The sequence below is a fragment of the Aulonocara sp. 'chitande type north' Nkhata Bay genome, linkage group LG8 (genome assembly GCF_057382095.1).
Source record: "Aulonocara sp. 'chitande type north' Nkhata Bay isolate Kocher_YH1m ecotype deep benthic linkage group LG8, A_spYH_male_GT1.1, whole genome shotgun sequence".
NCBI classification, from domain to species: Eukaryota; Metazoa; Chordata; class Actinopteri; order Cichliformes; family Cichlidae; genus Aulonocara; species Aulonocara sp. 'chitande type north' Nkhata Bay.
The window spans coordinates 10,869,602-10,940,499 of record NC_141351.1 but is presented as its reverse complement, the minus strand read 5'-3'; the positions used below and the strand labels follow the sequence as shown (position 1 = coordinate 10,940,499).

Below are 70,898 nucleotides of genomic sequence, written 5' to 3'. Positions count from 1 at the left end.
TTCAAGTGCAACACATTCATGGCAAGGCTGCAGAGTAGGACGTACAAAATCTCTGCCAACCTCAGTTCAAGATGGATAGAGCAGGTAATTAAAGGGTAATTGTGGTAATAATAAAAAAAAAAAAGTACAACTGTTACTATGTACTTGTAACTTCATTAAATTTTTCAGACATTTACTCTTAACTCATTCTTTTTTTGTTGTTGTTGTTTAAAAGATTGGACTTCAATCTGCCAAATTCCTCTTGACCAGCACAGCCAGTCTGGAGTACGATGAAACCCAGTACATCTACTTTTCAACAGGGTCCAACAGTAATCCTCCTGTATACAAGGTGAGTACACAATATTTCCTCTTGTTTCAGTTATACAAGAGCTGGAAAGTCATCCACATTCTGTCACCTCATTGTTCAGATAGAGGCAGAAGTAGACGTGTGGCCTGAGCCAGATTTTACCAAAGAGATCATTGGAGGATCCCTGGGAGGTTTGGCCTTTCTGGCTTTACTCACTGTTGGCCTGTATAAGGTGAGATGGTCTACTTTTTTTTCCAGTCAATATCACAATTTTAAAAATGTTTAAAAGAGTTAAAGAAACTGTTTCAAAGCTTATTATCTTTAGTCACTAACTTTTTATTACATTATTATTATATTATATCATTTATTTTCCTTTGTCATTGCAACTCCATTGCATGATTGCTGCCTTTTTAAATGTTTTTTTCCTTGCACTCCTAGGCTGGATTTTTCAAGAGTAAATATAAACAGATGATAAATGAAAATGCAAAAGACAGCAGCTAATGCAGGTGCATCCCCAGCGGAATTACCTAAAAAGAAACAAACATGGTGTGTGTAAATGTTCATGCCACCACATTTGAAGAATTATACAAAAAAACAGCTGTGTCTGAAATCATTCCCTCACTCACTCATTCACTATTATCTATAACATAGGTTCCTACCTGGTGGTCATGACCCTAAAAATTGGGTCACAACATAAACCTCAAATATCAAAGAACGTTTATTTTTTTACAAAGTACCTTCAGAAGTGCTTCATAGTCTTTTACAGGATCATACACATTCATCAGAATATGAGAAAAAACTCCAAATTAAGATGTCTGAACAGAAAAACATAATTGTCAATTTACTGCTTAGATATCACACATTCACCCCAAGGTAAAGCATCATAAATATATATAATTCAGACTCCTGGAAAAGACTAAATGTAGTGAACTACTGGATCGGAATAGAGGGATTTTGATCCAATCCTGTGGTAGATCTTTTCAAAGTGACTGTATATTTTTTAGGAATCTTATTGCTCATCTCAAGGGTGTAGATTTGGTTTTGGTATTGGTGGGGACGGATGATTCAACCACCGAACCCTGCCCTGTTTCTTTTTTTTTTTCTTTTGTCTTTGCTTCTTGATAAAAAACGAAAAATATACTTGCCTACATATGCTATTCTACATGCTTTTAAACCATTTAAAATTACAATTCAGAGTTTTATATGTGAATTATATAATGTTAAGTTACAATTAAATAAATGACTAAGTATTTTAGACTTTAGTTTGCTTCAGCCATATTCCATATAAATCAGGTATCATACAAAAATAAAAATACAGTCATGACAATAAAAGAATATGACTTTAAGGACTTAACAACATTACTTCAGTTATAGTACACCAACATCTCTGATACATTAGCACTATGGGAACACTGAATGACTTGGTGGTTTTTGTCCATAAAACTACTCATCTAAGATTACCACAAAGTAAAAGATCTCTCAGCAAAATAATGCAACATTTTAGGCACACTATTGCCCCGATCAACTCAGTGAGCTGGGATTTTTTATTCTAAACATGAACTACTGTTACAGCAACAGACATGGACGACTGGTGTCCCACACAACAACTCAATGTCCACTATGTGAAGGAGCCAAATACATGTCTTCTCCTCTCGTTAACTGAGATAAACTGCTGGTATATTTGTTTTATATATATACTGTCCAGTCTCTCCTGGTGGACATGGCATACAGCAGCATTGTTTAATCTCATTTGAGTCATTGTTGAACTTAGCCATGTTTTTAGTCTTCTGAGAGCACTGAAGCTTCTTTCAGCCTCAGCTGAGGATACTGGGATGATGATAATAAATACTAGTTAATCTATAGCACCAAAACATCAGTCAGTCACCTGTGACCTCGTCTCTTCACCTCTGTCCGAGCTACAACATGGCAGAGCTGCCTCTGTCACTTGATAAGTAACAGTGAGACATTCCAAATACATGCAGTCACACGTGTTTTAAATAAAGTAATGAACCAACAAGTCATCATCCAATTTCACCTGTGATCTTGTATCCCCATTACTCTGAGCTTTATGTTGGTTCTTCTGTCACCTGACAAATAGGACATACATGACAATACGAATAAAATGGGTAGCTGCTTCAGTGTTTCTATCAATTTGTGCAGATCTTGACTCATCAGTAATGTTTGTAGGGTGAGTGCATTTTTAAAACAATTTGTGCAAAATGCACTACAAGGTGGAATATTTGCAAAATCATGACTAGAGATGGACCGATCCGATATTACGTATCGGTATCGGTCCGATACTGACCTAAATTACTGGATCGGATATCGGAGAAAAATAAAAAATGTAATCCGATCCATTAAATATCACGAAAGCACCTCACAAAACTTGCAACACGCCGTAACTCACCTCAGAACATTAGCACGTCGGAGCAGTATGCATCACGTGATAGAGCGGCTGTGGCATGCGGGACCTGTCGGTGGTCTGGATAGCATGTGGAGCTTCGCTAGCAACCCGGCATTTCATCTCCGACAAAGTTATCCCGAGAGAAGTAAAGCAAGTGTGTAAGTCCATCTCTGAATGTTTGTAAAGCATTCCTGCGTTAAGCTTAACAAACGATATATAGAGCGACTGCCTCTTCTTGCTGCTACTTCAATCATGAAACTGCTTAACGATCAGCTGATCGGCTTTTCTGTCGCCAGTCGTGTCTCTAGTTTGCTTTTGGCCCACTTTGCACCAGAAAGAGGAAACCAGCGGCTGAACAACAGCAGCACGTTTAAGCTTGATCAGCTGTTGTTAGAATGTATTTAATATTACTTTCTACTCGAGGATCTTTTTCTACGTAGCTGACGCTGGTAACTGTGCAGGGGCGGATCTAGCAAAGTTTAGCCAGGGGGGCCGATAGGGCATTAACAGGGAAAAGGGGGCACAAAGACATACTTTTCTTTCTTATTCTCATTTAAAATGTCTAGCTTTTAATAAATAATTATCTGACACCCAAAGTTTTAATTTGATGTAAAATGAATAGAAGTCAATTACTGTATATAGTAACTATTAAGTCTAATATACCCTAGTAAGCTATAGTACTTTTTCCTTTGGGAAGGTACCATCTGTGCAGTCTGCAATTTTGTTGAAGAAAGATGTTGAATCTATTTAATATTTCTTGAAAAAGAATTGATTTCTGTGCATTTTTTTTCACACTGCATCAAATTAAGGTTGATTACGTCGATTAAGCATCATGAGGTGGCGCGTGAGGGGTGGTTCCCTATTTTTTATTTATTTATTTTTGTTGTTGCTGGGAGTTGGAGCCCTATTAGTTAGGTTGCTTAATATTTATGCTAAGTACTCTTTAAAATACCAGAATAGGGAGGATGGTGTAGGTTTAAGTTTATTAGATTGATCAGTATTGCTGAACTATGAAATATTTTTTTTTGCATACAGGTATAACAGAATAGCTTTAGTGTAGTTGTTGTTTTAAACTTGAGTATGAACTTATACAAAATGCAGCAAGATATTTAAAAAACAGTTTTGTTGATTAAAAAACACTATATCGGATTCATATCGGTATCGGCAGATATTCAAATTTATGATATCGGTATCGGTATCGGACATAAAAAAGTGGTATCGTGCCATCTCTAATCATGACTACCTTGTGATATTTCGTCTCAAAAATTAAATATCCTGGCTTGCTCGAGGCTGCCGTTTTCTCTGACAGTTTCAATCAAAATTTGAAATGCTACTCTGCGAGACTGAGATAACTAATAGTGCTGCATGTTGTGCAGTTAGTTTCCAAAACACGTTATTATTGGTTACATACAATTTTAGACTAATGTGGGCCAAAGCCTAGCATAGCCTGTAACGTTATTATGATGGACACATATTATGAGTTAACTTGGCTTCAAGTGACTTACAGGTTTCTTTGAAAAATTTCTCTTTGCTGCCATCCTCCTCTCCTCCTTGCAGGTCCTGGCAGCGCAGGCTTGCCACTGCCAAAACTAAACAGAGCTCCCTGAAAGGCACAGCCAATCAAATTGGCCATATTTGTCACATGATGTAGGACTCCAGTAGAGAAGTAATTTAACTCTTTCTGCACTGCTAGGTGAATGAGATGTTGACAGATCGATTTTTTTCTTTCTGTCGGTTTTGTTTTTCTTTACTCGAAGAGATCAAATTATTGGTGGGTACAATTCAGTAACTGCTGGATATTGGTGGGGACATGTCCCTTCCATCCATGCCAAATCTACACCTTGGCTCATCTATGTTGTAACTTGTGTGAGTTTAAATTTCTGCAAACATTTCACAATGATTGTTTAGAATTTTTTTGCTAGGTGAAAAGAACTTTCATGGCATCATGTATTGTAAAAATGTATGAAATTCGGTGGATATATTTCAATACTTAGCTTGCTTATAAAACCCTGAGAAATGTGACTTGCTTTATTCAGAAATAAATTAAAAGATTTTTCAGCTTTGTGTTGTATTATATGAAAAAGGTATTTCATATTTCAGTGTTAATCATTTGCTGTATGTAAACATAATAATTAATTACTGATCTCATATGACTCATTAACACATTTTTAATTTGAAAAATGAAAGTATAGCGTAATAAACATATTCTTGGCTAATGAGTTTGGATCATCATTATGCAAATTAATGCACTCTTGATGAGTCCTTCTGAAGCAGGGATGTCAAACTCATTTTACATTGTGGGCCAGTAAAACTTCTTTACACTCCAGTTACATATTTAACTGTTTTTCTACACGATAAAGAGAAAACTGTTGTGACAAAGAAAGAATTCTGTCAGCATGACTCTTTGGACTTAAATTGTCAAAAAGAGAAACAAAAATTTCTATAGTAGAAAGTGAAAAACAGAAAAGTTTCTGTTTTTCACAAAGTTACAGATTGTTTTTTTAGAGACATAGCTAAGAGTTTTGCAATTTGGCATAATTTGTGAAAGCTTAAATTACTTCGGTACTGAATGTCAGAAATTAGGCCTTATTGTCAGAGGTTATTTTGGGGAAAAAACAACAACAACAACAAAAAAACCCAATACACTTTCTGTCTTCGGAACAACTGCCCCCCCTTCCTTCTTTCATGATAAAACGATTGGCCGCAAGTCCCACCTCTGCCCGCATGGATTCTTAGGAGGGCTGAAAATTCGGCTCCAACATATAGACTGGCCATTAATAACTGACATATGAAATTGTCTTGCAGTCCAGATATAATTCCCTCGAAGCACAGGCAGACGCAAGTGGTTTTCTGTCACTGATTTATTTGAAGACTTCTCTCCAAAGCCACCATAAAAACTATACAGCATTAACAAAATAAAACTCAACGTAAGACACAGCACCAAAAATAACACCGTACAACAAACACGATAAATCAATAAATATCTCCTTGGCTGCATGCTGCAAAAAGCGAATAAGCCGCCGTTCTTCTGAGGTTTCCTTTAACCGTCTGTAGTTAAAGTCCACTTAACATGACTTTCAATAAAGACCATTTTTTCTGCATGCTTACAGGTGTTTTCGCCTTCTTTCTACCCAAAGAGGAAACTAGCGCAACTGGTAAGGGAGCTTGACTTTCAAAATAAGAGCACCAAAACGTTAACTGCATAAATGGTGTATGGGGAAAGAGGACCCAAGATGCAGGACTCTGCGATGCAAACAGTGCGTTTATTTACAGTGGAGTAAACAGTACACAATAAATTCCCCGTGCGCCTCCAAATCCCGTGCCGTGACTCCTTCTCAGTGCCCGTGCTCAGTGTCTCCGCTCCCGTGAAACTTGTGCTCGCTGCTCTCCCGTTCCCGCACTCCTGCTGGAAAACTACAAAGACAGCCGTTAACCCACAACTTAACAGCGATAGACTTAGCATGCACTGACTTTGCTGGAAACACTGACGGGTAGTGACTCAACGATCCAGCGTCGAGGAGCTCTCAGCCACACTGCTTTGTAGCTCCGCTGACGAGGCTTGATCGCGCCAGGTGTGTGTGGAGATCCTTGAGTGTGCCTGTCACCCCCACGCCCACAAACACACACACACACCTGCCAAAACACCTGCCAGACCCAATCCCTAAATAAACAAAAACAAAACCCTCTCTAGGGCCACAGTCCAAAAAGTCTGACCGAGCACCCAGCAGCGGTGTGAAAACTGTCCCCACAAAACAGTTCAGGTGGCCTATCACGGGTGCAATGGCAGCAGCGCTGCAGCTCCGGGGAGCAGCCACGGATCCGGCGGAAACAGTGTGGCGGCTCCGGCGGCCTGCCACGGGTCTAGTGGCAACGTCGTTGCAGCTCCGGCGGCCTGCCACGGGTCTAGTGGCAACGTCGTTGCGGGTCCGGCAGCCTGCCACGGGCCCAATGGCGATGATGATGACGGGGCTCAGGCGGCCCGCCACGGGTCCAGTGGCGGCGATGCTGCACCCCTGGCGAGTGGCCACGCGTCCAGTGGTGGCAGCGCTGCAGCTCAGGTGAGCCACAGTGTAGAATGGCCCATGATCCCTGAAGTGCTGGCCGAGCTAAACGTGGACGACATGGAGGCCACGCTGGATGTGGAGGGCGCGCTGGACATGGGGGTCCCTCCAGCACACTGACCTCCTGCCAAAACACAAACATGGAGCACAGGAAAAGCAGCAGAGCAGAACACCCCCATAAAATACAATAATAATAATAATAATCATAGTCCACACTGCTGACAGACCCCGAGTCCCTGGAACCGGGTCCGTGAAAATAAAATAACAAAACATAAAGTAATGTACAGCTTAAACAATTTACAGTAATGGCATGGACCTTGACAAGATAAAGAAATAATCCAAATTATATAAACAATGTCATCATGCCAACAGCTACACTCCCACCAAATCGCACTAATCTTCATGTGGGATTTTCCTAATGAAATAGTGTCTTTAAACAAGCATTTCTACTTATCACCAAAGAATGTCCTGTTATCAACTCTTTGTCAGGTAACTTCTAGCAAACAACCCTTTAGTCTGCTTCTAAGAGAGTAACCACCCTTTGAACAGGTCTCTCAAGAAAAACTGTTTTAGCTGTGGGGGTCCCACCTTTGTCATGTGTATTATCACCAATGAGCAACTTTATTTTCCTCACTCGATTATCTGATCCTGGATAAACTTCTGACTCTAAGATAAACATCTTCTTTGACAAACTCTCCAGGCGGGGGCAGAACGATCTTGGACTTCATTGTTAAGATGTGGTTTGGAGTCAGTGGTTCAGGGCCTGATGGATCATTCAAATGTTCAGTTGTGAGTGGTCTGCTACTGAAGATAGCTATGACCTCATACAGAAAGGTTCTTAAGGAGGTGCAGTCAAGCCTTTGTGATGACTGATCGTAAATAGCAGTAAGAACACTTCTTATAGTCCTTATTTGACGCTCCCAGACACCTCCCATATGACTTGCTGGGGGGGGTTCATGAGAAATTCACATCCCAGAGTGCTAGCCTTTTCTTGATCATTCCTTTCATTAACTCCATGATCTCTCTCCTAGCACCAACAAAATTTGTTCCTTGGTCGGATCTTAGCTGTCGAACATTTCCTCTTATCAATGAATGCCCTTAAAGCATTGAGAAATGCATCAGTTGTCATGTCATCAACCACTTCTATATGTATGGCTCTTGAACATAGATAGGTATATAAAAGACCATATTTTTTGAGTCTTTCTTCCTTCCTTAACATAGATTGGACCAAAGCAGTCCATGCCAAAGTAAGTAAAAGGCGGTGTTGTTTCTGTCCTATCTTGTGGCAAGTCACCCATTTTTTGCTCTTCAGTGGATCTTCTGTAATTCCTGCAGGTCACACATTTAATAATATGTGATGAAACTGCACTGCTGCATCCCAGGATCCACCAACCATTTGCTCACAGTTCGTTCATTGTCATTCCACATCCTTGATGATGGATTATTTTGTGAAAATGCTTGATTAGTAAAGCTGCTACATAGCTATTCTTTGGTAGAATTGCTGTATGCTTCACATGAGGGTGCAACGTGGCTTGACTTAAACATCCTCCCACTCTTAAAATCCATTCTTCATCCAAGAAAGGATTTAACTTGCACAGTGGACTGGTTTCAACTATTGTTTTTTGTTTCAAGCTCTTTATCTCATCTGAAGCAACTTGGCAATAACAAGTTCTGCTTATTTCCTTTCCTCTAGACTTGTGCTATCACTTGTCATTCTGATGTATCGTTTCAGTCTGGCAACTGCTCTCGATAACTTTGACCAGTCAGAGAATTTCTTGAGGTGATCCAACAATGATTGGTCTTCCTTTGACTTAGTGTTACACACAATCAGTTCAGGATCATCCTCCTTGATTTCTCCCACCTTGCATTGTCTGCCAGGCAGTGGCATTTCAAAGTGACCTGTATCATTTTAGATTATGTTTTCTCTTAACTTTGTCAGGAACTTGAGATCATCTTGAGACACAACATCTTCTCCAGTTCTTTCTGAAAAGTCTGATTCCAAGACCCTTATGATGTCTGAGGGAGTGACTTCCTTTACTTTGGTTTGGCTCACATAATGAACTACCCTTTTGAGGTTGACAGAAGACAACATCTGGTATCACTTGTCTCACAACTATCCGATGACTGATTCCAGTTGCGTCCCCATAAGCAACACAGGAGTTCCCATTACCAACAATACTCCATCCAAGGTCTGTACGTTGGGCATAAGGCCCATTCTCTTTGCCAGACACAACCTCTCTTGGAAGTAGGGCTTGTGTACAGTTGTATCCAATAAGCAGACCCACTTCACTGTCCTGCAGAGGTGCAATTTCTGCCTGTAAGTGTTCTAGATGGGGCCATTCCCCTGCAGTTTCATTACCGTATTTTCACGACCATAAGACGCACTGTACTAAAAGGCGCAGTCTCAGTTATGTGTGCCATTACTGTATTTAACACACACATAAGGCGCACTGGATTATAGGGCGCATACAAGTACCATATGCGTATTTAAAAATAAAGCGGGAGCAAACCTGAGTTCGGTACCTTACTCACATTTCTATTACCGGTAATCGTCATCATCAACAACACACAAGCATACAAGTGTGCGTATTTAAAAATAAAGCAGGAGCAAAACGAAGTTTGGTACTCACATTTTTATCATCAATCAAACCCATCGAAGTCCTCATCCTCTGTGTCTGAATTGAACAGCTGCGCTAAATCTCCATCAAACATGCCAAGTTCACTTTCTTCACTGTCAGAGTCACTTTCCGTGCCGTGCGGCTCCTCGGAAATGATGCCGGCTTTTGCGAAAGCTCGAACAACAGTGCCAGCAGACATGTTAGCCCAAGCATCTACAATCCATTGGCAAATTGTGGCGTAACACCCCCGGCGCTGCCTTCCACTCTTGGTGAAACTGTGGTCTCCATCGGTCATCCATCGCTCCCAGGCCGCTCGCAGACTTACTTTGAACGGGCGGTTCACACCGATGTCCAGCGGTTGGAGTTCCTTTGTCAGGCCTCCCGGAATGACAGCAAGCTCACAGTTCATTTGTTTCACTAGTTTTTTCACATCGGCTGTGAGATGGGCACGCATAGAGTCACAGATTAAGAGCGATGGTGATGCGTGGAAAAAACCACCTGGTCTCCTTACATACACCTCCCTCAGCCACTCTTTCATCATTTCCTCATCCATCCAGCCCTTTTCATTTGCCTTAATGATGATTCCTGCTGGAAACTTCTCTTTAGGCAAAGTCTTTCGCTTAAAAATCACCATAGGCGGCAGTTTCTGTCCATTAGCATGGCAGCCAAGCACAACAGTAAAAGAAGACTTTTCATACCCTGTTGTGCGTATCGCTACCATGCTGGTCCCCTTCTTCTCCACAGTGTGACTCACCGGGATGTCAAAAGTGAGCGGGACCTCGTCCATGTTTGTGATGTGGCTGGGCTGGATGTTTTTGTCGCCGATGTGTTTGCTGCAGTAGGAGCGGAAGATGGCCAGCTTTTCCTTATAATCCGCTGGAAGTTGCTGCGCTACCGTAGTCCTGGTCCGGATGGAAAAATGGCACCGTTTCATAAAACGAAAGCACCAAGACGGACCTCCTTGGAAATGTTCAATGTTCATCTCTTCAGCTAGTGAAACTGCTTTTAGCCGAATGGTGACCGTCGAAACACTTCTCCCGCTCGTTCTTTGCTCGATGATCCACCGCCCACACTTCACCCTTTAGCGTTCTCATGGTGTTCTCTACTACGTCCTCCTTACAACACACAGGGCGCACTGCGCTATAGGGCGCGCCGTACTTTTTGAAGAAAGTCTAAGACTTTTAGTCTTATGGTCGTGAAAATACAGTAGCTGGGAGTTCTGTTAGCTGGGATGAAATCACGCATGTACACTGGTGGTAAGGAGATTCTCTTGCTGGAGTAAAAGCCACAGACTTTATTAAGCCCGATTCTTTTATCCCCATGATAGAACAGAGAAAACCCAACTTAGAGTGGTCAAAACATTCAGAATTCTTTTATTCAATCATCTTCCGGAAGAGAGAGCCCTGCACAGCCCAAAGCCAGTTGCAGAATCTCTTAACATTAGAAGCTAGAAACTGTGTCTCATATAGGTGTTATTCTGGTACTTTACACGTCACACACAGTTTTGATACAAACAACTCCTTATATTTTACTAGTTCCTCTTTTTCTGTCTGGCTTCCTATATTTATTAATATGCTTGTACAGCTTTACAGTAACTTCCTGTTTTTCAGTCTGGCTGAGCACTTAGTTTGTGAGTCAAACTGGCCTTGGTTTACAAGCCTTTGTTACTAAGATACATAAAACAATATCCTCAGAAAATAAGCACTAAGAATATATGTTTATTCCATAACAATTTGTAGGTCATTACTCTTTGAGAACTCACAACTGTAGTTCTTGACGTCATGATACTGGGGAAACTCTGATAGGAAGAGGTCTGGCAGACCCAAAGCCACAACTGAATCAGAGGACAAGTTTCTGAGAGTTAACAGCTTGCGTGATAGGTGGCTCACAGGACAACAGCTTCAAGCACAGCTTAATAGGGGTCATAGTAAGTGTGGGAATATATTATTATAACTCTAGGGATTTAGCTGCGTAACTGTTAGCAAAGCATTATATTTGTTAGTCATTTAAGTAGATCATAGGTCAGTAGGTCATACTAACATGCACACACATAGAGAGAGAGAGAGATAAAACTCGGAGAGTGACCGCAGCTGGACAGAAGCAGATAACACCTTTAAGTGTTAGTTTCTGTGAGAATGGGAAACAACTCCTTAAAAGGAGATAACAGTGAGCCTGTGGGACCCCTGTGAGGATTTTACTTTTCCACTAAGGTTGAGAGTCGGGTGACAGGAGGTGGGGGTGCAAAGGTATAAGTGTAACTGCTGAGTCAGGAGGGTTCAGATCAACTAGTGTTATGTAGGGCATACCATGGTTTGTGTGCAATTGGTTGATCTCCAAATGCGAATTTGTTTAATTTGTTTGCAATGAAAAGTTGAACCTAGTCTATTGTCTTGTCGCGCTTCTTCTGCCAAAAAGATCGGGGAGAGACGGTGAGGGCTCTAGTCTCTACAGTTTTGGTGTTTCTGCCCGGTTATTGGCAGGAGTTTTGAACTGGTCGAGGCAACACCGGCTTAAAATAAAGACAAAGCACGTACAAACTCCAAAAAGCACATACAAATTCCAAAGCACGAACAAACTCCAAAACACATTTCTAGCGTTAACTGAACTTCCAAAACAGAGCTACCTAGATCACTTAAATTACACAATTAAAAGCATATGTGTATTGTTTGTGTATTTATACACAAGCACTCATATATTCAAATAATTTAAAAAAAAAAGTTCATTTACCTGTTACTAACACACACCAAATTCGGTCGTTGGTACTTCCTGGCTTGTGTAGCCACTAGCCAGGAAGCAGCACAAAAGCTCAACACTGCGCCGAGAATCCTGGAGCACTTCTGTTATGTTTCGTACGTGCTTCGGACTTTGTACGTGCTTCGTCTCTAGCGGCCACTGGAAATATACTTTTATTTATTCACTCCACATAAAATGTAATAAATAAATCATATAATACAAAAACCAACTATTTATATTTCAACTTTTAACTATTTAAATTTTCAGCTTTCCTTTTAAACAAATTTAAAGTGAAACAACACAAAACACTGCAAATCACAACACAAATATAAATTAAAATATGAAAACAAAAAGAAGATGCACATTCTCTGTCATATGGGCCTGCATGAATAAACTTTCTGAATCCTTTATCATCTGCAACTGAAAATAGTTGTGGATGATTACTATACGTTTCTAATGTGACGTTATTGTCCCTGGCTCTCTTTCTCTCTTTCCCTCCTGCTCTGTTCCTGTGCTATTGCGAGTGTTACTACCGCCCCTCCCCTATGAGGTGCCGTAAGGGACATTATTACTGAAACGCTCTCACACACACAACTGAAACGCTCTCACACACACAACTGAAACGCTCTCACACACACAACTGAAATGCTCTCACACACACTACTGAAATTTTAGCTCTCACACACACAACTGAAACGCTCTCACACACACTACTGAAATTTTAGCTCTCACACACACAACTGAAACGCTCTCACACACACTACTGAAACGCTCTCACACATACTACTGAAACGCTCTCACACACACTACTGAAACGCTCTCACACATACTACTGAAACGCTCTCACACACACTACTGAAACGCTCTCACACACACTACTGAAACGCTCTCACACACACTACTGAAATTTTAGCTCTCACACACACAACTGAAATTTTAGCTCTCACACACACTACTGAAATTTTAGCTCTCACACACACTACTGAAATTTTAGCTCTCACACACACTACTGAAACGCTCTCACACACACAACTGAAACGCTCTCACAGACACTACTGAAATTTTAGCTCTCACACACACTACTGAAACGCTCTCACACACACAACTGAAACGCTCTCACACACACTACTGAAATTTTAGCTCTCACACACACAACTGAAACGCTCTCACACACACTACTGAAATGTTAGCTCTCACACACACAACTGAAACGCTCTCACACACACTACTGAAACGCTCTCACACACACTACTGAAACGCTCTCACACACACAACTGAAATTTTAGCTCTCACACACACAACTGAAATTTTAGCTCTCACACACACTACTGAAACGCTCTCACACACACTACTGAAATTTTAGCTCTCACACACACTACTGAAACGCTCTCACACACACTACTGAAACGCTCTCACACACACAACTGAAACACTCTCACACACACAACTGAAACGCTCTCACACACACTACTGAAACGCTCTCACACACACTACTGAAACGCTCTCACACACACTACTGAAATTTTAGCTCTCACGCACACTACTGAAACGCTCTCACACACACAACTGAAACGCTCTCACACACACTACTGAAACGCTCTCACACACACCACTGAAACCAGAGGCATTTCTGCTGAACAGGAAGTTGTTTCCTGACAAGGAAACTGATGGAAAAAGTGGTATATTTCAAAACACTACAAGGATTTCTACTCAGCAACCTGCTAGTACAGCAGTCCCCAACCTTTTTTGCGCCACGTAAACAATATAAAAAATAAAAAAACGATAAATACCATGAAAACCATAAATAGAAATGTGTTCGAATTTTTGTGGAGGAATAAAACCCATTACATAGAAAGATCTCAGCTTGTGAAGGGATACAATAAAGGTGGTATCAAAACTCCAGAATTGGAATTTATGGTTGGCACCCTTAGAATTAAATGGTTAAAATCTTGTCTGTCACAGCCAGACTCTACTTAGCTCCACATCCCATGATTCTTGTTTAATAAAATAGTATACAGGATTAGACTTTATTTTGAAATGTGATTTTGCGGCAAATAAAATCCCCATAAAGATATCAAACTTTCCAAAACAGACGTTGCATTTTTGGGAAAATGAGATTTACCCACAACTTCTCCCCATAATTCAACCTTATGGAATAATAGGGTAATAACACTTAATCAAAAATCAATTTTCAAGAGTGACTGGTTTGAACAAAAATATTATATTCATAACAGATTTGTTGGATGATAACGGTGTCATTCTAAGTTACACAGACTTTTCAGAAAAATATTGTCTAAACTGTTCTCAAAGAGAATATAACAAATTTTGTGAACTGGTCCCACTGCCTCTGCTTCATTTGATTAAAATTTTTATGATATACAATAATTTCTCATCAGTGCTCCCAAATTTATTGCTAGGGCAATGTCAGCTGTTTGATAAAAATGCAATAAGAAATTTGTTAGTAGTTTCTTCAAAGACAAAATATTTCATAGTTACAACAGAATGGTTACATGGCATGGTTCTAATTTAGTTATTTCATATACACTGGATAAAGCATACTAAAAATTTATGAAATAGCCTATTCTACCTAAAGTTAAAGAAACACACTTTAAACAAAACTAATACTGTGGCAGAATTTCTAAAAAAAGAGATTTGGCTTTGAGGTGGATCAGTGTTCTTTTTGTACTGATGAAAATGAAACCCTAGAACATCTTTTTTTTTTCCTATGCCCTATCACACAATGTATTTGGTGCAACTTAAAAAATTGGATTTCCCTAAATATTAATGATGTGCCACTGTTTGAATTACATCATAATTTTTTTTATATGGATCATCTAGCATTGGATGTCTCAGACATTATTAACATCATCATACTTGTTGAGTATTGCAGCATCGACAGCGATCAACTCGAAGGAAAATGACGACGGAGGAAAAAATGTCCTTAATATTTTTGGGAACTTTATTCCTCATCAACATGCGGCAAAACTTTTCTCATGGGTGCCATTTTCGTTGTGGTATACTTTTTTTTTTTCTTAGGGGCGTGATGACGCAGCATCCGTGCTCTTACAATGAAACAGTGCCTCCTTGTGGTAGCAACTAAAATACTGTCTCTGTTAAACCACAGTAACCATAATGCAGTTAAACACTGTACAACATGAGTACACACAATGAATATCTTAACAATACTTTTGAGTAAATATCATATCCATTGTGCTAAATGGAGGAACGCTAAGCCTTCTCTCCCTGGTTTTATTGATGGTTTTAAGATATTTTTCTTTGCTAAAAAAAAGACAAAAAGCACATATGCCAAAAAAATAACCAGGATAATGCACGTCTCCCGCTATTCTAAATTTTGACTTATGCTGAGGCTAATATATTGTTAAGTAATGCAGCTGTCTCACTAAAGTCCAGAATCGATTTGTTCCACGATTCAATTCAATTCAATTCGATTTGATTATGGGGAATTTTGACAGTCAGAAATATTATAATTCAGATCAGTACATTTACATATTTTTGTATTTAAAAAAAGGAAGCTGACACACGCAAGACTTTATCAAAGGTGTGAGCATCACAGCAGATGCCTTTGTGTCAAAGTAGCTGAAGATAAAACACATAAAAACATGAAGGTGGTTTTCCTGGCCTGGGATTTTATAAAAAATATTCTGCAGTACATCAAAAACGAAAGAAAACCATTAACATATGAACGTTACCTCTGACGTTACAGCGGTTTTATTAGAGACACGGCTAACGTTTTGCATTTTGCATAATTTTAAAAAGTTTAAATTTATTCAGTATTGAACGGCAGAAATTAGGTTTTCTTTTCGGAAGTATGTAAAATGAAAAAAAAAACAAAAAACAGCGGCCGACTGCGCTGTAAACAACAGTAGACTTGTGCATAACAAGCAAGCGAATAATACAGAAAACAGATTTTTAGACGGGAAACTGTTCTTGAAGTACAGAGAGAGAGAAAGAGAGAGAGAGGGCTGTGCATGACGTGCGATTTTATCGTGGTGGAAGCAAAACAGTGAGGGAATTCATGACGATTTTTATGTGAAGTGCAGTTTGGATCTTCTTTTGCTGCTGGTTCAGTCAATATTGTTTGGAGAGAGATAAAACTAACAGCTTTAGAATCGGCGCAAAAACGGGGTGAAAACAAAGCGCGGACCTGCCGACAGATCAGAGTCAGCGAGCTGTCGGCTTTCAGCCCCGACCGTGTCCGTGCTGTCGGGTGAGAAAGGCGACATCTCACTGATTCTGATCCGCGGGTCCGCGCTGTGTGTTTACGTCTTTGTGCAGAAGCCATGTACCTGCTCTCATTTACTGTCTTAGCTGTTTGGTGGTTGTTGAAATTTTGTGAGGTTTCACCAGAGATTCTGGCATTTCGGGTAAAATAAATTTATATTAAAAAATCGATTCAGGATTTTAATGAATCGATTTCACGTTATCCAAGCCAGAATCGATTTTAATCAATAAATCGATTATAAAAACCCACCCCTAACTAACAGGTTGCTGAGTAGACATCTGTGTAGTGGTTTGTTTGAAATCTAACACTTTTTCCTTCAGTTTCCTTGTCAAGAATTAACTTCCTGTTTAACTGAAATGCCTTCCTGTTTAACTGAAATGCCTTCCTGTTCAACTGAAACGCCTTCCTGTTCGACTGAAACACCTTCCTGTTTAACTGAAATGCCTTCCTGTTCAACTGAAATGCCTTCCTGTTCAACTGAAACGCCTTCCTGTTCGACTGAAACACCTTCCTGTTCAACTGAAACACCTTCCTGTTTAACTGAAATGCCTTCCTGTTCAACTGAAATGCCTTCCTGTTTAACTGAAATGCCTTCCTGTTCAACTGAAATGCCTTGGTTTTTCAGTAGTGTGTGTGAGAGCGTTTCAGTTGTGTGTGTGAGAGCTAAAATTTCAGTAGTGTGTGTGAGAGCGTTTCAGTAGTGTGTGTGAGAGCGTTTCAGTAGTGTGTGTGAGAGCTAAAATTTCAGTAGTGTGTGTGAGAGCGTTTCAGTTGTGTGTGTGAGAGCGTTTCAGTTGTGTGTGTGAGAGCGTTTCAGTTGTGTGTGTGAGAGCGTTTCAGTTGTGTGTGTGAGAGCTAAAATTTCAGTTGTGTGTGTGAGAGCGTTTCAGTAGTGTGTGTGAGAGCTAAAATTTCAGTTGTGTGTGTGAGAGCGTTTCAGTTGTGTGTGTGAGAGCTAAAATTTCAGTTGTGTGTGTGAGAGCGTTTCAGTAGTGTGTGTGAGAGCTAAAATTTCAGTTGTGTGTGTGAGAGCGTTTCAGTAGTGTGTGTGAGAGCGTTTCAGTAATAATGTCCCTTACGGCACCTCATACTCCCCCCTCTTCCCAGCGCAAAGCACAAGGCTCACGTGCAGAGTGAAGCGGAAAAAAGTGCGAGAGAGAGGGTGAGAGAAAGAAAAGAAAAAACCCACGGCTTGCGATAAGGAGCCAGCTCGCGTTGTTCACTTCAAAGATCCGGCTCTAAGAGCCGTTTTGTTCTTGACCAACAGATCACTACCACCATCCCTAGAAACCTACACAACTCACACCCGGTACTAGGTGTGGGGAACTCTTTAATCACTGCTACTTTGGCATCAATGGGCCGGACATGTCCACGTCCCACCGCCCTGCCCAAGTACGTCACCGTAGCTTTGGCAAACTCACACTTGGCTAAGTTGAGAATTAGAGTCGCCTGAGCCAAACGGTGGAATACCTGGCGTAGAGTTTCCAAATGATCTTGCCATGTTTCAGCATAAATTACTAGATCATCTAGGTAGGCACTGCAGTTGGACAGGCCACGGAGGACTTTATTTACCAGCCTCTGGAAGGTGGCTGGAGCGTTATACATTCCAAACGCCATGACTGTGTACTGCAAAAAATCATCAGGTGTTACAAAGGCAGAGATGTTAGAGGCACGTTCAGTTAAAGGAACCTGCTAGTAACCTTTAAGAAGATCTAATTTAGTGACATACTGAGCAGTCCCAATACTATGGGGCGCCGTTTGTAAACTGAAACATGCCGAAATTAACAGCAACATTTTTCCACATTTAGCTCTAAATCTTACAAAAACATGTTTTTTCGAGTCATTTTTTACAACATTTAGTAAAATATTTGTAACTTTTCATATTTAAAACAGGATTTTAAATGTTAAATCTAAATGCTAAATGTTAAATCTAAATGTTAAATGTTAAATCTAAATGCTAAATGTTAAATGTAAATATTATATTTAAATGTAAATGTTAAATGTTAAATGTAAATATTATATTTAAATGTAAATGTTAAATGTTAAATGTAAATATTATATATAAATCTAAATGTTAAATGTTAAATCTAAATGTTATATATAAATCTAAATGTTAAATGTTAAATCTAAATGTTAAATGTTAAATCTAAATGTTAAATATTAAATCTAAATGTTATATATAAATCTAAATGTTAAATGTTAAATCTAAATGTTATATATAAATCTAAATGTTATATATAAATCTAAATGTTAAATGTTAAATCTAAATGTTACGGGAAACTAAATATTTAGCTAATATGCAAATTTATTGTACGGGTCAACGGAAATACCAAAATAAAAGCTTCAAGAAAACCTCCCGCGCTAAAGTGTGCCGGTCGCGGTCAGGAACGGTGTTTGCGCTCCTCTTACGGTCACTTTTGACTGCCATGAGCTGCTTCGACTATTCCCTACCAGCATGTCCAGCGATTTAGCTGAAAACATTGGAAGAGCCGTTTTGTCGGCCATCCAACGATTCAGCGGTAATGCACCCTCGACCTCACAAACGCCACAGCACTTGGTAAGTTTATTGTATAGCATTTTGGACGGGTTGATAGCAGTGTTAGCAAAACTAGCAAAGCTAAATTACTTAGCTAGTCCTCAATTATTTCATTTGGTAGGCAGCAGACAGAGATCGAACATCATACAACTCTATTTATTTATTTGGTAGGTAGGTAACAGTCGTTCTTGATGTAAATGTTTCCTTAGGAATCCAGCAATGCACCTGGACCAAGTAGACCTGCCGTCTCCACTGGGATACCATACTGCTCGGTAGGCCTTCTTACACATATCATTTAGCTGACTAATTTTTGTTTTTTCTTTGGTGTAATATGTCACCTTAAATTAAATCCTGTCAAAGTAATGATTCTGATTCTACATACATTTCATCTTCTTAGGGGTCCATTACTAGCAGTGTCACATCACCACCAACAACATTCACAAGTTTTACGTCATATTTTATTACGGTTTTTGCTGTGAAGTGTCTTTTGATTGCTCACTTTCATATTTTAAAACTATTGATAAAATATTACTCTAGCTAATCTGTCACAGTACAATTGCCTCAAATTACCCATCTTTTGTTATAGAATTGTGCTCATTGAGATTTTCTGTGCCGTGTTCTAGGATGGTTACCAAGGAAGGCTTCAGATTTCCAAAGAGGAATTGGAAAATGTTCTTTCCCTGAAAACATCTTTTACTGAAGCTGCATCTATCCTTTCCATCTCCAGGCCCACTCTGTATAAGTTACTGCAAGACTATAATATCTCAGAGTCAAAATTCAATGTAATCAGTGACCATGAGTTAGATCAGATAGTGTCCCAGATAAAAACTGAACATCCAAATGTTGGAGAAGTGATGCTGATGGGTCATCTGCGTTCCAAAAACATAGTGGTTCAAAGATGGCGCGTAAGAAAGTCACTGCGGAGGGTGGACTCGGCTGGTGTTCTATCCAGGAGAAGAACTGCAGTTGCTCGGCGAGTATATTCTGTGCCTCATCCAAATTTCATATGGCACATAGATGGAAATCACAAACTGATTCGTTGGAAGTTTGTTGTTCATGGTGCAATAGATGGATACAGCAGGATGTTGATGTTTCTTCAGTGCTCCAGCAATAATCGAGCTGAGACTGTGAAAGCCCTCTTTACTGCAGCTGTTGGACAATTTGGCAGACCCCTGCATATCAGGACTGATCACGGAGGAGAGAATGCTCAGATTTGGGAGGACATGCGAGCAAGCAGGGGTGAAAGCTCTGTCTTAATGGGAAGTTCTGTGCACAACCAGAGGATTGAGCGTTTCAACCGAGACTTAAACAACAACTGTAGCCGCATTTATGCACCTATATTTTATGAATTGGAATCACTTGGTATCCTAGACTTAGAAAATGCAACAGACCTATTTTGCCTTCATTATGTGTTTCTACCACGAATCAACCGCACTTTGAAGGAATTCAAAGCTGGATATAACAATCACTCTGTTTCCACTGAAGGTAATAGAACTCCCATCCAGCTTTTTGCCTGCGGAACTCATGTGTCTCATCGTCACAACCCAGAACTTTCTACAGCAGAGGTCTCCATACCCTCCTTGTCAAACTCTGAAAGTAGGTTTGTCCCATTAAATGACAGCGATTTACAAGAGCTATATACAAGCATTCACCCTTTTGAAGAAGACAACAATAATGGTAAAACATTGTTTCAACGAACACGGCAGTATATTTTTAACAAACTTGTAAATGTGTGACCTCAACCACAGGATACCAGTGATGTTCTAAAGAGTGATGACACTTAATATTCTTAAATGCTGTACAGTAAATGCATTTTTTGTACTACTGCAGAAGCCCCTCCCCTCTAGCAGTGATGCCTCCTGCCACATAAGGACTCAGAGTTAATGACTGACAGTGACTCATAGGCTATTCAGAAGGCTACAACCACTTTTAGTTTATGGGTAAAACCAGTTATTCAGATTGAAGTAAAGATCAAATTCACACTGTAATACAGTATAACAGTGAAAATTATCAACACGGAACAGTCAGTCTTTAAATCAATTCACAAGATTATCTACAGTATTGTTTTAATCATTGTAAAGTTGCAATAGTCTTAATAAATGTTGCTGTTAGATGTCTAAGTAATCCTGGCTTGTTCTACAAAGCATGTTTAGTATACTCTGTGCATAAACTGTTTTGAAGTGTCCTTGTTTAAAAAAGAAAAGCTTAATAAAATTATTGTATTACACCAGTGACTTTATTGATTTGTCGTTGAAAATACAGAGTTAGCATTTTTATAAATCTATTGAAGCTTTGAAAATTATTACATTTCAACATTAAATGCAGTCAGAATTTATTTCAACTATCTTGTATGAAGCAAAGTTACTTGAAACTACAATTAATGAACAGGATTAGAGTTAACAAACCCACCATTTTAATTTCACTTTTTTGGAACATGTTTAGATGGTGCTGAATAAAGCTCCATTCATGAGTGCTACTAAGAAGCAGTAATGAAAAGCATCATCATCAGCCATTGTTGTTTCATTCACAAAAAGCTGAAGCTCATTTGCACATGTGTGTGCAATCGGGAGATGTTTGCTTTCATCGTGAATGAATGTTATTTTAGGAGCTGGTTGAAAACCTATGGCTGGAACCTTGCTGCTCCCGGTGGCAAAAGCCAAGATGTGACCAGGCCTCAAAGCCTTCACAAATGCCTCTTCATCCTTGGTAAGAGTCCTTTCTCCAAGTGAGTCTCTCAGCTCTTCATCTAAAAACAAAGAAAAACCACCGTTAACCTGGGGACACTAAAATAGTTAAAGCTTGAGCTAACAACTAAATGATGGCTAATGTTTTTATAAAAAATACAGAGGTTCTGTCTTTGCCTTGCTTGTCAGTTGTAAGCTATCATACATCTTTATTCCTGTTTTGTGTGTGCGCATGTGACATAAAAAGACAAAGTTTTACTTTAGTGTCCCGAATTGTTTCATGGCCAGACTACATTATGTGAATTTCTCCTTAATTTCGACACACTGGAGAAATTCCCGAAATTTGACCACCATCAGCTCCTCTCTAACTCTTCTGTTGCTCCCAAGGACAGAATAGCTTGGCCTGAGAACCCCAGCAATTAAACTGGCTGTCAGATCTTTGTCCTCCCCAGATAGGTCAAGCAGAACACGCAAACTGGGGTTCTGTCATGGTCCTGGGCCATGTGGGCCCAGTATTCTTAGTTTTCATGTATTTTTGTATTTTGTTCTTTATTTAGGCCATGCTTCCTGGGTTGATCTGTTACGTTGTTCCTTATGTGTTTTCCCTTCGTGACTCTTACCCCCTGTGTGCCCCTCCGTGTATTTATGAGCCCTCGTCTCTCTTTGTGCTTTATTCTATGTTTTCCCCAGCCCGTTATGTCTGCGTTCTCCCCGTGCTCTCTCTCCTCCTGTTTGAACCTCTGTGTACTTCCTGCTTTACTTTGCCCATCTCCCATCAGTGTTACGTTCACTCCTGCCGTGTCTTGTTATGATTATCAGTGTCACCTGTGTTCCCCGTGTGCATCCACTTCCCCTGATCATCCCTCATGTGTATTTAGTCTCTGTGTTTCGTACAGTCTGTGTCGCGTCGTCTGTGTTCCCACCCTCCGTGTTTCCATGCCCGGTCTATTGTATTCCAAGTCATAGCCTTACCTTAGTTTATTCCCAGTTTAGGTTTCTGTTTAGTTATTGCTCTTGTGCTGCCCTTATTCTGGTTTGCTTCTTTTGTATTCATCAGCCACAATAAAAGGCTCGCTTTTGTTTAAAGTTCACTTCCTTATCACTCGTGTCCGCACCTGAGTCCTCCACGCACTCTCCACACGGTCTGTCACAGCGGACCGTGACAGTACGACGCGACCATGTCGGACTCAGCGGACATTTCGGAGGAGGTGGGAGAGGAGCTGAACAGGCTCTGCCGCGTTATGGATCGCATCATCGGATGCACGGATCCGAGAGTGGTTTCCACGGGATTGGCGGCCGTGGACGCCATTATGTTGCGGGAGCCGCGGTTGCGACAGCTCCCCCGCCTCGTCGAGGCATTTGACTCCCTGGGCCCCCTGAAGGAGGAGCTTCGTGCCCGTGCGCTGGCCCAGAGGGTCCTGGATGCCGCCTCAGCACCCACACCTCCACCCCGTAAACGGGTGTCGGCGCCGCTGCCTCATGAGCCAGAGGCTGCGACAGGGGGAACGCTGAGGTCCACTTCCACTCAGCCATCGCCTCACCGTGGATCGGCTTCCTCGTTTCCGCCACCGTCATGCTGCACTAACCGGCACACGGAGGCGGTGGAGGCCATAGACTTCGGGGACGATGAGCGTCAGCAGGTGTTACGGGCTTATCGGGAGGACGAGCTCCGGTGGAAACCCTGGCTCATCCCAGAGGAGGAACTCTCACCTGCTGCACCGCCTACCAGCCGCTCGCCGTTTCCAACCCGCTCAGACTTCGCTTCCCCTGCCTCGCCGTTAGCGAGGATATGGGCAGAGGAGGGTGTTGCCGCTACGCCACCCTCTGCAGTGGTGGCATCAGCGCCCATCGCGCCAGCTACCAGAAGGGGGCGGCGCCGGCACCGCCGTTGCACCGCACTAACTCCGGTGAGTGACTGCGTTTTTGCGCCTCACGTCCCTTCTATGAAGCAGAGTGAGATGAGTGTTGATTTGCCGGGACCGGAGACTATAACGGAATTGGGCTCCAGAGCTGAAAGAACTGTGTGTAACTGTTTTGAAGGAGCACACAACGAAACCACAGACCATGTTCTTGTCTCTGTAGAATCCAGGACTTTTTCTAGCGTTGCTCTCATAGTCGTACCACATGAAGCCCAGGTTCATGAGACAGTGAAAGGGGTTCACACGTCGGCTGTACAGTTTGCTTCTGAGCCTGCTAGGAATGGCGTGAGCTTTCTCTCCGCCTCAGACTGCTTTCTGCCCCGGCCGCCTATCTCCGCTGGAGGGTCCGAGGGGCCTGTCCAGCCTCACGCCTCGTCAGCTGGAGGGTCCGAGGGGCCCGTTCAGCCTCCTGTCTCCGCTGGAGGGTCCGAGGGGCCCGTTCAGCCTCCTGTCTCCGCTGGAGGGTCCGAGGGGCCCGTTCAGCAACCTTCCTCGTCAGCTGGGGGTTCAGGAGAACCGCACCAGCCTCATGCCACGTCTGCTGGGGGGCCCGAGCCGCCCGTCCAGCACCATGCCACCTCAGCTGGAGGGCCCGAGGAGCCCATCCAGCCACCTTCTGCTTCTGCTCCTCCTAGTCCAGCTCCAGCCCGTGCTTCGTCAGCCGCAGCTCCAGCCCGTGCTTCGTCAGCCGCAGCTCCAGCCTCAGAGTCTTCGTCAGCCGCAGCTCCAGCCTCAGAGTCTTCGTCAGCCGCAGCTCCAGCCTCAGCCTCTGCAGCGACGCCTGGTCCGGCCCCCGCATCGCCATCGGCTGGTCCTGTGCCCACCAGGCCATGGCCAGCACGCCTGAGACTGGAAAGCCGCCGCTGCCTTCCGCGCGGCCAGCCCCCTGAACTGCTCCGTCGTCTCCCTCGCCGCCGCCGCTGCCTTCCGCGCGGCCGGCCTCCGGACCAACTCTGTCGTCTCCCTCGCCGCCGCCGCTGCCTTCCGCGCGGCCGGCCTCCGGACCAACTCTGTCACCTGTGCCACCCGCCTGGTCGGCCCCCCGACCGTGTGACCCGTGAACTCTTGTGCCTGTGGGCTCTGGGTCGGCCCCCTGAACCTTATTTGGACTAGTCATGTGCTCCTGTGTTTTCTGTTGTTTGTTTTTGTTTCCCGTTCTGGTCCCTCCGTCCTGGTCCCCCGCCTCCCGCCCTGGGTGGGGTGTTTTCTGTTTCGCTTGTGTTTTGTTTCTCGGGTTTGGGCTGTCGGGAGCCAGCCCTTTAGGGGGGGGGGGTGGTGTCATGGTCCTGGGCCATGTGGGCCCAGTATTCTTAGTTTTCATGTATTTTTGTATTTTGTTCTTTATTTAGGCCATGCTTCCTGGGTTGATCTGTTACGTTGTTCCTTATGTGTTTTCCCTTCGTGACTCTTACCCCCTGTGTGCCCCTCCGTGTATTTATGAGCCCTCGTCTCTCTTTGTGCTTTATTCTATGTTTTCCCCAGCCCGTTATGTCTGCGTTCTCCCCGTGCTCTCTCTCCTCCTGTTTGAACCTCTGTGTACTTCCTGCTTTACTTTGCCCATCTCCCATCAGTGTTGCGTTCACTCCTGCCGTGTCTTGTTATGATTATCAGTGTCACCTGTGTTCCCCGTGTGCATCCACTTCCCCTGATCATCCCTCATGTGTATTTAGTCTCTGTGTTTCGTACAGTCTGTGTCGCGTCGTCTGTGTTCCCACCCTCCGTGTTTCCATGCCCGGTCTATTGTATTCCAAGTCATAGCCTTACCTTAGTTTATTCCCAGTTTAGGTTTCTGTTTAGTTATTGCTCTTGTGCTGCCCTTATTCTGGTTTGCTTCTTTTGTATTCATCAGCCACAATAAAAGGCTCGCTTTTGTTTAAAGTTCACTTCCTTATCACTCGTGTCCGCACCTGAGTCCTCCACGCACTCTCCACACGGTCTGTCACAGCGGACCGTGACAGGTTCTCTCTCAGGAGTGATAAAATCTAGACAGAAAAGTTTAAATAATGGTTAAATTCCAGTTTTAAATATAAAAAGTAGCTCACTCTAAATGATTATAAAATAATGACCAATTGATACAGAAAAAATATAAATCTCACTCCATAGTAGGACAAGCCATCAGTTAGTTGATCGAAACAGCTTTGCCGTTGCTGAACTGCAAGGTATAGAGCTGCATTTTTCACAAACAGATCTTTATTGGCCATGGTGACTGTGAGTGGAAGACCTTCAACTTGATATCGCCATGAGTCGCAGCAGCTGACTGCTTCCTCCAAATCATGTTGAGTTGTTGCATTTACAACCTAAATATTTAAGAAAAACACTTTAAATGTTTGTTTTTTACCAGTGTACACAAATACTGCAGATGGTTCATTTTAATTGGACTCGAAACGTTTTTGTTTTGGTTTATTTGGCTGTATTTCACCAATATTTTTTTTTTTAACAAAAAGGAAACAAATTGAAAATATAATACATGGAATTGCCTCTAATAACCAAAAGTGTATTTATTATATATTATAAAAGAAGACCAGAAGACTTGTGAATATAGGAAATATTACAATATTCTTGTTATAATATTGCAATTCACCTTTTTCAGATTCTCTCTTAACTCAGGGTCACCTATATCATCCGGTGTTAGGTGTACTTGAAGAATGTCTCCTGACACAATGTAGTCTACTACATGTGGAGAGAGAAAGGCAGGTGCTTCTCCACCTTGCACTATTATCGTGGACAACATCCTGCCAATGGTTCGATATACTCCATTTTGCAAGTGTAGGATGTTAAATTTCAGTGTGCATCCATTTGGTGTAGCTGAAAAATAACACACAAAAAAGTATATTCTGTACAGACCCCAAACTGATATCTTGAGATTGACAGACAAAAATGTATTACTTTTTTTTTTTTTTTACTGTTTCAGACACACAGAACATAACAGATTTATTATCTGTAGTCATTTATTAACTTGTTAATGTTCTGTCAAACAATGTTCAGATCAGGTGGTTGTTGCGTTTGTAACATTATAAAAACGAGTGTCGTCAACAAGCCTTTAGGCCTTGAGTAAGTAAGTTAGTTAGTTTGACTGTGAAATCCTATTACCTTCAAAAGCACCACTGTCCTGAAAGATGGCCTTCACCAGTAAACGGAAAAACTCCCTAAATTACTTAGCTAGTCCTCAATTATTTCATTTGGTAGGCAGCAGACAGAGATCGAACATCATACAACTCTATTTATTTATTTGGTAGGTAGGTAACAGTCGTTCTTGATGTAAATGTTTCCTTAGGAATCCAGCAATGCACCTGGACCAAGTAGACCTGCCGTCTCCACTGGGATACCATACTGCTCGGTAGGCCTTCTTACACATATCATTTAATTCATTTATCATGAAATTTCCCCTTGTGGGACTAATAAAGGTATGTTATCTTATCTTAGCTGACTGGTTTTGATATACAGTCAGGTTCATAAGTAGTTGGATACAGACACATTTTCTAATGTTGCTTCTGTACATTACCAGAATGAATTAAAAATGAAACTACTCCAATGCAGTTGAAGTGCAGACTTTAAGTTTTAATTCAGTGGGTTGGACTAAATGAATGCATAAAAATGTGAGAGGGAAAAATTAATTTGTAAACACAATCCTATCATTTCAGAGGCTCTAAAGTAATTAGACAAATTAAATAACTGAAAATAAAATGATAATTTCTATTACTTTATTCAAAACCCTTTGTTGGCAATGACAGCCTGAAGTCTTGAAGTCATGGACACCACCAGATGCTGGCATTCCTCCTTACTAAGGCTCTGCCAGGCCTTTACTGCATTGGCTTTCAGTTGCTGTTTGTTTGTGGGCCTTTCTGTCCTAAATTTAGTCTTCAACAACTGAAATGTATGCTCAATTGGGTTAAAATCCAGTGATTGACTTGGCCATTCAAGAATATTCTATTTCTTTACTTTATTAAAGTCATGGGGTGCTTGGACTGTATGTTTTGGGTCATCTTCCATCTTTATTATTAAATGCTGCCCAATCAATGTGACTACTTTTAGCTGGACTTAAGCAGACAAGTATGTCTCTGAACACATTCAGCTGCTTCAGTCCTGTGTCACATATTCAGTAAACACTACCAGTGCCACTGGCAGCCATGCACGCCCAAACCATCACACTGCCTCTGCCATGTTTTACAGATGATGTGGTATGCTTTGGATCATGAGTCGTTCCACCCTTCTCCATACTTTTTTCTTGCCATCATTCTGGTAGAGGTTGATCTTGGTTTTATCTGTCCAAAGAATGTTTTTCCAAAATTTAGCTGGCTTTTACTAGATGTTTTTTTTTTTTTTTTTTTTTTTTTGTTAAGTCCATTCTAGCCTTTCTATTCTTGAGGCTTATGAGTGGCTTGCACCTTGCAGTGAACCCTCTGTATTAGGGCTGTTTGATATGACAATATGAAAACATCTATCTTTTCATATTATACGCTATCATTTGTTCTGTGGTGTCACAAAATAAATTTTACGTCAATATTTTTCATCGTTTTGATGGTCACTGTAGTGGCTGTATTAATTTCTTAATTTTCTTTTTTCTGTTATGTTCTCTTTGACCGCATGTTGTCTGTTCACAGTAAAATTTTCAAAATGCAAACACTACGTCTCAAATCAATTCCAGGCCTTTTATCTGCTTAATTGGTAATGACATCATCATTTTAATATGGATACCCTAAATTAAAGCTGAGTCTGCACATCATGTCCATGATATAATTTTGATTGGAATATGTTTCAGTAAACGGGCAACAAAATAAACTTGTTAGGGTCCAAATACACACTGACCTAACTGCAGGCCTTTTCTACTCTAATTGAGTGCTCAAAGCACTTTATACAACAGATCTCATTTACCCATTCACATGCACAGATTAATACAAGCACTTTTTCTGTCCAACATTCGCACACAGTCATAGTCGGATAAACTCATTGGGAGCTCTAGATTAGAGCACCTGGGAACTGAATCACCAACTTGACCAACAATCAATGCTAATCTACAAGATACAAAAGGTTCAGTTTTCTGTGTAATGGGTAGACAATAGTAAGATGGTCTGAGTCTACAGTTTGTTTGTTTGTTTTTAATGAACAGATAACAGAAACCTTACGGATGTATTGTAATGCATAGGTGTCTATCTGTATCTGTGTTTGAATTCATTTCAGGTTCCTCTTCCATCAGTTCCTCAAGCTCATGCTACGCGCTCACATTTTGTGAGAAAAAACAAGACCTGCAAACACTATACAAAAGATGTTGTGTGCTTGCCCTTGTCTTCAGCATCAACGTTTCTCATACCGAGAGGGGATTCACGAGCAAAACTAGCACAAGATGGCCTTATTGGGAAGATCTCCTTTACATCTGACTGGTCTGAAGCACAACTTAGAGAAGAAATAGCAGCAATCTTCAGAAGAACATTTGCACTGTCAACTGGCCAGACATTCCCTTTTGAGTATTTGAGTACAATTAGAGGATGTAAACGACTAATGAAACCAAATGTTTCTAGCAGTTTTCTTTGGGGTGGCCAAGAAGTTGGCTCAATTTGTTCCACCACCTGCCTCTATATAATGGCAGGGATACAAAAACCTGCACAGGTAAACATTTTATATTGCAGTGCAGAAATATTTATTGTCTAAAAAGTGAGTCTGTTCCCTTAACATAATTTTATTAATTGTATTACGGTAATTAATATTGCAGTTTCAGCAGGTGTAAACAGTTTTTAGTGCAGCCATGTGCCTCTGTGTTACCAGTGATTTGGTGCAACTGTATTTGATTTTATGTAGAACATGCTTTCTTTTCCCTCAGGAGGAACCAGAAGAGCTGTCTGACAGTGACTTTGAAAGTCCAGTCTGCCGGAGAAGACGAGGTATGTGACGTGAATGAAAACCTAGTGAGGTTCTAAGCTCGATGACCAGTTAGATTTTGTTACTGCAGTGCGTAATAATTCCTGGGGGGTTTGTTTGATGAGAGCATCGTTAATTTGTCCGATTGGGGCGATCGTGGCTCAAGAGTTGGGAGTTTGCCTTGTAATCGGAAGGTTGCCGGTTCGAGCCCCGGCTCGGACAGTCTCGGTCGTTGTGTCCTTGGGCAAGACATTCACCTACCGCCTACTGGTGTTGGCCAGAAGGGCCGATGGCGCGATATGGCAGCCTCGCCTCTGTCAGTCTGCCCCAGGGCAGCTGTGGCTACAACTGTAGCTTGCCTTCACCAGTGTGTGACTGGGTGTGTAAAGCGCTTTGGGGTCCTTAGGGGGACTAGTAAAAGCGCTATACAAATACAGGCCATTTACCATTTTAATGTTTACAAATTATCACAGGTGATTACAGCCAAGGAGGAATATGTGCCCAACTTTCACTTAAACTAATATAAGGATATATAAAGGCTCTGTTAACATTATGAAGCAAGTCATGCTGACCTTCTTTCCTTTGTTCAGTGCATCATGCGTTGTCTACAACACCAGGTGAAAGTGAGGCCAAGCATCAGGAAACAGAGAGCTGCATTCAAGAGAGTGAAAATGAGGGACAGGCAGAGGGACAGCAGATGTTTCCATATAATGTGGCAGAATTTGTGTAAGCTGTTGTCTAGGGGTTAAAGAAATCCTTCATTTTAGATGTTGTTTAGGATATTGTTTTGATGCAAGTTTCCAATTTGCATGTTTGGGTTTTTTTTTTGCTGAATGACTGCAACTTTAGGATTTACATTTAATTTTTTTTTTTTTTTTAATGATGTAGTGTGAGAAATTCTTCAAGGCTGACATGTTTTATGATTTCTAATATCTCTTATCTACTTAGCCCTATTTTTCTGGAGGAAGATGACGCTCTTGAAGAGGCAATTCAGCGTAGCCTCCTAGAAGAGTCTGATAGACAGAGTGAAGTTCATATTTCAAGGTAAGATTTGAAAGTAACCTTTGATAATTGAATATTTTATTTGCATCTTTACTTGCATCATTTTTTGCAGTTACACAATTACAAAGGTAATTGCTCATTTCTGACTAATTTAATATGGACTATCACAACATAATTATATGTTGTAACTCTGTGCACTTGAGTCAAATGTACAGCAAATTTCCATTTTTCCCCAAGATCTGTTTGTCATTGTCCCTTTTTTATATAGGTCTTTTAAGAAGCTCAGCAAAGAAGAAATTGAAGGTCTTCTTAGAGCTCATAGTGAGAAAGTCATTACACCAGGAACAAGACAACTCCATATCAGTCGAGCCAATGTGTGGTCGACTGCTTTGCGTCAGTTCAAGAGACCCAAGTTTGCAGAAAGCTGTGAGATGCTTTATGTCACATTTGCAAGCGATGAACATGATACAGAGGAAGATGCTGCTGACCTTGGGGGGCCAAGGCGGGAGTTTTTCCGTTTACTGGTGAAGGCCATCTTTCAGGACAGTGGTGCTTTTGAAGGTAATAGGATTTCACAGTCAAACTAACTAACTTACTTACTCAAGGCCTAAAGGCTTGTTGACGACACTCGTTTTTATAATGTTACAAACGCAACAACCACCTGATCTGAACATTGTTTGACAGAACATTAACAAGTTAATAAATGACTACAGATAATAAATCTGTTATGTTCTGTGTGTCTGAAACAGTAAAAAAAAAAAAAAGTAATACATTTTTGTCTGTCAATCTCAAGATATCAGTTTGGGGTCTGTACAGAATATACTTTTTTGTGTGTTATTTTTCAGCTACACCAAATGGATGCACACTGAAATTTAACATCCTACACTTGCAAAATGGAGTATATCGAACCATTGGCAGGATGTTGTCCACGATAATAGTGCAAGGTGGAGAAGCACCTGCCTTTCTCTCTCCACATGTAGTAGACTACATTGTGTCAGGAGACATTCTTCAAGTACACCTAACACCGGATGATATAGGTGACCCTGAGTTAAGAGAGAATCTGAAAAAGGTGAATTGCAATATTATAACAAGAATATTGTAATATTTCCTATATTCACAAGTCTTCTGGTCTTCTTTTATAATATATAATAAATACACTTTTGGTTATTAGAGGCAATTCCATGTATTATATTTTCAATTTGTTTCCTTTTTGTTAAAAAAAAAAATATTGGTGAAATACAGCCAAATAAACCAAAACAAAAACGTTTCGAGTCCAATTAAAATGAACCATCTGCAGTATTTGTGTACACTGGTAAAAAACAAACATTTAAAGTGTTTTTCTTAAATATTTAGGTTGTAAATGCAACAACTCAACATGATTTGGAGGAAGCAGTCAGCTGCTGCGACTCATGGCGATATCAAGTTGAAGGTCTTCCACTCACAGTCACCATGGCCAATAAAGATCTGTTTGTGAAAAATGCAGCTCTATACCTTGCAGTTCTGCAACGGCAAAGCTGTTTCGATCAACTAACTGATGGCTTGTCCTACTATGGAGTGAGATTTATATTTTTTCTGTATCAATTGGTCATTATTTTATAATCATTTAGAGTGAGCTACTTTTTATATTTAAAACTGGAATTTAACCATTAAACTTTTCTGTCTAGATTTTATCACTCCTGAGAGAGAACCCCAGTTTGCGTGTTCTGCTTGACCTATCTGGGGAGGACAAAGATCTGACAGCCAGTTTAATTGCTGGGGTTCTCAGGCCAAGCTATTCTGTCCTTGGGAGCAACAGAAGAGTTAGAGAGGAGCTGATGGTGGTCAAATTTCGGGAATTTCTCCAGTGTGTCGAAATTAAGGAGAAATTCACATAATGTAGTCTGGCCATGAAACAATTCGGGACACTAAAGTAAAACTTTGTCTTTTTATGTCACATGCGCACACACAAAACAGGAATAAAGATGTATGATAGCTTACAACTGACAAGCAAGGCAAAGACAGAACCTCTGTATTTTTTATAAAAACATTAGCCATCATTTAGTTGTTAGCTCAAGCTTTAACTATTTTAGTGTCCCCAGGTTAACGGTGGTTTTTCTTTGTTTTTAGATGAAGAGCTGAGAGACTCACTTGGAGAAAGGACTCTTACCAAGGATGAAGAGGCATTTGTGAAGGCTTTGAGGCCTGGTCACATCTTGGCTTTTGCCACCGGGAGCAGCAAGGTTCCAGCCATAGGTTTTCAACCAGCTCCTAAAATAACATTCATTCACGATGAAAGCAAACATCTCCCGATTGCACACACATGTGCAAATGAGCTTCAGCTTTTTGTGAATGAAACAACAATGGCTGATGATGATGCTTTTCATTACTGCTTCTTAGTAGCACTCATGAATGGAGCTTTATTCAGCACCATCTAAACATGTTCCAAAAAAGTGAAATTAAAATGGTGGGTTTGTTAACTCTAATCCTGTTCATTAATTGTAGTTTCAAGTAACTTTGCTTCATACAAGATAGTTGAAATAAATTCTGACTGCATTTAATGTTGAAATGTAATAATTTTCAAAGCTTCAATAGATTTATAAAAATGCTAACTCTGTATTTTCAACGACAAATCAATAAAGTCACTGGTGTAATACAATAATTTTATTAAGCTTTTCTTTTTTAAACAAGGACACTTCAAAACAGTTTATGCACAGAGTATACTAAACATGCTTTGTAGAACAAGCCAGGATTACTTAGACATCTAACAGCAACATTTATTAAGACTATTGCAACTTTACAATGATTAAAACAATACTGTAGATAATCTTGTGAATTGATTTAAAGACTGACTGTTCCGTGTTGATAATTTTCACTGTTATACTGTATTACAGTGTGAATTTGATCTTTACTTCAATCTGAATAACTGGTTTTACCCATAAACTAAAAGTGGTTGTAGCCTTCTGAATAGCCTATGAGTCACTGTCAGTCATTAACTCTGAGTCCTTATGTGGCAGGAGGCATCACTGCTAGAGGGGAGGGGCTTCTGCAGTAGTACAAAAAATGCATTTACTGTACAGCATTTAAGAATATTAAGTGTCATCACTCTTTAGAACATCACTGGTATCCTGTGGTTGAGGTCACACATTTACAAGTTTGTTAAAAATATACTGCCGTGTTCGTTGAAACAATGTTTTACCATTATTGTTGTCTTCTTCAAAAGGGTGAATGCTTGTATATAGCTCTTGTAAATCGCTGTCATTTAATGGGACAAACCTACTTTCAGAGTTTGACAAGGAGGGTATGGAGACCTCTGCTGTAGAAAGTTCTGGGTTGTGACGATGAGACACATGAGTTCCGCAGGCAAAAAGCTGGATGGGAGTTCTATTACCTTCAGTGGAAACAGAGTGATTGTTATATCCAGCTTTGAATTCCTTCAAAGTGCGGTTGATTCGTGGTAGAAACACATAATGAAGGCAAAATAGGTCTGTTGCATTTTCTAAGTCTAGGATACCAAGTGATTCCAATTCATAAAATATAGGTGCATAAATGCGGCTACAGTTGTTGTTTAAGTCTCGGTTGAAACGCTCAATCCTCTGGTTGTGCACAGAACTTCCCATTAAGACAGAGCTTTCACCCCTGCTTGCTCGCATGTCCTCCCAAATCTGAGCATTCTCTCCTCCGTGATCAGTCCTGATATGCAGGGGTCTGCCAAATTGTCCAACAGCTGCAGTAAAGAGGGCTTTCACAGTCTCAGCTCGATTATTGCTGGAGCACTGAAGAAACATCAACATCCTGCTGTATCCATCTATTGCACCATGAACAACAAACTTCCAACGAATCAGTTTGTGATTTCCATCTATGTGCCATATGAAATTTGGATGAGGCACAGAATATACTCGCCGAGCAACTGCAGTTCTTCTCCTGGATAGAACACCAGCCGAGTCCACCCTCCGCAGTGACTTTCTTACGCGCCATCTTTGAACCACTATGTTTTTGGAACGCAGATGACCCATCAGCATCACTTCTCCAACATTTGGATGTTCAGTTTTTATCTGGGACACTATCTGATCTAACTCATGGTCACTGATTACATTGAATTTTGACTCTGAGATATTATAGTCTTGCAGTAACTTATACAGAGTGGGCCTGGAGATGGAAAGGATAGATGCAGCTTCAGTAAAAGATGTTTTCAGGGAAAGAACATTTTCCAATTCCTCTTTGGAAATCTGAAGCCTTCCTTGGTAACCATCCTAGAACACGGCACAGAAAATCTCAATGAGCACAATTCTATAACAAAAGATGGGTAATTTGAGGCAATTGTACTGTGACAGATTAGCTAGAGTAATATTTTATCAATAGTTTTAAAATATGAAAGTGAGCAATCAAAAGACACTTCACAGCAAAAACCGTAATAAAATATGACGTAAAACTTGTGAATGTTGTTGGTGGTGATGTGACACTGCTAGTAATGGACCCCTAAGAAGATGAAATGTATGTAGAATCAGAATCATTACTTTGACAGGATTTAATTTAAGGTGACATATTACACCAAAGAAAAAACAAAAATTAGTCAGCTAAATGATATGTGTAAGAAGGCCTACCGAGCAGTATGGTATCCCAGTGGAGACGGCAGGTCTACTTGGTCCAGGTGCATTGCTGGATTCCTAAGGAAACATTTACATCAAGAACGACTGTTACCTACCTACCAAATAAATAAATAGAGTTGTATGATGTTCGATCTCTGTCTGCTGCCTACCAAATGAAATAATTGAGGACTAGCTAAGTAATTTAGCTTTGCTAGTTTTGCTAACACTGCTATCAACCCGTCCAAAATGCTATACAATAAACTTACCAAGTGCTGCGGCGTTTGTGAGGTCGAGGGTGCATTACCGCTGAATCGTTGGATGGCCGACAAAACGGCTCTTCCAATGTTTTCAGCTAAATCGCTGGACATGCTGGTAGGGAATAGTCGAAGCAGCTCATGGCAGTCAAAAGTGACCGTAAGAGGAGCGCAAACACCGTTCCTGACCGCGACCGGCACACTTTAGCGCGGGAGGTTTTCTTGAAGCTTTTATTTTGGTATTTCCGTTGACCCGTACAATAAATTTGCATATTAGCTAAATATTTAGTTTCCCGTAACATTTAGATTTAACATTTAGATTTATATATAACATTTAGATTTATATTTAGATTTATATTTAACATTTAGATTTAGATTTAGATTTATATTTAGATTTAGATTTAGATTTAGATTTAGATATAACATTTAGATATAACATTTAGATTTAACATTTAGATTTAACATTTAGATTTAACATTTAGATTTAACATTTAGATTTAACATTTAGATTTAACATTTAGATTTAACTATAACATTTACATTTATATATAACATTTACATATAACATTTACATTTAACATTTATATATAACATTTACATTTAACATTTAGATTTAACATTTAAAATCCTGTTTTAAATATGAAAAGTTACAAATATTTTACTAAATGTTGTAAAAAATGACTCGAAAAAACATGTTTTTGTAAGATTTAGCGCTAAATGTGGAAAAATGTTGGTGTTAATTTCGGCATGTTTCAGTTTACAAACGGCGCCCCATACAATACTGTCCACGCAATCCTCAGTTCTTGGGAGAGGATGTGAGTCAGCCACAGTCATAGAGTTCACCTTCCGGAAGTCTGTGATAAAACGGGGTGAGCCATCTGGCTTAGACTGGGCTTCGCTAAGCCATGTTGCAGCAAATAGTCAACCTCCTGTCTCATGAGCAAGCATTTATGGGGGCTGGCTCGATAAGGATGCTGCTTAATAGGCTTAGCTCCCTGGACATCAATATCATGCTCTAGCACTGTAATGCGAGTTGGCACATCCCTGAAAAAACAGGTGTATTCAATAATCAAGACAGTTATGTCTTCTTGCTGCTCTGAAGACAGATGCTCGAGCAAGCTAGTTAATGCTAGCTTTCTAGTTTTCTGCCGGTACACAGCGGGCATGACAATCTGCTTGACTTTACTCCATTCTGCACCTTTTGCACCTGGTGGAGACCACTGACGCATTAGAACATCATGTTCTACAAAATAGGCTTGTTGTTCTTTATTGACTTGCTCAGCACTTACCGTATGTTTAAAACAGTTCTGCAGTGTTTCATCAGCTAATTGAGCTGCTGACAGCTGGTCTCTAGTCAAGGGCAGCGAAGAGACCTTTGGAAATGGATCAGGCTCCTCAGGTTTCGCTGAGTCTGGGGGTGACAAAACATTGTTTCTTTTAGTTTGTACATCATTCTCCTTGGAACATCAACACCAAATCAGAGAGGGCAACATTAGTATCTTTATGAGCTTTTGCCCGAGTAATCGCACAGGTTGGATACAGCCCAGGGTGCACGGAAACATCAGAAGTCTTCTGATTTAGGGGGTTGTCTAAAACCTCCAGATGAGGGAGCACTAACCCTTCCGCAATATCATTGCCCAACAACATGGCCACTCCACGTTTGGAGTGAAATGGCAATGAAAGAGACAGTGGGATTGCACAGGACAAAGCTGAAGGGAAGAACTGCCACTGGAAAGGCTGTTGTTCAGCGTGTGAAATCAAATTGGGTTAGCGAACCTGGGGAGGAAAAACCGACTGCTTTAAGTGGGAAAATTTAGAAGGTGTCTTGGAGCACCACAAAATGGGACAGGTATACAAAATCACACACACAAAAAGAAAATGCATTAATCCTACTAACACAAACTCAGTATACAATAAAGCTCATGAAGACCAGACAATATCTTAAGCATGTTTTTCTGTTCTGACTATTGTCAATGTTGTACATGTTTTGTTTTGTTTGGTTAGTGCGCTGGCCCTTTCAGAGAAAGCTTGGTCTGTGCAGAGAAGTGTCAGAAAGACTCAGACAATTGACTGATTAATAGGGGTGGGGGAAAAAATCGATACTGTGTAGTATCGTGATATTTTGTTTACTAATAATGTATCGATACAGGGACAGCAGAAATCGATATTTTGTTACAAAAAAGGTTTTTGTGCTCTGACTTCAGAGCATGTTGATCCTTTTTCTGAGCAAGAATCCTGACATTCCTTCACTGTCCAAATGTGTTTAACTGTTTTTTGGCAGGAATAAACATGACAGTTTACTTATTTTAATTTAAGACATGTTTTATTTTAATTACGTTTAAAACTTTTTTATTTAATGTAAAATTATATTTTGTTTTAATTTACTTTCAAATTCTTCAGTTGCTGAATGGGCTGCATAGTTTTCATAAATAGCTATAATTGTACCAGATGGACAAGTTGGACTAGACTGTAATACAAACCGTTCAGTTTGTCAACAATAAAACTGACTGAAATGAGAGACTGAGTGTGAGACTTTGATATTAGATAAAATGAATATTGATAAAGTTTACCTTTATGTACCTTTATGACACCATATGGGGTTTTACAATGGGGGTGCTTGTGTGTTCACTGACTAAAGGCTGCGAGGGGACACTGGTTTTTTGGTGTTGTTTGAGTGCAGGTGCAGAGCTTGCTGCTCTGTGATTCCGACCGGGCTCCCCTTGCAAGTTAAAATGGATTGATCTCTGATTGTCTTGCTTCGTTCACGGTGATAAGTCTCTGAACCAGTGAGGCCTGCGAGTGCACACCTAACAGAGACACACTGATAAACAAAGGAATGTTTACTTCCTGCCTTTATAGGTTCACCTGTGCTTGTATATGGTGGACCGTTAAAGGAGTTGAGCCATATACAGGGGTGAGGGGAGTTGACACACGTGCTCGCACATGCATATACACACACATACAGTGCCTTAGCTTACACACCACAGGGGTGTTACAATGGGGGGTTGTGTAACTGTTTGTCACTGAATAAAAGGCTGCAAGGGGACGCTGGTTTTTTGAAGTTGAATGGGATCAGGTGAGGAGCTTTCAGCTCCAAGAGCCAACCAGGCTTCCCTTGAGCAGCAAGTAAAAACCGACTGAGAGGAATTGTCTTGCTTTGTTCACGAGAGTGAGTCTTTGAGTCAAGAGGCCTGCAAGCGCAGACCTAACATTTTCATTATTGTAGCTATCAGAGGAAATGGAACAATTTTGTATGTACTTTAAACTGAAACTATATTCTTAATAACCCTGAATGTATTTCTTATGCTGAATTTAAAGGGAAAATAAATATATTTTTAACTGAATAAAACCAACCTTACTTATGACTGAAATTTGCAGACACGAATAAACTTTCCAATCTGTTTAGTTTAAATGTTAGTAGTATTTACTGAAAAAATTACATTACTAAAGTACTGGATCAAAATTAAACAGTCTCACCACAGTTTAGTGTATCATATAAAACAGTGCTCTCTGTCTTGTAACTCCTCCTACATAACACTTATTTCAAATGACCCTCTTAGCTTTGAGCAGTCACACTATGATTTCTGCATCTTCGGTTTCAACTCCTTTCCTGACCCTTTCAGCAGAAGTAATTCATTCATCTGTCATTTATTTTTCATGGAAGTAACACAATGAACTGGATAATTAGTGCTACAATATCCTTGTTAGGTAAGAGAAATTTATGGCCTTCTATTCTGTCTGTTGTCTGAATTTATGCAAATAATGGACATATTAGTAGCATTTCAGTGAAAATTGCTTTTCTGCTAGCCACAGCACAGCAACATTTTTCAATAAAAAACATCTTTTAGTTTTAAAAACCAGCGGGGATGTTAAATTGATAAGTTAAATAATATCTTCTAGAAACGCTTTTGTGATTGTCATTTCCTCATATACATTTTACCTCCTGTGAATCACACTAGTTGCTGAAATGTGTGATTAGCTCAGTCAGGTCTTGACTGTCCTATGAGTTCATGCAGTCATCATATACACCTGCTTGTTTTTGTTTTACTGACACTGTACCTACTTTTGCAACAGGCATCTATTTTTTTGCATGCAAGACACATTGTCCTGGATTGGCCTTCCACTTGCATTTTTTTAAAGTGCCATGGACAAGCAAATCTGTACAGGTTATTTTTTCATGTGAATAGTTGTTCAGCACCACAGTGTTGAGAACTTTCAAATGTCAGACGTTGATACTTTCAAGTGGTAATGAAAAAAACAATGTGGTTAAAAAAATAGAATGAAAGTAACACAGGGCGTATGCAGTTTCATGCATGTGGTTATACTTAGAGGTGCTGCAAACACATTGTTCTATAAAGTGGCTTTAAGTAAGAATAATGATGATGCTTTTTCTTCATTAATCGTCAGGGTTAAATATTGCTCTTGGTTTCTTTTTTTTTTTTTTTTTTTTTTCTAAATGACATCAGAAACAGCAGTATGCGACATTACGTGATGGCAGAGCTTCAGTTCATCCTTTGTCATTTTTTTTTTTTTTTTTTTAATAAATAGGACAGGGGGAATGAATGAGAGAGAGAGGGGGAGAGAAAGAAAGAAAACCAAAGGGGAGAAGAGCCGGTGAGAAGGGGGGGGAAGAGAGACAAAAAAAAAAAAAAAAACTCCTGGGTCACCTGTATGGAGAAAAAAAACAAACAAACAAACAAACAAAAACAAACAGAGGAGACAGCAAACAACAAAGAGCAACATAATAATAGAGAAAACAAAGCACCATCACAATAAACTAGCTAGTCATAGATATCAGTATTTACTAAGTAATAAACGATATTGTGCAGCACGCAAGATAGACAGCGCACAGTGTGCTTTGAGGCAGCAGCCAAGAAAGCTTTAGTCCGCGTCTGTGAATACCCATGTGTGCATACCTGTGTGGATCAGCATGCTTGCATTCCAAAGGTTTCTCCATGTAATGATCTGCTAGGGAGTGTGGGGGGGCCACAGCCCCGTCCTCCAGGGTGTGAAGCGGGTATGGAGGAGATCAAAACTCCAGACATCCAGAGGCCCCCAGAACACAAGAGACCATGGAAGACCAACAGAGGGGCAGCCGCGCCACTGTCCCAGTAAGAGCTGAGGAGAGTCCCAGATGAGGGCTCGCCCAGCAGCCGCGGAGCAGAAGTCAGGGGGAGTTGCAGTGACGCGCCCGTGAGCTCCGCCGGCCCCCAGCTGCGCCTGAGTGACCGAGCCCTAGGCCGAGAGGCCGGGGGCACCCCACCTCCAAAGGGGCCCGAGCGAGCCCCAGGCCCCAGGCCCCGACAAGCGGCCGCCAAGGAGTGAGCCGGTGTGTACCCGGACGCCCACCCCCAGACACAAAGAACCACCAACACACCGACACCTGAGGGAGTCCGCCACCGGCAGGGGAAGTGGTGGTGGGTGGAGATAGGCCTCCAAACCTTGGAGGGCCTGAGGTGTCCCCAGAGAGGTGGCGTCTGATACCCAACCTGACATATAGACACAGACATACAGGCACACACAGACACAAACATCCATTCCCACCCTCATGCTCTCATATGCACTCACTCCACACTCAACCAACGTAGAGACAGACATAAAGAGACGCTGTACACACAATCACACTCCCCAAGCGTACTCTACAAACCGGGTCTAGGTACCCTTGCCCCTGGAGGGGGGAATTGCACCCAGACCCAGGTGGTGTTACCCTTTTCCCTGCGGTGGGGAGAGGCAGACCACCCCGACTCCGCAGCAGCAGGGAGGCCCCACACCCCAGACCGCAGTCGGACGGCCAACTCCTCCTACTAGCCCTCCCGCTCCAGCAGGCCGCAGAGAATGGGGGTGGGAGAAGACTCCAAACCTCCCTCCACCCGCTCATTGTAGTGTTGATGCATATGTGTTCTAAGGTGCAATTAAAACCCAGGAGGGCATGGAGCTACCTGCCAAGGAGCAGCAGGTAAGCGCATAGTCCCTCCTGCTAACCCTCAATGACTAAGTGTATTTAAAATTGAGAGGTGGGCAACGACGTCAGGGGTGAGGTATACACCCTGATGGTGATTTGGACTCCGTGATTGTGCCCACCCCCAAGATCCTATATGTATGTGTAATGAGAGTGTGAATAATGTGAATGTCTAAGTTGTGGGATAAAATTGAGGCAGAGGCAGCCAGAAGGGGACAGGGGGGGGGGGGGGGGTAGCCTCCTCTGCACCCTGGTGACATACCCCCACTCCAAGGCCCTGCATGTGTGGGTGGTTGTGGAGGAGCGGGAAGAGGGAGGCAGCTGGAGATGGGGAGGGAAGGAAGGGAGGGGCAGGTAACCCCTCCCTGGGGCCAGCTCCCCCGCTGACCCCAGTAGGCACTCCCACCCTCCGCGACCCGCCAGGGAAGGGGGGCCCAGGCCCATCAGACCGGGGCCCAGTGCAGTAGCGCCCCCCGGCTCCACAGAGCCCTGGACAGTCCACCCAACCCCACCACAGAGAAAACTGCACCCACCCCACCAACCACACATCTTCCAGACTACATAAGACGGTAAACGCCCAGGCTGAGATCTTCCTCCACCTCTCCTGTATCTCCCCCTCCTGCAGAGAGTTCCTGAGAGAAGAAAGCTCCTGCAAGATGTGACCATCCCCCCCACCAGTTGAAGAGCCCCCCAGGCGGCTCGATGCACCGGCGGCACCCTGCTCCAGGGCCGGGCCCCCATGCACCCACCCGCCCACAACCCCGGCAACACACCAACCAGGACCCGAGCCCCCGAGGCCCGGCCCGGGCCCCAGCCCAGAGACGGAGCGCCCCCAGAACCTCACGCCCATCCCGGACCCACCCAGGGGCAGCCAGGTTGCCAGGTCAGTAACCCGCGTCCGTCAGCACAGACCCTCCCCTAGCCCCGCTGCACGCAGCCGCGAGGAAACAGTCACCTGAGAGCCAACAGAGCCCTCAACCGGACGTGACCGCTACCCCGGGTTGAGCCCCCCAAGGAAGATGCCTCCGGGGAACCCCCCGACGCCCTAAGCCTGTCCCTACCCCCTCACCAATCACAACAGTGAAGGCGGGACCAAACTATGACCCCCCACCCCCACTAGGTGATGGAGCTGATAAAAGGGGCCCAGAGCAATTGATCTAATGTGGTGGCAGAGGCTGTGTCAAGACTAATGTAATCTAATAGATAATTTCTATATTGGTTAGAATTAAGATTATTTTTATTTTTCCAGTTCATGAGGACTGTTTTCTTGGCTATGCATAGGGCAGTGAAGATCATATGGGCTATATTCTTTTCTGAAGTGACATTATCTAAGCTGCCCAACAAACACACTAAGGGGGAGGTTGGAATGTTACATTTCAGACATTTTGATAAGTCTTCACATATCTCGCACCAAAACTTTTGCACTGGTGGACAGAACCAAAGAGCGTGGATGTAATTGTCTGGTGTATTGCCTTGACAGTGTGAGCAGTTGTTGGAATTGTCTTGCTTTGTTCACGAGAGTGAGTCTTTGAGTCAAGAGGCCTGCAAGCGCAGACCTAACATTTTCATTATTGTAGCTATCAGAGGAAATGGAACAATTTTGTATGTACTTTAAACTGAAACTATATTCTTAATAACCCTGAATGTATTTCTTATGCTGAATTTAAAGGGAAAATAAATATATTTTTAACTGAATAAAACCAACCTTACTTATGACTGAAATTTGCAGACACGAATAAACTTTCCAATCTGTTTAGTTTAAATGTTAGTAGTATTTACTGAAAAAATTACATTACTAAAGTACTGGATCAAAATTAAACAGTCTCACCACAGTTTAGTGTATCATATAAAACAGTGCTCTCTGTCTTGTAACTCCTCCTACATAACACTTATTTCAAATGACCCTCTTAGTTTTGAGCAGTCACACTATGATTTCTGCATCTTCGGTTTCAACTCCTTTCCTGACCCTTTCAGCAGAAGTAATTCATTCATCTGTCATTTATTTTTCATGGAAGTAACACAATGAACTGGATAATTAGTGCTACAATATCCTTGTTAGGTAAGAGAAATTTATGGCCTTCTATTCTGTCTGTTGTCTGAATTTATGCAAATAATGGACATATTAGTAGCATTTCAGTGAAAATTGCTTTTCTGCTAGCCACAGCACAGCAACATTTTTCAATAAAAAACATCTTTTAGTTTTAAAAACCAGCGGGGATGTTAAATTGATAAGTTAAATAATATCTTCTAGAAACGCTTTTGTGATTGTCATTTCCTCATATACATTTTACCTCCTGTGAATCACACTAGTTGCTGAAATGTGTGATTAGCTCAGTCAGGTCTTGACTGTCCTATGAGTTCATGCAGTCATCATATACACCTGCTTGTTTTTGTTTTACTGACACTGTACCTACTTTTGCAACAGGCATCTATTTTTTTGCATGCAAGACACATTGTCCTGGATTGGCCTTCCACTTGCATTTTTTAAAGTGCCATGGACAAGCAAATCTGTACAGGTTATTTTTTCATGTGAATAGTTGTTCAGCACCACAGTGTTGAGAACTTTCAAATGTCAGACGTTGATACTTTCAAGTGGTAATGAAAAAAACAATGTGGTTAAAAAAATAGAATGAAAGTAACACAGGGCGTATGCAGTTTCATGCATGTGGTTATACTTAGAGGTGCTGCAAACACATTGTTCTATAAAGTGGCTTTAAGTAAGAATAATGATGATGCTTTTTCTTCATTAATCGTCAGGGTTAAATATTGCTCTTGGTTTCAATATTGATCCCGTGGCTTGGAAGACCTTGAGGAGCTCTGCTGCTGGTTTTGGCTACCAGGTGGTTCAAAGACAATCAGAGTAAGTCAGAACATACATTGTTATGTTGAATATGGGTTTATAATTGCCTGTTTAAGATTACTGATAATTATTTATTTATTTATTTATTCATTCATTTATTTATTATTTGTTTAACAAAATTATCACCACTTATTCCTGACAGCATTAATAAAACAGGGATAAAATACTTATTAACAGAGAACATATGTAGTTTATTTACTGTAACTACAGTTTGCTCTTTGGACATATCATTCTCATCATGGCATCATTTATTTCCTTAGTTTGCTCGTCAGTGCCCCATTTGAACAGTATTCACAAAATGGAAGAGGGAAAATATATATTTGCACCACTTCTCACCCAAGCTGCCAAAATATAAAATTTGAAGGTAGGTAACCATTCATCTATACATTTCTTTACAGGATTTCCTGAAACTCTGACAGTAAGTATTTTGCCTTCAAAGAAATAAACCACAGTGTCATGATCACTAGGTCTGGGAGGAAGTGTTTTGAGCTTTTCGAGAGCTCTTGGTTCATTTTGCTTTTTGGCATGCACAGTATTTGGCACTAAAAATTACAATATCGGTATTGTTTATGTTTGTTTTTTCCCTTGAGTTTCCTTGAGATTTTTCCTCCATGTTGTCCTTTGCCTTTCAGTGATCCCCTGATGTTCTCTATGCTCACTGTGTCATGTCTAGGTCTTCCCCCTGCTTGTTATGTTGATTGTATTCATATGTGTGTAGTTCCCCACCTGTTTCAGTTTCCCTCATTACCTCTTGTGTATATAATGTTAAGTCATTCTTTGTCCTTTGTTGTGTTGGACACATAGCTGTGTATCCCTTAGCTCTACTTTTCCGTTTCTTCACGGATATGTATTCCTAATGTTCTTTGGGTATTGGCAATACATAGGTTCTCTCTTTTTTATTAGATTTTTATTAATTTCCATACTTTTCAGCATTAAATGCTAACCTTCTCTTTTTTGACTTTAGTCTCCTGAATTCTGCTCTCGAGTCAGCAAAACACTCCACACTAAAATAAAGTAATAGTGAAACTTAATTCTATTTAGAATTCCTTCCTGTTGTATCATATGCACCATAATAATAGATGTCAAAATGTCTGATTTATGCTAGTTTCCAGCCTAGAGGAGATATTGCCCATGCTTAAGTGTTTTAATTTTAGTCATCAATTTCACAGTTGTTCTGTGTTTTTGTATTTTGGTTTGAATACAGCACCAAGATTTGCAGTCAACATGTCCCTTGGTTTGACTATGAAAAGTGATGCTACAACTGCAAACACTGTGGTGAGTTACTGAACGGCAAACATTACCAGTGCTTTGTTAAAATTGGTGATAATCAAAAGCCTCTGTTTTCTGTGTCTTAGATGTTATAATAGTTTGTTATAATTTATAAATGCATGCAGGTCATTCCATGAAAAACAGTGTTGCTCCCACCTGTCACCAATAACATTACTTTCTTTAAATATGCTACTGTTATTTTAAAAAATCATGATTCCCAGTGTTTTTTTGTTTTGTTTTTTAAATTTGTTTTGTTCTTTTCAGATTTGGTTGATCTTACATGGAATGAACCAATGTTTAAAGGACTTGGAAATAATCGGCCTACCATATTAATCACAACTTAACTTTGTCTCCTCAGGTGTGTGGTCCAACCATTCAAAAGGACTGCAGAAGTATCACAATGTACAATGGTGTGTGCTTTCAGATAGACGGTGTTACTACATTTGGATCTCCCATACCTTCCTCTCTTCGAGGTAACAGTAAATGGAACTTGTAAAAATGTATCCATAATTATCAGAGTCCTGGTTTGCCATTAATAACAAAGCTTTTCCATTTTACACCTAATGTAGTGTTATAATATTTACCTTTGTGCTTGCATATTCTCTAAATCTCAGATAAATTGAAACTCTATTAAGACTTCCCCTTATATATTCAACCATTTAAGAATTAATGAGAAAAGGCAATGGAGTAAATGGAAAATGATTTTTGTGGAAGATGAGATCACACCAATGGTGGATGAGATTGATGCCATTCTGTATGAATGACTTGCATGATTTGGTGGACTAAAAATGGCACATGAGGCTAAACCTGTAGCCACAGATTTGGGTGCATGTGCATCCCAAATTGCCACCAGAAAAAAATCTCGTACATTAAGTCTACACATTTCTTAGAAATAATTTTCACATCAAAATAAGGTTGTTATAAATAATTAGTTGCCCCCTCTCCGCCTTTGCTTTATTTCAGATAGTCTGTTTAATAAGTGAGCTAATGGAAACCAGCCCACTGAAGGAACAATGGGCTGAAAGACCTAATCCAATCATTTGTCTTCAGTGGGCTGGTTTCACTCATTATGCAAATGTACTGTTTATAAGATTGGGGAAAATGCAGTCAGCTGAGACTGAAGAAGTCACTTGGATGAGTGACAGAACATTTCTCCCACTGAAAACACTACGTCCAGATGAACAGAATCAACTTTTGGAGATTTACTTACCTGGATGATTGAGAATGCATCAAGACATTACAGAAAAATATGATTTAATTACAGTACACAACACTGAAAATCAAAGTATAGTAATATAAATTCAAAAGTGTTAAGGATAACTTAAGGATTAAGGATAACTGTCTATACATTTCCTCTCCTTGTCCAGCACTACTATGTCCAGTTGATTAGCAGGTTGGTTATCACCAGTTCATCTGTATGTATCTGGAAGTCGCACAGGATCTTAGCACGGTAATTCGCGACAACCCTTGGGGGCATGTCCCATTTTGACTTCAGGACTTCCAGGCCGTACTCAGCACAGATATATTACTATATACTATGCCAGCCACTTGGCATTCCATGTATGCCCTGCCTGCTAGCATCTTGCACCCTGCTGTCTCAGCAACATCATTACACAGCCTGCACATGGTGTCTTGCCTGGTGTGGTAGAACTCAGCCTCTATGGATCTTAAACATTCCAGCCACTTCCTCTATCTGCCAATGGTACATACCATGCAGGGGCTTGTCCTTCCATGATGCCTCCTCCCCTTGGTCTTCTTTCTTGGTTTTCTGCTGCCTGAGGCATTTACTAAGCATGCGGTCAGTTATGATCATCTTCCTGATGTACTCATGGATATTCATTGTCTCATCCTGGAAAATGGTTCAGACATGCATTAGTCCTCGGCCTCATTCCTTCCACTTAGCGTTCAGGCTCAGGGTGCTGGACTGGGAGTGAAACCCTCCATGCATGGTAAGGAGCTTCCTTATGTGTGTGGCATTCATTACTGAATACTGTCTTACTGAAAGCCTCAGAATCCTTTTGCTCGCATGATGTGAGGAAAAATGTTAAAATTAGCCCATAAAAATTGATTCGATTTTGACTCCATGTCTTTGATAGAGTGCCCACCACAAGTAGACATTGCCTTTCTGTTGGATGGTTCAGGCAGCGTATCATCTCCTGATTTTCAAACAATGAAGAAGTTTGTGAAAGATCTAATCCAATCATTTGTCTTAAATGATGCACAGGTAAGATGCTGTAGTCCCTCTTCAGTTAATAGTAGCACAGACATAAAACAGTTGCATTATTATTTCTATTTAGATCCATGAAGCATGACAGATTGATATATTTATTGTTTTCCCCTTTTTTTTAGTTTTCTGTTTCCCAGTTCTCTACTTCACCATGGGTTCACTTTTACTTTAAAACATTTTCTTCGTCTGGATCAGTGGAGACTGACATCAATGAAATCCAGCAATACAGGGGAGCTACCTTCACAGCTAAGGCCATCAGACATGTTGTGTAAGGAAAGAAATCACATCACTGAAGCACTATGCTAAATTTACTGTCCAGAGTTCCTGTCCAGGTGACTCTTATTTTCTGGGACTCTTACCAAATTAAATAAAGTGTGGACTCTGATGCCAGTCTTTCAAAAGAGATAATGTACACAGACCTTTGTTTTCAAATATTATCAACAGAGCCGATAAGTATTTCCTAACTGAATAATGAATTGTACAAAAAAATATGTCCATTATCCGTGACTTTTCTGGACTTCCATAGAGATGTTCGTAACAAAGGCTAAATTGAATTTCAATTTGAAAATCTAATATTTGGATTATCTGGATTGGCAGAATAGAAAAATCTGTGTAATGCTAAATGAAAATATAAAAAAAGAAGGATGGATCCAAAAATAACAATCAAACGTGTTACATAAAGCAGTTTCACCCCGGTTCCTTTTTTATTCCTCGGGCCTCCAGAGACGACACAGGACTCAGTAGTCATTTCACAAAACCTTTATTCATCTTCAGTTACGCATGCACCTTCTAGAAGGGGAGACGTACAGGTCCGGTGTCCCTCTGCAAATCTCCACTTCTTTGTTTGTTTCCACCAGTTTTATAGAACCGACCCCATTGTAAAACCCACATGGTGTGTTGTAAACTCTGTGTTTGTGTATGTATGCGCGAGCACGTGAGGGCCTGTGTGTGCGCGTACCAGTGTGTGTATGTATGTGCACGTGAGTGAGCGTGTGTCTCTGTATATGTGACTTCCTGCCGGTCATAAAGTCATCTCCCCTCACCCAAGGTACACCAAATTCCACTACCAGACATACAAAACATATTACAAGCACTGAGACCCCCACTCTGCATCCACTGGGCCATTGGCCTCTTGTTGTCTTACTCTTACAGCTAAGCATGTGGAGAGTCTCCTGGAAACCTACTTCTAAGTTATGACAATTATGAGCTTTTATTACATTCAGGGACAAGCATCAGCATCCCCCAACTGTAGCTTCCTGTCTCCTTTTATGACAGGTTGACCCCCAGTGTCCATAAATTCCTCTCCCTCTACACAGTTACACACTCTCAGGCCTATGGCTAAACCAAACTAAAACACACAGACAAATCCTTCCCTATTCTCTGATGTACTGCTGGACCCTCTCATCTAAGCAAGTTTAACACATTATATTCTAACAATTGTTTTCTTGTACCCACACATGCAGTCTACCCCATGACCATACGTCCACTGTAAAAAAGATTTATTGACATTATAAATAAAATTATGTGTATATATATATATATTAGGGGTGCAACGATAAACAAAATTCACGGTTCGGTTCGATACTTTGGTGTCACGGTTCGATATTTTTTCAATACAAAAAAATGTTCATGCCTTTTTAATTTGTCATTTATTAAAATTATAAATATATATTTTAACTCAAAAATACAGTTTAAATTTAATGTTGCTGAAACAATAAAATAATTAACAAAAAAAAAAAATCTATCTGATCGAGAAATCACTCATCTTTGGAAAAGAGAGTTTAATACAGAGAAATGGCTCTTTCCAAAATAAAAGCTATACTATACGTTTCTTCTGGGCTATATTCTCAGCAGCATATTAAACGTATCAGGTCCCCATAAGGAGAATCATGTGCTAACGGCTGTCTAAATCAGCGGTCCCTAACCCCCGGGCCTCGGACCGGTACCGGTCTGTGAGTCGTTTGGTACCGGGCCGCGAGAGTTGAGGCTCAGGTGTGAAATATATGGTTTCAGGGTTTTTATCGGTTTTCAGCGTTATTTTGTTATCGTTTTTATCGTTAACTCGGTTTTCCTTGGTCTTTTCACGTGTGTTATGAATAGATCTTCTTTTTTTCAGCACCGGTACTAGTTTTATTTTGTTGTATTTATCCGCGACACCTTAAAGGCCGGTCTGTGAAAATAATGTCGGGCATAAACCGGTCTGTGGCGCAAAAAAGGTTGGGGACCGCTGGTCTAAATGACTCGGATACAGTTTGTAGCATGCGTGCTTGTTGTTTTTGTCTGCTTCCACTTGTCTTTGCACTAGGATGATGTCTGCGTAAATGTGCAGTCATATTCATTGTGTTCCCACTAGTGCTGTCAGCATAATCTCGTTAAAATGACATTAACACCATAACGCGGCAAATCTCCGTTAACGAGTTACTGCAGATCACCCGGTGCGTGGGGCTGGACGGCGTCAACACGTTAACAACAGAGATGGGCAGTAACGCGTTATTGTAATCTGATTACTTTTTTCAAGTAACGAGTAAAGTAAGGGATTACTATTGCAAAAACGGTAATTAGATTACAGTTACTTTCCCGTAGGAACGCTGCGTTACTGCGTTACTAAAACCGTGATTTTTTGCGAGAATGTCTCACGACAGTGACGTAAGCGAGTGCGCCGTTAGTGACAACAGCTGTGTGCAGATCAACAATGGATCACATATCGATTGTGGGAGAGAGTATGAGCGTGCAGCGTTTAAAGCGTGGAAGTACTGACCTTACTTTGAGTTTGATTCCATAAAAAGTGACAAAAACATTAGCATCCATCCTGCGTGGGAAGAAAACTTCTTTTTACAGTGAAAAAAACCCCTAAACTTCCAAGCAAGCACCGAGTGCGCAACGACGTAATGGGAAATTCACAGAGAAACTCGCGGATTCTTCAACTGACCGCGGCACACCTGCACCAGGGTAAACATCCGCCTACCCTAGTCCTGCTTTACAGGTGAAAATAGAGCAACAGGACTGCTGAGTCTTTGACTTTATTTATTTCCTGCTGTGTTTTACTTGCATCTATTTGAAAGAGTGAGTGTAAACACAAAAAATATTTTATTTTATGTGCTGGAATGTGCAGAAAATAGGTTTAAATGTTAAACTAATTTATTCAACTCAGAGAATGTTGCATATAATTAAATTTTTGCTTGATGCATAAAGTTAAAAGATTAAAACTGATAAAACAAGTTAAAAAAAGAGACTTTTCCATTTGATTACATTTTGTATGATGGATTATGTAGAAAAAGTAGAATTGGGCTGAAAGATCTATCGCTTTATCTCCTCTTCAGGTTGTAAATCGTGTTTTTAAAAAGTAACTAAGTAACTAAGTAATTAACTCATTCACTGCCAGCCATTGGCAGTGAATGAGTTAAACCCATTGACTCAGTCACTGCCATTGACGTCTATAGACGTCAATGGCAGTGAATGAGTTAATTACTTTTGAAAATAAGTAATCAGTAAAGTAACAGGATTACTTTATTGTGGAAGTAATCAGTAATTAGTTACTGATTACTTTTTTCAAGTAACTTGACCAACACTGGTTAACAAGCTAACTGCACTAACGCACTAGTTCCCACCAATGTAATTGAGCATTGCGTGGCACATCCGACATACTGTTTTACTTTGTCCATGACGCGCTTACCATCAGGGTCATGCTTCACATGAAAACCAAGATAGTTCCAAAAGCCAGATCTGAATGAGGGTGGGGGAGGTTCAATTTCGGGTAGCATTGAGGCAGTTGCCATGTTGCAACGAGCTTAGCTTCTGTCTTGCTGCTAGCTTGCGCTGCGCTCAGTGGATCTGCACTCGACAGTGCAGCCTAGGCGGAGTGGTCGAACGCAGATCCACTGAGCGCTCAACATAGCCAGCGTTGTCAGAAGAAAAGTTGGTAAATAAATTACAAATTTTGTATTGTTCAATACATATGCGTACCGAACCGAAAGCACTGTATCGAATGGTTCAATACCAATACAAGTATTATTGCACCCCTAATATATATATATATATATATATATATATATATATATATATATACAGTTGTGGTCCTAGCCTGTTTGGAGCCCTGGGCGAACACTACCTCTGCCCCCCCACACACACACACATAAAACATAGGATTGTACATTAACATAAAACGGCTACCACAGCCATCATAATTCGTCATACAATGAGAACAGGACAAATCAACAACTAATTAGGACTAATTAGTATTAAAATCTGTAACATAATGTATTGTTTGGAGTGTAGTCTGTTACTGTTGGTATTTTTACCATTTCTTCTTGGAGCAACTTTAACTCACATAATTTCCTTAGGGATTAATAAAGTATTCTGATTCTGATTGTTTCAGGATGACCTGCTATTATCCAATGACACAACTGCTTATCTGTATCTTTTGCTCGTTTCTCCTCCTCTTCTTTTCTCTTTTTTCTAAAGTGAGGACCTGATTGCTTTGAACTTTTCTTGTCCATCTTCCATTGGTTTTAATTTTGCACTCCAGTATGAACACCCATCCCCTACAACCTACACCTTAGTTCACAGATTCGCTTTGTCTAGGGTTTATTTCTGGGATTTCGCACAACCCAGGATTCAAATCATGAATACATAATGGGCTTGGATTTACATCATTATGAATGAAATGTGCTGTATTTGGAAGCAGCCGGACCCTCCCCTTTCGACGAGTTGTGTGTGAGACTTTAAATCATCGAACTGTAAATTACACATTTTAAATTGTTATTGATCCCTTTACCCCTGGTCCTAAAGTGTATATTTATTTTCTTACTCTTCTTATTGTTTGTTTACTTGCACTGCTGTAACTGGAGCCTCGTCGTCTCGGTCAGAGAATCCCACGCCGCCCCGCCCTCTCCTCCCTGTGCCTCAAGCAGAAGTCGCACCTCGCAAACGGAGGGCGCCCTTACTCCCAGCAAATGGGCGATAGAAAACCGATCGGTGCCTATGCCATTCCCGATATGCGCTGGCATGACGTATGAGCAATTTTTTTTTTTTTTTTTGCCGATGACCGTGCAACCGCCCGTGTCGCCCGTATCAAAAACCGCTACTGTATATATATATATATATATATATATATATACAGTATATATATATATATATATATATATATATACATATATATATATATACATATAATTTTTATTTTATTTTTTTAATTTCACAGAAACACTGTTTTCATACCACAAGAAGGTATGAGACCTAATGCAAAAAAGGTCTTGATAGTAATTACGGATGGACAATCGAATGACCGGACTTCTCTGGATGGTGCAGTACAGCTAGCAGAGAGTAAAAACATTGTTCGATTTGCAATTGGGGTAAGTACTTCAATTATTTAAACTTACAGAATGTGCCATACTGAAAATATGCTTTGGTCAGCTGTCAGGCTAAGACTGATGTGGCACTATATGGAAAAAAGCACTGAGCCACCCACTTATTACACCTCCAGAAGCTAGCTCTCTCTCTCTCTCTTTTTATATATATATATATATATATATATATATATATATATATATATATATATATATATATATATATGTATATATTATGGAATGCCGTTTAGAAAAATATTATACATATATATCAATCAAAGTCTTAATATATAGAATGAAGCTTGAATGTATATAGAATGATCTTCTGAATGTATAGAACGAAACTTGAATATATATAGAATGAAACTTAAATATATATGTAGAATGAACTTTTGAATATGCATGCCACATGCTTCAGTTATTAGTAAATTAAGTTGTGTTCAATAGAAATTTTTATTTTTTTTGCCAGACACTAAAAATTGTGAAATATCACAATACTGAAAAAGTTCCAAGGGTATTATTTAGGTAAAGGTTGATAAGACTGGTTTTATCTTCTTATTCACTTGTGCCATTTAAATCATAAAAGTAGTAAAATAAAGTTTTTAAAGTACACTTTTCTTTCATGACAAACCATACTTGTCGCAGTAAAAAATGTTACACTTTATGTTACATATCATGGTATGATGTACTAATTTATCTGTTAATAAACACGAATTGTGAATTTTATTAAATAAAATATCTGTTATACATTTTCAACTTTAAAACACAGAAATGTTTTATTTAAACTCTTACAGGCTGATATTTGGAAAAAAATGACACATAAAAGGTAGGAACACAGAACACTATGTATTTCCAGAACCCAGAGGAAGAAAAGAGTATTCTGTAGTAATAGAGCAACACTGACCTTAACAAAAAAAAAAAAAAAAAAAAAACAAAGAAAGAAAGAAAAGAAAAGAATAAAACAAACAAAATACAATAAGCCTGTCTAATCAAGTAAACAAAATCCTTAAACATTCCCTAAAGAATGTAAACCAGGTTATGTTTAACAGTTATTATTATTATTAGTAGTAGTAGTATCATTATTTGATAAGAATGTAATGTCATATAGTGCGATGATGATATAATGTTCATATTTCAGCTATATATTATTATATATATTTAATGTGTGTCATATTTATAGACAACTTGCTGGCAGTGTTGGAGATACTGTTAGTCCCCCTTTAAATATGTTTTCATTAGTGTTACTGTAACACTTTTCAAAACTTTCCCAAAACCTAACAAAAACTATTATTTAAACCTGTGAGTTAAGCTAGAAATCAAGTGAAAATTAATATGAATTTCTGTGTAAAGCATAAATATTCAAATGGGACACTGAATCGGAGTCCAAACAGAAACACTTCTGGTGGGTGGCTGCGTGGCCAGTGGCTGAGGCGATTGAGCAGGTCCGGAGGCCGACCACGCCGGCGACGAGGTCCAGTCAGCGGCCTGAACGGTGTCCGCCGACGCCAAATCCGACGTGGACGAGGAGAAGGTGATGAAGCAGCAGCTGCAGGTGACAGCGTGGAAGCCGGTGTGACGGAGCAGCAGCTGCAGGCGACGGTGTGGAAGCCGGCAGTGACGGAGGATCCGTTGACTGCACTACAGGAGACTGGATGACAGACAGGACTGGCTGGACTACAGGAGACTGGACGACAGACTGAACTGACTGGACTACAGGAGACTGGACGACAGACTGGACTGGCTGGAGGACCGGCGACTGGGGGACAGGAGGAGACTGAACTGACTGGGCTGGAGAGGTGGATACTGAACTGACTGGACAGGAGAGGTGGAGACTGGACTGAGCTGCAGGTGACTGGACTGACTGAGCTGGCAGCTGAACAGCAGGCAACTGAACTAACTGGACTGGCGAGGCTAATGGCTGAGCTAAAGACTGAGTTAGTGAAGGGGACAAAGCTGCAGCCTGGGCTAGCGCATCAGGTGCTTGAGCTGGGAAGAGCTCAGCTAGCCTGATCAGAGACAGTGCTAGAGCATGGAAAGCTGGATCAGGAGGTGGATGAAGAGGTGGACTAGCAGGTGGACAGGCTAGCTCTTTCAAGCCTCTAGGGAGGTCAGGCTGGGTTCTGGCTGCCCTCAGCCTGAGCACTGGGACAGGCACGGGGGGTGGCTGGACACCAGTCACCCCCACCCGAGAAACATGAATGTGTGTGGAGGTAGACTGGGTCACAGCTGCCCTCGTCCTGGGAGCTGGCACACGAGTGGGTGCTAGCTGGGCCCTAGCCATCTGAGGTGCTGCAGGGACAGGCTGAGCATTAGCTGCCGCCCCCCCTGAGAAGGTGAAACAGGTGGAGGGGAAAGCAGGCTCTGAGCTGCCCTGCTAGGAGAAAAAGGTTGAGTAATGGGTGAGGAAATGGTGATTGAGTGGGAGAAATTATCAGGTTTAACAGTGATAATGTCTTTAGCAGTAGCCTGAGATGGTGGAGCAGTCTGTTCGGAGGCAGGATGGTTAGAATTAATTGGATAATCCAGAATGTAGTCACATTAAACCAGGGGTAGGCAACTCCAGGCCTCGAGTGCTGGTGTCCTGGAGGTTTTAGATGTGTCCATGATCCATCACAGCTGATTTAAAGGGCTAAATGACTCCTCAGCATTTCTTGAAGTTCTCCAGAGGCCTGGTAATGAACTAATCATTTGATTCAGGTGTGTTAACCCAGGGTGCGATCTAAAACCTGCAGGACACCGGCACTCGAGGCCTGGAGTTGCCTACCCCTGCAGTAAACAGTCTTTGGTTTAGGTGGGCGGTGAACAGTCTCTGGATTATGGCGAGGTGAAAGAAAAAAGTCTGTTTCGCTCACCACCGGATGCTGCTGCTCCAAACAGGAAACAGGATGGCGGCGTGAGCCTTGCCTCCACTTAGCTGTGGCAGCAGGCGGATGAATGAGGCGGTGGGTGAGTGAGGAGCGGAGCGGCAAGAGAGGGAGAGGCTGAAGCGCGGCGAGAGACGCCCACTCTCCGAGGCAAATACTCCGGTGCAGGTGAGGCAGCAGGTGGGAGAACACGGCCTCTCTGAGGTCCGCCCAGAGCCAAACGACTCCCCTCGAAGATGTGCTCTTCTTCCGCAAAGAGCCGCTGTTTCCCCCTGAGCTCCTCCGCCCTAGCGGGAGAGCGCTGCCTCCTGCTGCTCGAACAGGATAGTGTCCACTGAGTCCACAGCGTGTCGTCATGGCACGGTTTGTGTCATTCTGTCAGGAGTCGTGGTGTGTGGGTGAGAGGACGACAGGAAGGGACCCAAACGCAGGACTCACGGTGCAGAATGATGATGATTTATTAGAGCGAGTGAGTGAACAGAACAGGAACGGCAGGACTCACTAACTAACTGAAAGACTGAATGGCTGGCTGAACAACGGAATACAGACGGGAATGAAGACAATCACAACATCAATGACAGGACAGTGAACTGGTAAAACTGAGGAACTTGAATACAAAGACTGAATGATAATTGGACACAGGTGAGTACGGCTGAATGTAATGAAACAGGAAATGGAACATGTGGAAGAAACAGTAAACATGAACTGAAAACGCTGGGTCAATGACCCAGGAATCTTGACAGACTTATCTCATTTGAGAATGTAAAGAAAAGTTGCTCTAGGTGGCAGATCGTTCAATGACTACATCTAGCTATAGTATTTCAAAAATAAACAAAGGTATCTGAAATACAAAACATGGCTGATAAACCTCGTATATTATGACATTACCACTGACATTCCATACATTGTGTGGAATAGCTAGACACAGGAAGCATTTGACAAAATTGAATTCTATTTAACAGTGAGGTTGTGGCATATTCTTTTGCTGCCTGCAGGGGTACTAAATAATCGAATGTTACTATGGGTCATATCAGAGAACAGAGACAAAACATGCAATATAGGCAGGAAAACAGATGAACTTCAATCCAAAAACAAAATATGCCTCATATGTATAAACTGAAACCAATTGCATCCATCCATTCTCTTCTGCTTATTTTTATCTGCGTTGCTAGCCTATTCCAGCTACCACAGGATGAGAGGCAGAGTACACCCTGGACAGGTTGACAATCTGACGCTAGGTTAACAACATTAACAAGAAACAAGAAAATAAAACATGCATATGCAAAACAGAAAAACAAAAACAAAATCCTCATCATTTCTACAATCCTTGACATCATTATGCTCTTCCAAATCCTGGTGAATTCCGTATTGCAAAATCCATGTCTGATTTGAAAGTAGTACACTACATGAACTGGTATACGAAGGATATTTTCACAAATATTGGTCACTGGAAATCTGCAGTTAGTGATGAACTCAAGGCTTGGCTTTGGGGAAAAACCCAGGGCTGAAATGCTGTCACATCCGGTGCAGAAAACAAGAATATCTTTCAAAGAGACTTCACTTTCAACTATAAGATAGAAAAATACAAAATCAAAATGAGATTCTAACTAAGACTATTGGTATACTGATACGTTAAAATACCAAAAGATTAATGCAAAAGAAAAACTGATGCATATTTTGAAAATTAAGCTGTACTTTGAAAGTCACACATGAAGCTAATTAGCATTTAGTGAAACCATAGTGTCGAAAAAAGAAGTTAGTGAAGACCACAACAATTTAAGCTTAGGTGGATGCAGAAATAGTCTATTATTTGTACTCAGTAAACAGGATTGGTAATAATGCATTTATCTACGCTTTTAATACACTGAAGTGAAACTGAAATCACATTTGGGTATAATCTTTCTTGTAAATTCAGCACTTGCATTGGTACTTGGTATTCTATACCTACTGCACAATCCACTTTGTATTGTCCATGTTCTGTCTTTGTTTATTGTACAGTTAGTATTGTACAGCTATGATTATAGTATTGTATAGTTAGTAATTAGTATCTTTTTATCCCTTAATTTTACCCAAATTTAGCATGTTATTTATTTGTAATTTCTAGTATTACATCTCTTGGAGATATATATTTTATATACGTATAAATGCAACATGGTTTCCAGTTTATTTGGAGCTACTTTTAGATAGGAATATTTACCGCATTTGTCAGAATTCAACATTTCTGTGAAATCCTGCCTGCTTGTATGGCTACTCTCTCCATCAGAATATGTCTGTAAATATAAACAGATAATACTTTTCAATATACTGACAACAAAATGGCATAGTAAATATTAATATTATGTTTATGTATTATGTATTTAAACATAATACAAGTGACAATGTTTAAGGGAGTTAAACATTGTCCATCTTTACTTTGATTTTATTTTATGAACATACATTCATTTGCTGAAATGCTCAGGATTAATTACTGATTCATTGTCCTCACATTAAATAACCTTTTGAGGTCTGACATAAATTGACTTCTGATGAAACAGTTTTTTCACAAGGTCTCCATTCAAAGTCTGTTTGGAAGTGAGTGATGGCTCAACTAGTTTGGTGTGGCATGTCAGCAAAATCTGTAGCCTAGGGGAGGAAGAAAACATAGTGTATATGAAAGTTTTGTTAATGCTAACAGACTACAATACAATACAATACAGTACATCAAAAGGTTTAATTTTTGTTAACTCTAAAAGATATCAATCCAGTCATCTGATCAGTGCCCACAGATCCTTTTTGGAAATACCCAAAGTTGACCTTTAATAGTATAATAATCTAAGTAACAAAAACAATCTTTTTATGAAAAAGGATCTAAAGCTTACCTGCATCCTTCAACAACTGGCTGGAAGGCAGTCCTTATTGACTGCATTACTTTGTCTGAGTCCCATTCACAGCTAAACTCCAGTGCAGATTGTATATGTCCATTTTCAAAAAGCCAAGCTTTTTTGTTACACCTTGGCACATGTGCAGTTAGATGGTCCTGCAAGAGAATCACTTTGGTGAAAGACTGAGCCAGAGATTGTGACCTACTTAGCTGTGCTCGAAACCTATTAGAGAATAAAGGCAAAGTAAACATTTCTGCATGTAATATACTCCCACTACTCTGATCAATGAAGCACATTTTATTTAACAAAATACACCATGCTGTACACATGTCCAATTTGCATTAATAAATACCCACTAGCCCCATGGTAGCTAGGATAGGCTCTTGGAATTCTGAATTGGATAAGTGGAAGAGAATGGATGGATGGATGAATGGATAGATAGATGATGGAAGATAGTGGGATGGGTGGGTGGAGAAACTTAACAATCACATAAAAAATTTCCTAAATTCACAGAGTACTTTTTGTTGTTTTAGAAAAATGTTTCATTAAATTATATACTGCCAAAAACTATGTATTGTAACAACTGAATGATGTGCTTTGCTTTCACACAATGTTTGCAGCTTGAAATATTATAGAAATCGCATGTTTTCACAGTTTAGTCTCCACAATCACACGCTGTGAGTCTATCGCACACTGTTTTTTACTGTGATATTTTTGTTTACTTAGCTTAGTCTAGCAATTGAAACTTACGGGCAATTGCTAACCTTCCACTAGTAATTTCAATGTATTTAGTTCCGTTCTTACCTCTTCTGCTTTGGGCCCTTTCGAGTGCAAGGTCTAAGAATGTAGATGGGACACGCTGTGAGGGACTCTTGTGATGTGGAAGGCACGTTCTCCATAACATTAGCTGGATAACCAGGGGCTATCTGACCGGAGAGGTTCACTGCATTTGGTCTTCCACAGTGAATTTATTCAAATTTCTTCATCAGTAGCACGATGCAGTACACTGGTACTAATATTAGGTTGGCCAAAACATGCATTTGCCTGGGTGTTAATAGCTCCTCATTACTTAAAATCTGAGCCACACGATTCTGTGCGGACTGGCTCATAGTGCCTTTCTTCGCAGCTACAAACAAGGAAAACACTAGTGACTTTATACTCAGAAGATCATTCTATATATATAATATTTTCCTAAACGGCATTCCATAATGTGTATATATATGTAAGGACACATATACACACATATGCACATGATTTAAAGGACACACACATATATACATCTATCTATCTATCTATCTATCTATCTATCTATCTACATACACACACATATATATGTGTGTATGTGTCCTTTAAATCAAAGCACATCCCAATAAATACACAAAGCTGAAATGAAGTTTTTCAAATAAATGGCAATGCAAAATTACTGATTGGAACACGAATAATGTGTATTCTGGATTTGGATGTAATGAGTTTAACGCTACATAAAACATGTCTGTAAAATGTATTATAAATGGAGATAAAACCTTAAGTTTATTAAAAACTGTGTTTTAATAAAGCAAGGCATCTTGCATAGTATGAGAACTTAAATGTATTTTTTTCAACAACCCTAGGTGGGAAATGCATTTAATAAAACTGAAGCAAAACAAGAACTGCGCACCATTGCATCATCTCCCTCAGACAAATACGTGTTTCAAGTGGAGAACTTCGATGCACTTGAAATAATAAGACAAAATTTGCAAGAAAAAATTTTCTCCATTGAAGGTACAAACATAAATGTATTGTGTTAACTTTGTTACAAATTTCTGTAAACATACAAATTTAAAATGTTTATACTTAATAATAAGGAAAAAACAAACTTAATGTCTCATGTCAAGGTAAAATTCCTGTTGCTCTACATGCTGTTTATTATAAAAGTGCTGTGACACATTTATGATGAACAGCAAAAAACTTGAATAATAATGAAAATTTGTCTTTGTAACGTGAAATTGTATTGTCTTTTATCTTCGCTTATTTTTCTGTCACAGGATCTCAAACCAGTGGAGAGACACTAAAAATGGAAATGTCTCAAGAGGGATTCAGTGCAGTTTATGTGCCTGAGGTAATTACAGTTTTTCTCAGTCGATTTGGTGCTTTTCTCAGATCAAAATGAAAATTCTCAAAACCATTAGTGCAACCTCCACATTTAGTCATTTGTGCACATCATAGTAGCAATTTCTCCTTCCTCTGAACAAATTGCAAATGCTCTTGGACATGTATCAGTTGCTTTCATTCAATTCTCTGCCATCGACAACATTATCATTTGCTTATGTCATGTCAGTCAAAATGAACTATACTTTTGGAAGCTAAATAGTGGTTCCCAATCAAACTAATAGTCTTTATTTCATTGAGTCATTAAATACAAAATTGGTGAATTAGTTTTCAAATGCTGTCAAGCAAATGTTATACCTTTTTTTCATAAATTTTTTCCTGTCCCTGAAATTGAACAATTTCTCTCATGCCATAGTCCCTGAGAATGAGAGGGGTGGAGGTCAACTCAACAAGTATGTTGTTGTGTGGGATAATGTCCCTTTTCACTACACACATCTGGTCAGACAGTGGTTTGCAGCACATGACAGAATGTCTGTTGAATATCTCCCTCCCTACTCCCCATTCCTTATTCTGATAGAGGAGTTTTTGGCTGCCTGGAGGTTGAAGGTTTATGACCGGCATTCACATCCACAAATGGCCCTGCTAGCAGCCATGGATGCAGCATGTGATAACACCACAGCAGAGTCATGCAGAGGGTGGATTCGCCACTCCAGGAGACTTTCCTTGCTGCATTGCAAGGGATGATATCCGTTGTGATGTAGATGAGACAGAAAGGAACGTCTGAATGTGCCAGAATGATTTACGTTACAATATGTACTGTTATATTGTTCACATTTGTGCACAGCTCTACCAAAAGGTTATTTCTCATGTTTATTCTAAATACGTGACTGTAGAGTATTTTTCTTTTGCACAATGTTGTAGAATTACAAACATCCTACACAGTAAAAATGTGAAACATATGTATTCAGTGTCTTGTACTCTCTTACTTCCATAACTACTGGAATGTCTAACTTTACTGCAGATTTTACTGTACATGGCTGTGCAAAAAGTGTATAGTGCTGTCTTGAGCATTTTCAGGTAGTGTCACCGACCTGACCCTTTTTTGCACTAAAAGATACTGAGAGAATACTGTACACTGTGAAAACATGACAAAGCCATTTTTTAACTTGTTCATCAAGATGGTGTCAAGACTTCTCATTTTGGTGACACTGACAGTTTCATTGACACGAATACTTGCTTTTGAGGAATGGATTATCGATTTTGAGCAAGTGACCTGCTTTTGCAGGTTATCAACTAGGTTTTACAGTTTGCACTAATTGTTTTGAGAAATACACTAACTGCTGTGCAAATGTTAATAGTGATGTGAGAAAAGCACCAAAGCGACTGAGAAAAAATCACCAGACAGTCTAGTCATAGAAAGAAAGATTCACATGTGCCTGTCTGGTAGTTTTTATGACTTTCTGTCTAAATTGTATATAAATTGTATTTTCTTTCTACACTGTAGGGAATTCAGATGTCTATTGTTGGTGCAAACCAGTGGAAGGGAGGCTACGTGCAATACACAACTGGCGGCCAGAAGGTGAAAACATATGAGGATGTGTCTTTGGAGTCTGACAGTTATCTTGGTAAGAATATTACAGCTTTAACAATCTAACTTATACACATGTGATCATGTACATTCACAGCTCTGCTGTAATTCTTTCACACAAACATCAGATTTTATATCTGTCTTTCCTTTTTGGCCTACCTAAATTCTAGGTTACTCCATGGCAATTGCTAAAACTCAAAGCGGCTCACTGACAATTGTTGGTGCTCCAAGATATAAACACAGAGGAGTTGTGGTCGCTGTTAATAGAGAAAACTTTGAAAACCAAAAAATTGAGCCATTGGCATCACAGGTATGTATTTACAAGACAGATGTGAATGTAACACTGTAAACTATATATAAATTATTTTCTCAAATAAAAGCTGATGTTTTTTTTCCTAAACCTGAATCCTTTCAATAATAATTTGTTCCTTACACAGTATCAGACTGGTGAATATTTCGGGGCAGAGGTGTGTACCATGGACATAAGTAATGATGACATCACTGATCTAATCTTCATATCAGCCCCAATGTACATGGAGCCTGATAGAGAGGGAAGAGTTTATGTTTGCAGATTAACTGGTTTGGTAAATCACAATATCACCTACTGTAATTAAATTATTCGGTTTATTTACCAACTTTTAATGATCTTAAAATATTCACTCTTCTCCTTTCAGTTTGTGGAGTGTAATTTTGATGATCCATTAGTACTAAGAGGACATGCAGCTGTCAAAGGAAGGTTCGGCTCTTCTCTTGCTGTGCTGCCTGATCTAAACTCAGATGGATTCATGGATTTGGCAGTTGGAGCACCTTTGGAGAATAATGGTGAAGGCAGCATCTACATATTTAATGGTGAAGGAGGAGGAAGAATCAGTCCTACTTACTCACAGGTACATAACGTCAAAAAATTCACAAAGAGTTTTAATTGCATTTATCCTGCAATATGTCTAAACAATCTGCAGCTTGATTACTTAAAATATTTTCATGTACACAGAGAATTACTGGCTCTGAGGTCCAGTCAGGACTGATGTTTTTTGGTCTATCAATCAGTCAGTCGTCTTTTGACCAGAGCGGTGATAAACTTCCTGATTTAGCGGTGGGTTCAAAGGGCACAGTTGTCTTACTGAGGTAAGTCCAAGATACTCCAGTCATGTGTTATTGTTATTTATAGCAATTGATATTGTTCACTTTACAAGGTCAATTTTATGAGAATTGCACATGATTGATTTATGACTTTTTAATCCAATACCGATGCAGGGTAAAAAAAAATAAATAAATTGACTTTTTTGAGGTCACATTATATTAATGAATTTTATCATGCTAAAATGGTCGAATCACTAGAAAAAATTTCTTTTCTAATCATCTTGTTACATCATTATAATCATGGTTTCTCTCGTGATTAAAGAAGCAATACATCTGTCAGTTAAGGTCCTGGAAAAACAGCTTGTGTGGATTTGAGTCTCAAAAAAATGTGAAATTATATTTTATTTTACATCTGTTGAACATCAGTTTTACATCTGTTACAATAGCAACAGCTTTGTTCTAACAAATGACTTTGATGCAGAAATGCAAATCATGTGTTACTCAAAACACTAGACAACTGGGTAGTCTTGTTACTAATCCAAGTCAGAACACCAATAATGGAGAGCAATTTTTAGTTTGCTATTGAAGATTAACGTAGCTCACATATATTTTCCTTCGATGTCCATTTACAGATCAAGACCTGTAGTAATGGTTAAAGCTGAGGTGTCTTTCAGCCCAAATGAAATCCGTATTCAGAATACAACCTGCTCAAAACCACTGGAGAACACAGCTACAGTCTGCTTTACCATGAGCAGAGTGTCTACAGTCAACACAGGTTCATCATTCTCCTCACTTTTTTCTAACTACAAAGCCATTATCCAGCAGTTTGATGGTTTCTCTGTATGTAAATTTGTAGCATTGAAATCAAACTCTGATATATTCCAGCTGAAGCAAGGATTAATTATACTTTAACGCTGGATGCCACTCGCAAACCTCTGAACAACCGAGCGTACATCAGTGGGAAACAACGAGCGAAATCTGGATCAGTTGCTGTGAACTTAACTAGCAAACTGTGTTCAACTGTAAAATTTATTATTGAGGTAAAACCGAATAACAACATCAGAAAAAAAATATTATGACCATTTCATGAAACAAAAGATGTTATTTAATTAATTGTATTTTTTTTTGTGTCCTCAAACACTGAATGTGAACCTAACACTGCTCTCTTCTTGCAGGCTTGTCCAGAAGATGCTGTCAATGAACTTTCCAATGAGCTCAAATTCACATTTGATGGTTTTCCTTCAAAAAAACTTAGACCAAGTCTCGCCCCACAGGCTCAAGCAACAACTATTCATCCTGTGAGGAACCTTTAACGACACCTTATTAACTTGGCATCTGAGTCTAGTCTTTATGAAGTTTATGAAGTTACGAAATTTTAGTGTTTTGCCCTTAAATTGTCTGAAATAATGTTATTATTGGTGTCTGTTTGAGCAGTATCTATTGAGGAGACTAGAAGTAAATGAGTTACCATCACTGTAGTTGTAGCTCTCTATATAGTAAACGCATTACAAATTCTACTATGACTTTACTTTCTATGTAACTCTAGCTTCGGGGCCAAGGAGAGACTGTGCATTTCTCAACTGCTTCAAACCTAGTGACAAACTTCAACTTTGAAAATAACTGAATTAAAAATACACAAGCCTTATGAAGGGTATCTCTATGTGGGATCACACCTGATACATAGGTTCCTGTGTGTGCAGAGGATTTTCCAGAAGTGGATTGAGAACAGAAATGTTCTGCAGAAAACTACAGCTAGATGGTGGAATACAAAAAGTGGTGATTTCAAATGTTCAATGTTAAATTTAGTCTGTAAATAATGTAATAAAAATATGTTTTATATTATGTTTTCTTCCACAGTTAGGGTTTGAGATCAACTGCGGCACTGACAACAAATGTGTTGATAACTTAAAAGTGGATTTCAACTTCACCAGGTGAGGGTCAGGTGCAAAACTCAAGCTTTGGTGTCTGGTAGCATGTCAAGTTTAAGAGTATGAGCACTAAAATTATTAATTAATTTAAAGGAATAAAATGACAAACTTGGAAGTGAACAGAAATAAATAAATTATAAAAACAAACAAAAACAAAATGCTTTTTTAGATCCGAGTTGTATTTACGTCTCACTTCCCAAATCAACAAATATAAGATTTATTCTGGGTGCCAAAACTGTGTTGTTAAATGTAGAATATGTTAGGCTGGAAGGACCAAAGGACAAGGGGGAACTAAGATAAAATACAGAACAGATTTGTCTTCCAGTAATGATAACAGAGAACAAAACAAGGAAGTAGAACTCAAGAAACAAGCTTGTTTGTCCAAACTTGACACACAAAGACAAAAAAAACCCCACTGAGACAAGCCTGGAGGAACACAAAGGGATCAAAAAAGGAATCAACTATCAAGAATAAAAACTAAGCAAGGAACTAACAGGACACAATAATAAAAGCTCATTAGAAATAAGGAACATAAAATCAAACATTTAACAGAAGTCGACAGCGCCTGAACGTTTTTTAAATCAAAAAGAAATCATTAACCCACTAAAACTCAAACACTTGGCTCCATGAAGACAGAAAGAGTGACAGATGATTTAATATAACTGATAGAATCACTAATTATTTAAGTCATCTGGTGAGAATCATTCACATATAAACAGGTCAATAAAGTTTCTTCTTAATGTCCCTTTTGGCACCAATTTGTGATTTTAATTTCTGCTTTTACTTTTGAATAAATTAGAGTAAAAATACACTCAACAAAAATATAAACGCAACACCTTTGTTACTGCTCCCATTCCCGATGGGATGGACGTAGAAACCTAAAATTCATTCCAGATACACAATATAACCATCCCACCCAAACAGTGGTCACAAATCAGTCCAAATGTGTGGTAGTGGGCACATCTGCTATATTGAGATAATCCATCCCACCTCACAGGTGTGCCACATCAGGATGCTGATCTGACATCATGAGTAGTGCACAGGTGTACCTCAGACTGCCCACAACAAAAGGCCACCCTGGAATGTGCAGTTTTTTGCGCTATTGGGGGTCTGGGGACCCAGAACCGGTCAGTATCTGGTGTGACCACCATTTGCCTCATGCAGTGCAACACATCGTCGCATGGAGTCTATCAGATTGTCAATTGTGGCCTGTGGAATGTTGGTCCGCTCCACTTCAATGGCTGTGCGAGGTTGTTGGATATTCATGGGAACTGGTACACGCTGTCGTATACGCCGGTCAAGCACATCCCGAACATGCTCAATGGGTGACATGTCCGGTGAGTATGCTGGCCATGCAAGAACTGGGACATTCTCAGCTGCCATCTGCCCTGAACAATGTGAACCATGATTCATCCGTGAAGTGCACACCTCTCCAACGTGCCAGACGCCATCGAATGTAAGCATTTGCCCACACAAGTCTGTTACGGCGACGAGCTGGAGTCAGGTCAAGACCCCGATGAGGACGACGGGCATGCAGTTGAGCGTCCCTGAGACGGTTTCTGACAGTTTGTGCAGAAATTGTTTGGTTGTGCAAACCAATTGTTCCAGCAGCTGTCTGGGTGGCTGGTCTCAGACGATCTTGGAGGTGAACCTGCTGGATGTGGAGGTCCTGGGCTGGTGTGGTTACACGAGGTCTGCGGTTGTGAGGCCGGTTGGATGTGCTGCCATATTCTCTGAAACGCCTGTGGAGACGGCTTATGGTTGAGAAATGAACATTCAATGCACGGGCGACAGATCTGGTTGACATTCCTGCTGTCAGCATGCCAATTGCACGCTCCCTCATTGCTTGTGGCATCTGTGGCATTTTGCTGTGAGACAAAACTGCACATTCCAGGGTGGCCTTTTGTTGTGGGCAGTCTGAGGTACACCTGTGCACTACTCATGATGTCAGATCAGCATCCTGATGTGGCACACCTGTGAGGTGGGATGGATTATCTCAATATAGCAGATGTGCCCACTACCACACATTTGGACTGATTTGTGACCACTGTTTGGGAGGGATGGTTATATTGTGTATCTGGAATGAATTTTAGGTCTCTACGTCCATCCCATGGGGAATGGGAGCAGTAACAAAGGTGTTGCGTTTATATTTTTGTTGAGTGTAGTATAGCTGTAACTTTATTTTTTCCTTCCATTTTCCTTGTGCTTCCTCATACTCTGACAGATCCTCAGTGGTTAAAGTGGGCATTGATGAGCTTTTGGATGTCACAGTCACAGTGGAGAATAGAGGAGAAAACTCCTACAACAGTCGTGTTATTCTCACGTATCCAGCTGGACTCTCCTACAGAAAGTTCACCATTCAGCAGGTAAGACACCAGGATCAAGTCTGTATCAGTTCATCACTGATCTGCTGCTCTTCCAATGCATCCGGCAGTAATTTTGTTTCTAATAAAGGGAAGAATTGAGTGCAACTCTTTGGACAGTGAAGATGGTTTATCTCGAGGAAGGACAGACTGCACTATTGACAAGCCAATTTTCAAGAGCAAAACTAAGGTGAGCTTTATACTTTTTCTCTGTATAGAATATCTTTTCTCACTCCTTTATTTTCACTTTTACACAGTTTACAGACAAATAGGAGTCATTCTTATCTCTCTCATTCAATTAAGGCTTGCTTCATTGTCTCCTATGGGATTGACACCAACAGTCAACTTGAGAGGAAGATCTTTGTCACTGTGAATGCCAGCAGGTACTTTTCATTTTGCTACAGGTACTCCTCATTAAAACAATAGTCCAATAGATACAGTACAAATAATTTATTTTCTCTCTTTCAGTGGAAATCAGGAGCATGCCACAACAAGTGAACTCTACAAAAAGAAATCAATTTATGTGAAATACAGCATTTTTATGACATTTGAAAAGTATGTGTTTTTCTAACTGTAATGGGGAAAAGTTTATTTTTTTTACATGGCATTTAATATTTCAAATATACCTGTTTAGCTCCCTCAGCTACAACAATTTTACATTTGGGATGAACGATTTGCAGAAACCAGTCCATCAATCAGTCAAGGTGAAATACAACTTCTGCATATGTCTGTAGTTCAAAAGTTCATTGTATGATGTAGACCTAACTATACTGCTGGGTTATACTTTTGTTTTTCAATTTTAGGTTACAAACGATATCAGAGCGCTGAATTTCACTGTGGTGATCAGGGTTCCAGTGAAGCTTGGTGAAAAAGACATTTGGGTGGATTTGAGCAGTCTAAGGGTAATATGTGTTTGAGAATTGATAGTTACAGACTCAAAAATGACCTATGCTTGTGTATGGATGATTGGGTTTAGAGAAATTAAAATAAAACCAAACGTATATAAATAAAACATATATCTCAGATTGCAGAATGTCAGAGAGGAACTGATGAAGAACCACCTGTGAAAGCTTTTGTTCCTGAGATACAAAAAAATAAAGTTGTGGTATGTATACTACTGCACTTTACCTGTTGAAATTTAACCAAAGTGTATTGTTAAAATTAACATTACACTGGATCAAAACTTGTGTTGCATTTAGTCTTCTTCAAATGGCCCACAGGACTGCTCTGTAGCCAAGTGCAGACTGTTCAAGTGCAGCACATCCATGGGGATACGGGAGAGTAGGACATACGAAATCTCTGCCAACCTCAGCTCAGGATGGATAGAGCAGGTAACTGGCAGGAATTTTATGTTCAATTATTCATTAATATTTTTTATTTTTACAGATGATTATGTAGCAGTAACTTGTTAAATCTTTTGATAAAATCATTCCTTGTTAAATCAAGCAACACCTAATTTATCCCCAATTTATTTCACTTTTTTTTTTCTTAGATTGGACTTCAGTCTGCCAAATTCCTCTTAACCAGCACAGCCACTCTGGAGTACAACAAAAACCAGTACATCTACTTTGCATCAGGGTCTAACAGTAATCCTCCTGTTCGCAAGGTGATTGGAAATTGCTTTCTATTGTTTTCTCGTTTCAGTTATATAATAGTTTAAATTTATTTACTTTCTATTAACTTGTCTGTCAGATTGAAGCAGAGGTAGAGGTGTATCCTCAGCCAAATTTCACCAAAGAGATCATTGGAGGATCCCTGGGAGGACTGGCTTTTCTAGCTTTACTCACTGCTGGCCTGCATAAGGTAAGTTCGATTTTTTTTCAGTCAGTGTCACAGCCTCACAAAGTTAGTATAGAAAACATCTAGTTAAAAATAAATTATTATATTCACTCATGTAGCTTGGTTATTTTCATTCCTTTTTATTGCCACAAATGACTGATGCATTTTTATGTTTTTTTTTACTCCCAGTTGGGATTTTTCAAGAGCAAATACAAACGGATGATAAATGAAAATGAAGAAGACAGTCCAGGTCCAGGGACTGATGCAGCTGCAAAATCCGCTGAATAGCAAGGATCACGTTTGTAGTCTTGATGCTCTAAATCTTTCATTACATTTTATTAATAAAAATGATGCCCGGAAATGTCCAAATGCTTGTGGTGTCTAAACTACATCACTCCTTGACTAATTGACCAAAATAAAAATGTTTCTACCTAGTTGTCAGGACCATCAAAACAGGATCCCAAAAATGAACCTAAAGGCAAAAACTTTTTCAGGACTTGAAACGTGTTCAGATTAAACCTGTTCCAAATGACAACTACAATTTTCTTGAGCAGAAAAAAACCATTCAAATGATCATGTTTTGGAAAATGTGTGAAATTCAACTGAGATGCTTAAAATTGTGTAATGTTGCTTGTTTTATTCGGGAATAAAGATATTTTCAGCTTTGTGTTATAAAATTACACCCCTGTCCACTCAATGTAAATGAGGGTCTTCCATCCATTACTCCATTATTCATATTTCACAGTACTCAACACAGTTATAGATCCAAATGGTAGATTCCTAATCATTAAATTATCTATACTTAACAAAAAAGCTATGTATTGTAAGTGTACATGGCCCAAATGTTGTTGAACCCTTCCATGTTTTTTTAGTGCACTCTCTGAACACCTAGATTGCGCACTTGTTCCTGGTGGCAACCTCAACTTTGGACTAAATGAAGAAATGTATATGCTCAATACAGCAGGAACTGAGGATAACTGGGAATCCACAAATATAATTAAATCTCACATGAGCGATTTGGGACCTTGCAATGCATGGCGCTTCCTTCACCCCAACCGTAAAGAATATACTTTCCTCTCACATGTCCATCACTCCTACTCTCATCTGGATTATTTCCTAGTCAGCAGCTCACTGTTGAGTGACATTTAAGACACTGAGATACACCCTACAGCTGTCAGTAATCGTGCTCATGTATCTTTAATACCAACACATAAAAAAACATTCTGCCAAGTAAAAACTGGAGATTTAATACATGATTGCTAACCCTAACCTCAATAATAAGGCTCCATGTCCAGATGGATTTCCAGTAGAATTCTACAAAGAATTCTGGTACCAATATTCCACAGAACATTGAAGGAAATCAAGAAAAATGGCAGACTACGACCAAATAAGAATTCTGCCAACATCAGTCTCATGCTAAAACCAAAGACCCTATATTTCCCCTCAAACTATCGCCCAATATCCCATATTAATTAAAGAAGAGATTTAAGATATTAAAGAGATAGAGAAGATAACCTCCTTCTTAAAAC

The 70,898-nt window shown here is 40.2% G+C and overlaps 6 protein-coding genes across 6 annotated transcripts in view; 4 read left to right on the top strand and 2 right to left on the bottom strand.

Annotated features, from left to right (window-relative positions):
- The window catches only part of LOC147323245 (integrin alpha-M-like), an 11,821-nt gene extending 10,941 nt beyond the window's left edge, over positions 1 to 880 (top strand). Inside the window, exons 27-30 of the mRNA XM_086303506.1 lie at positions 1 to 84; positions 215 to 328; positions 408 to 518; positions 725 to 880. The exon at positions 1 to 84 is cut by the window's left edge and continues 27 nt beyond it. Of these exons, the coding sequence (XP_086159632.1) occupies positions 1 to 84; positions 215 to 328; positions 408 to 518; positions 725 to 787 (372 nt within the window). The 3' untranslated portion in view covers positions 788 to 880. The remainder of the gene's footprint in view (positions 85 to 214; positions 329 to 407; positions 519 to 724) is intronic.
- A 17,869-nt stretch (positions 881 to 18,749) lies between these two features.
- LOC147323244 (uncharacterized) lies at positions 18,750 to 21,125 on the top strand. The gene is made up of 3 exons (XM_086303500.1): positions 18,750 to 18,902; positions 19,091 to 19,153; positions 19,505 to 21,125. Exons 1-3 carry the CDS (start codon positions 18,801 to 18,803, stop codon positions 20,615 to 20,617), a joined length of 1,278 nt encoding a protein of 425 aa, XP_086159626.1. The 5' UTR covers positions 18,750 to 18,800; the 3' UTR covers positions 20,618 to 21,125.
- LOC147323243 (G2/M phase-specific E3 ubiquitin-protein ligase-like) lies at positions 20,721 to 26,632 on the bottom strand (the record flags this gene model as incomplete). Its single annotated transcript, XM_086304880.1, has 7 exons — positions 20,721 to 21,627; positions 21,889 to 22,040; positions 23,213 to 23,215; positions 25,441 to 25,466; positions 25,581 to 25,781; positions 26,066 to 26,289; positions 26,575 to 26,632. Coding segments are annotated over 7 exons (972 nt in total), but the record flags the coding sequence as incomplete, so codon positions are not given.
- A 2,710-nt stretch (positions 26,633 to 29,342) lies between these two features.
- On the top strand, positions 29,343 to 32,545 carry LOC147323242 (G2/M phase-specific E3 ubiquitin-protein ligase-like). Its single transcript, XM_086303499.1, has 7 exons — positions 29,343 to 29,360; positions 29,928 to 30,063; positions 30,286 to 30,381; positions 30,608 to 30,900; positions 31,185 to 31,408; positions 31,693 to 31,893; positions 32,004 to 32,545. The coding sequence occupies exons 2-7, from the start codon at positions 30,035 to 30,037 to the stop codon at positions 32,211 to 32,213; spliced, it is 1,053 nt and encodes a 350-aa protein (XP_086159625.1). The 5' UTR covers positions 29,343 to 29,360; positions 29,928 to 30,034; the 3' UTR covers positions 32,214 to 32,545.
- Positions 32,546 to 32,949: 404 nt separating this feature from the next.
- Positions 32,950 to 35,329, bottom strand: LOC147323241 (uncharacterized). Its single transcript, XM_086303498.1, has 3 exons — positions 35,171 to 35,329; positions 34,920 to 34,982; positions 32,950 to 34,568 (listed from the first exon to the last, which is right to left on the bottom strand). Exons 1-3 carry the CDS (start codon positions 35,270 to 35,272, stop codon positions 33,456 to 33,458), a joined length of 1,278 nt encoding a protein of 425 aa, XP_086159624.1. The 5' UTR covers positions 35,273 to 35,329; the 3' UTR covers positions 32,950 to 33,455.
- A 9,857-nt stretch (positions 35,330 to 45,186) lies between these two features.
- LOC147323240 (integrin alpha-X-like) lies at positions 45,187 to 70,008 on the top strand. The gene is made up of 27 exons (XM_086303497.1): positions 45,187 to 45,252; positions 45,605 to 45,719; positions 47,343 to 47,470; positions 47,596 to 47,741; positions 52,674 to 52,824; positions 60,154 to 60,304; positions 60,568 to 60,641; positions 62,136 to 62,256; positions 62,390 to 62,529; positions 62,657 to 62,803; positions 62,894 to 63,106; positions 63,211 to 63,344; positions 63,932 to 64,074; positions 64,185 to 64,339; positions 64,475 to 64,597; positions 65,157 to 65,230; positions 67,452 to 67,593; positions 67,682 to 67,780; positions 67,894 to 67,973; positions 68,059 to 68,145; positions 68,225 to 68,294; positions 68,394 to 68,492; positions 68,615 to 68,695; positions 68,811 to 68,921; positions 69,083 to 69,196; positions 69,283 to 69,393; positions 69,559 to 70,008. Exons 1-27 carry the CDS (start codon positions 45,202 to 45,204, stop codon positions 69,655 to 69,657), a joined length of 3,159 nt encoding a protein of 1,052 aa, XP_086159623.1. The 5' UTR covers positions 45,187 to 45,201; the 3' UTR covers positions 69,658 to 70,008.
- Positions 70,009 to 70,898: the final 890 nt, after the last annotated feature.

What these genes read in the sequence shown, in the direction of transcription:
- LOC147323240 (XM_086303497.1), top strand. Translation starts at nt 45,202, where the DNA reads ATGTCCCTTGGTTTGACTATGAAAAGTGATGCTACAACTGCAAACACT. An exon ending in TTTTCAAGAGCAAAACTAAG is followed by an intron (nt 67,781 to 67,893) that starts GTGAGCTTTATA and finishes CATTCAATTAAG; the next exon opens with GCTTGCTTCATTGTCTCCTA. An exon ending in GCTCAGGATGGATAGAGCAG is followed by an intron (nt 68,922 to 69,082) that starts GTAACTGGCAGG and finishes TTTTTTTCTTAG; the next exon opens with ATTGGACTTCAGTCTGCCAA.
- LOC147323244 (XM_086303500.1), top strand. Translation starts at nt 18,801, where the DNA reads ATGTCCAGCGATTTAGCTGAAAACATTGGAAGAGCCGTTTTGTCGGCC. An exon ending in CACAAACGCCACAGCACTTG is followed by an intron (nt 18,903 to 19,090) that starts GTAAGTTTATTG and finishes ATGTTTCCTTAG; the next exon opens with GAATCCAGCAATGCACCTGG. An exon ending in CTGGGATACCATACTGCTCG is followed by an intron (nt 19,154 to 19,504) that starts GTAGGCCTTCTT and finishes GCCGTGTTCTAG; the next exon opens with GATGGTTACCAAGGAAGGCT.
- LOC147323241 (XM_086303498.1), bottom strand. Translation starts at nt 35,272, where the DNA reads ATGTCCAGCGATTTAGCTGAAAACATTGGAAGAGCCGTTTTGTCGGCC. An exon ending in CACAAACGCCGCAGCACTTG is followed by an intron (nt 34,983 to 35,170) that starts GTAAGTTTATTG and finishes ATGTTTCCTTAG; the next exon opens with GAATCCAGCAATGCACCTGG. An exon ending in CTGGGATACCATACTGCTCG is followed by an intron (nt 34,569 to 34,919) that starts GTAGGCCTTCTT and finishes GCCGTGTTCTAG; the next exon opens with GATGGTTACCAAGGAAGGCT.
- LOC147323242 (XM_086303499.1), top strand. Translation starts at nt 30,035, where the DNA reads ATGTTTCCATATAATGTGGCAGAATTTGT. An exon ending in AGTGAAGTTCATATTTCAAG is followed by an intron (nt 30,382 to 30,607) that starts GTAAGATTTGAA and finishes TTTTTTATATAG; the next exon opens with GTCTTTTAAGAAGCTCAGCA. An exon ending in ATGGCTTGTCCTACTATGGA is followed by an intron (nt 31,894 to 32,003) that starts GTGAGATTTATA and finishes TTTTCTGTCTAG; the next exon opens with ATTTTATCACTCCTGAGAGA.